This window comes from Bubalus kerabau, chromosome 11, assembly GCF_029407905.1.
Source record: "Bubalus kerabau isolate K-KA32 ecotype Philippines breed swamp buffalo chromosome 11, PCC_UOA_SB_1v2, whole genome shotgun sequence".
Taxonomy (NCBI): Eukaryota; Metazoa; Chordata; class Mammalia; order Artiodactyla; family Bovidae; genus Bubalus; species Bubalus kerabau.
The window spans coordinates 24,807,905-24,864,158 of NC_073634.1; the positions used below are offsets into that span (position 1 = coordinate 24,807,905).

Here is a 56,254-nt window from a genome sequence, read left to right on the forward strand (position 1 = left end):
CCCATGGACTGCAGCCTACCAGGCTCCTCCGTCCATGGAATTTCCCAGGCAAGGGTACTGGAGTGGGGTGCCATTGCCTTCTCCGCCTGTGTGTGCTGCCATCCCTCAACTTAGTAGGTATCTTTGTTCCTATTCCTCCACAGGGCTCATGCTCACTCACAGGGCACTTTTCTTGGGTGGCTCAACTTTCTAGAAGATTCAGTGGTGCCATCTTATTCCCATCTTGAGCAGGTTGTAAAGATTCCCTCTGGGTTACTCACATGCTGAGGGAGTGGCCTGGAGTGAGAAGAGAGCCCTGGGCTAAGGGTCAAGAGACTGGCGTTCTAGGCCTCGCTATGCCACCTGGTTCATGACCTAGGAAATGCCCTTTACGTTCTGAGGATATTATTGTTCTTGCCTATGAATTGAGGCTATTAGACTAGGATCATCTCTTAAAGCCTAAGTGAAAGTATTAGTTGCTCATCATGTCCAGCTCTTTGTGACCCCATGGACTGTAGCCCGACAGGCAACTCTGTCCACAGAATTCTCCAGGTAAGAATGTTGCAGTGGGTTGCCATTCCCTTCTCCAAGGAATCTTCCCAATCCAGGGGTCAAACCTGGGTCTCCTGCATTCCAGGTGGATTCTTTACTATCTGAGCTGCTGAGGAAGCCCTTAAAAACCTATGCTGTAATAAATATAAAGTATATTTGGTGCAAAAGACTCACAGTTTGTACCATTCTGGTCATATGCTGTATATCTATGTATAGGTGCCAATAGATCGGAGAGAAAAAAAAGAAATTGGTAAAAGAAACTTATCTAACTATTCTCACCTCTATTAAAACATGGAAGTCAATTATTATTATTATTTTTAAAATATTTATTTATTTGACCGTGCTGGGTCTTAGTTGTGGCACATGAACTCTTTGTTGTGACATGTTGAAACAGGTTCCCTGACCAGCCTGGAACCTGGGCCACCTGCATTGGGAGCATAGAGTCTTAGCCACTGGACCACCAGGGAAGTCCCAAAAGTCAATTATGTTTAATGGAACTTTGCCTACTCAGTATACTGTAAGGAAGGCAAGCTCTTTGGGTGTTCGGCTCAGGTTTCTGAAGACTACTGGTGGCCATTTTACCACCTATAAGTGATATTAAGACTAAAACTTGTATATTCTAACCATGGTGCTTTGTAAGCCATTGGCTATTATTAAATAATAGTGGCAATTTACTAAAATCCTCTCTTTCTGAAAATTAGTTATGCAAAACTGTTATTTACTTATGAGTTTAAGATAGAGAAAGAGATGGAAATGCTGCCTTAAAGCAGACGGAGTGTGGGCAGGTGCTGGCCAAGATTGCCTTCCACTCCCCTCACAGGCTCTGGGGCAGAGGCAGGCGATTGTGTTAAATCATGCAAAACGCAGTGGCAGTTGGGTAAGACATGCAAAATGGATTGAAAGCAGAGATCTTATTTGTCAGTACTGATTCCAAACCTGAAGGCTGCAGAGATAAAGAATAAGGATTAACTCTTAGAATATGCTACCTGCTTGAAAAAGAAAAATTTCCCAAAAGCCCAACACACACATTTCAGCTGTCTACAATTTTCCAATTAGTATTAACTCATTAATTAGTAAAGCATGAGTGAGTTTGGAATTTTCAGCCCAACAACTGTGCAGATCTTTATAAATGTCCTGTAATCTCATCAGAAGGTCCCAGATTACCCTCTCTTTTGCTTTAATTAGAAAACAGGCAAATCAGGACAAGGATATAAAATTGACTTTGTCTCTCTTACTAATTCTGTCACCTGGAACAATTCACTTAGTCTATTTGGACCTCAGTTTCAGTAACTCCACTGTTACAAATTTACATTAGGGGACTTCCCCAGTGGTCAGGTGGTTAAGAATCTACCTCCCAATGCAGGGTATGTGGTGAATTGTAAGCTATTGACTTGTAACCAGTTCCCTGGTTAGGAACCTAAGATTCCGCATTCTGTGGGGCAACCAAGCCAGTGCGCCTCAACTAGAGGAACACATGCATGTAATGAAGAATGAAGATTTGGCACTGCCAAAAAAAGAAAAAAAGTTTTATCTGTAAAAATGTCCAAAAGCAGATAGTATATGATTTATTTATGTATTTGCTTTGCCACAGAAACAATGACCCCCCCCCCAAATCGCAGCGGTTCATAATACTAACTCATTCCTCTTTCATGTTGTTAGTGGCTACAGTCAGCTGCTTTTCAGCTCCTTGGTCTTACACTGCGACCTAAACTGAAGAAGCAGTCTTCTATCCAGAACAGAGGGAAAGAGTAGGAGAGCTCACAGAAACATACAGCGGCTCTAAAACTTCTGCTCAGTCGTGGAGTGTAAGAAAGCAACATGTTGGGGATGATGATGGGGTGGGTATATTTATTGTTCCCTTGGAAGACACTGCAAGTCATTTGATACCTGATTAATTGCCTCCAGGAATTATTTCTCAGGAAATGGGAATGAATAGTTAGGGGTGATAATATATCACAATATATTTATCTGTAAATAGAGATATGCATATAAAAAGACTGAAATATTATTCATTAAAATATTCGTAGGCCAGGAGAATTGAAAATGTTATCTTGCACATGAATGTTCATAACAGCATGATTCATAATAGCCCTAAAATTAAACAACTCAAATATTCATCAACGAAGGATGAATGGTTTAAAAAAATGTGGTCTATTCATATAATAGAAAGTTGTTCAGGCATTAAAAAAAATGAAGTACTGTTACCTGCTACAACACGAACCTTGAAAACATTATGCTAAGTGAAAGAATCCAGTCACAAAAGGTCACAAATCGTATTATCTCAGTTACATGCAATGTCCAAAATAGGGAAATTCAGATAGACAGAAAGTACGTGAGTGGTTGCAAGGCCTGGGCAGGACAGAGGGTGGGAAGTGACTGGCAGTAGGCACAGTGGTTTCTCTGGCACGCTGAAAAGGTTCTGGAGCTAGATAATGGTGGTGATTGTCCAATCTTGTGAATATATTAAAAACTTAATTGTTCACTTTAAAAGGATTAATTTTATGCTATGTGAACTATATCTTAGTTTAAAAAAATTCACAGAAGCTATTGAATGATGAGATTGTAGGCAATTTTCCCTTTATGTATAAATTCCTATACTGCCTGCATTTTTTATAATGAGCAGGTTTTATCTTTATATTCAGAGAAAAAGAATGGAGATGTTCTAATGGGGGAGAACACAAAAATATCAGTTGCACAAAATAAAGTTACCTTGAACTTTCCTTAGGACACAATTCATGTATCCTAATTTCTAATTGAAAATTGAAAATTTGAACCGCACCTGAGTTAAGCACTTAAGAAAAAATTCATCATTTTCCTCTAAACTAACCTGGAGATGTGCAATAGCAAAGGTAGAACAATTTAAAATCAGGGAAAAGTGAAAATGGGATTAAAAAGGGGTGCATGTGTGTGTGCTCAGTTGTGTCTGACTCTTTGTGACCCCATGGACTGTAGCCTGCCAGGCTCTTTTGCCCATGGAATTTTCCAGGCAAGGATGCTGAAGTGGGTTGCCATTTCCTACTCCAGGGAATCTTTATGACCCAGGCATTGAACCTGTGTCTCCTGTGTTTCCTGCATTGGCAGGAGGATTCTTTAGCACTGAGACACCTGGGAAGCCCCTAAGAAGGGGTATATATAGTCAATGCCAATCTATCTCAAGGGAGAAATAGTTTCCCAGAGTCAGTCAGGAGCACAGTAATCTCCATCTTCTTGTTTCTACATGTGGGGAAAAGTCAAAACCACAGCTTCATCTCTTGGTTCTACCATCAGAAAGATTGCAAGCTTAATTACCGTTTTGGCCCAGGGTTTCATTTTACTTTTAAGTGAACCTGAGAGCTAGTATCCTAATCAGGAAACAATTTTTTTTCAGGATAAAGGTCTGGGGGTAAGGGAGTTCCAGGGAAGTGAGATGGAGACCCAGTCCAGGATGTTCAAGCTGACATCAGAGGGTGTGAGGTCTTTGAGTTGGGGAGGGGACGGTGACTTCCAGAGAGTGAGCCACATTCAGAGTGGAGATTTAGACTAAGCTAAGTCTGCAGATGAACTCAAGCATCTCCCTGACCTTCTCAACAGGAATTTTCCCAGGACTCAGCAAATGCTGTTGTCCCCTCCACATTCAGGGTTGACTAGAGAATCAGCAGTTAGGGTCTATTCCACAGCCTGAACTTCTCAAAGATAAAGGAGATAAGTGAACAATGTTCCAAGAGCCACACAAGTCCAACAGGCATGAAATATATCTATTGGATAGGTAAGGCCTCTTTCTGTGAGAGATTTATAGAGGAGAGAGGCTCACATGCAATCAGAGAAAATCAGTGCTTGTATTTATGTGTAGGTGTCCATAAGTGCCTGTTCCTAGGAAGGCCACAGCTTAGGTTCTTTACAAATAGCACACCATAAATGGAATTGGCCCAAACATTGCTGTTAGCCACAGTTTTGATCTGAAAGATCAAAGAGAACTTAAAAAAAAAATAAGTCCTGTGACTTATCAGAATGTTGTTAAATGTTCCTTGGCCAGGAGTAGTCATACCTGATGCAATGATGTAGCTTATCACTCACGATTTATTATTTGAAAAAGGGTAAAGAAGTTGTTCTCCCTAACAGCTCTAGCAAGAAAATACAAGGTCTTGCTGTGCCCTTTCTAAAACAACTTCCTGAAGAACAAAACCCAAAGCACAAAGAGCATTGCAGGCTCAGAACATTTTTGCCCAGCATTTCTGATAATATTATGCTAATTCTAATGTGCAATACAGATTGCATTAGTAAGGTGTAACAAGAAGCAATCAGGGTGTATAAAGCATGTTTTCTCCTTAGCCCTGTCTGACACTGTACCCTAGAGAGATGGCAGGAACCTCTGGGTCTCACATCAGAGATGGCAGGCAGGGACTTAATATGATGACTGATTGCTGAATTTCACTAACAATCACCAGATACTAATCTATGTAGAATCTGTGTCTTGTATATAAGTTACAGGCATTTGGGGTTTTCTACTAATCTGAGAAAAAGAGGCTTCTGCAGCTGGAAGAGTGCATGCTGATTTTATTCAAGCATGCTGAACTGTGTCCAGCATATAGTAGGCTCTCAAAAAACATGGTTTTATGTGATAAATGAAAGAATGAAGTACTGCTAGGGCACACAGTATTAGCCAGAGTTCTTCAGAGAAACATAACCAATAAGACGCATGTATATATGTGTTTATATACACTCATATATATAAACATATATAATGCGCACCTATGTATATATAGGAGTTGGCTCACACAGTTATGGGGGCTGAGGAGTTCAGACCCAGAACCATTGGTATAGTTCCAGTTTAAGTCTGAAGGCCCTGAGAAGCAGAAGAGCTGATGGTGTAAGTTTGAGTCTGAAGGCAAGAGAAAATCAATATCCCAGTTCAAAGGCAGTAGGGCAGAGAGAGAAAATTTGTTCTCACTCATCTTTTTATTCTGTGCAGACCTTGAGTGGATTGGTGAGGCCCACACACACTGGGGAGAAAAATCTGCTTACTCAATCTGCAAATGCAAATGTTAATCTCATCTGAAAACACCCTCAGAGACACACCCAGAAACAACGTTTCCACAATCGTCAGGGGCACCCTGTGGCCTCATGCAAGCTGACACATAAATATTCTCCAAATCCCATGCTCATCCTATCCCCTTAGTAGGACAAGCTTCATGAACCAAACACCTTTTCTGTGACTTTTGAAAGGAATGAATACCTTTGTGAGGCTAAAGTGGATGGTTTAAAATCAAAATTTTCTGGACGTGAAGCTAATGGCACAAAAGTAGATCCATGATTTCTGACAGTATTCCGTGCCTGCTGGATACACTTGATTAATTGGTACTGTGCTCCCTTAATCAGCCACACTTTAATACTTGGATAATCAAACCAATGTCAGAGTGTGGGATGCACAGAGGACAGGCAAAGGACAGAGTCTGAACAGATGGCTAGGTGAGAGAGCAGAGAGGCGGGCTAAGCAGAGGCCGCAGTTAATGGGGAAACATCTCAGCTAAGAGTTTTCACTTGGAATCAGCTGTTGCTGCTGCTGCTAAGTCGCTTCAGTCCTGTCGGACTCTGTGCAACCCCATAGATGGCAGCCCACCAGGCTCCCCCGTCCCTGGGATTCTCCAGGCAAGAACACTGGAGTGGGTTGCCATTTCCTTCTCCAATGCATGAAAGTGAAAAGTGAAAGTGAAGTCGCTCAGTCGTGTCCGACTCTTCGAGACCCTATGGACTGCAGCCTACCAGGTTCCTCTGTCCATGGGATTTTCCAGGCAAGAGTACTGGAGTGGGGTGCCACTGCCTTCTCTGTGGAATCAGCTGAGGAGGTTTAAAAAGTATCCTGTCCAAGCTTCCTCTAGAGCAATTAAATTAGAATATCTTGGGAGGTGGGAGATGGTGGCACCAAAGTGCAAGTAATTTTTTGTTTTGTTTTTTAGTTTTTATTAAAAATTTTATTTATTTTTAATTGAAGGATAATGGCTTTACAGTATTGTGTTGGTTTCTGCCAAACATCAACATGAATCAGCCATAGATGCTTCTAAAGTGCAGCCTGTTCTGGGCTGTCCAATCAGTTCTTTACTAGAATAGAGTGAGATTTGTGAAAACCAACTCCTTTGTGAAAACCAACTCAGTGGAGAATAGTGGTTCTCAAACATGTCTGCACATTGGAATCATAGTTTGGAAGCAGGTTTTTGAAAGCTTCAAAACCTCTTATGCCTGGAGTCCACCCCTAGAAACTGTGATTGAATGGGTCTAGGTATAGTCTGGGCTTTGGAATTTTAAATAGATCCCCCCAAAATGCATAATCTCTAGTCCCACTCCAGATCTCAGAATTTGCATATAGATGTTTTAAAAATTGTGGTAAAATACAGACATACCCTCAGTATCTGAGAAGGATTGATTCCAGGAAACTGCTGATACCAAAATCCACAGATGCTCAAGTCCCTTAGATAAAATGGGGCAGTATTTGCATATAACCTACACACACCCTCCAGTATACTTTAAATCATCTCTAGATTACTTATTACCTAATTCAACGTAAATGCTGTGTAAATAGTTGCTGGTGAGTGGCAAATCAAGTTTTGCTTTATGGGATTTTTTTCCCCCAAATATTGTCAATCCATGGTTGGTTGAATCTGTGGATGTGGAATCCATGGATATGAAGGGTCAACTGTACACATAGCATAGAGTTTACCATCCTAATCACTTTTTAAGTGTACAGTTCAATGCTGTGAAGTATATTCACATTATTGTGCAATCAATCTCCAGAATCGTTTTCATTTTGCAAAACAGAAACTTCCACTGAACAACTACTTCTCATTCTCCAGGCTCTGATAACCACCTGTTGGGATGCCTTCTGCAAGCATTGTAGTTGCCAGCCTCGACACTGAGTCCAGTGACAGCAACCGAGACTTCAGTGAGTTATTGAACAGGGGCTCTCATGAGTCCAAAACAAAGGGTCCTGGAGCAACACCTCAAAATGTATGGCAGACGACAGGTAAGACACAGCAACCTTTGACTTGGGGGAGAAGGAGGCTACCATTTATAGGAGGAATTGAAGTTAGGTTGGCTTACCAGTTCCCAGGGAAACCAGCAGCTGAGATTCATGCCTTATAGCCCCCCAGGTTAACAACCATTATGAGGGCAAATGTTTCTCTGTAATAAACTACCAGGTAGAGCTGTTCTAGCCTAAGGATTAGAATAATCACTAGCTGGGGCAGGGGTGAGCACATTCATGTAGGTGAGGTGTAGGTGTAACAAGGACTGGTCAATAGGGGACGTACAGACAGCAAGGGAACAGTCATCTTGAGGAGCCATCCACCACCATTCACCACCAGTCTACCTTCTTTCTCTATGAATTCAGCTATTCCTGGTGCCTCGTGTAAGTGAAATCATACAGTATTTGTGTTTATGTGACTAGCTTATTTCACTTCGCTCAGTGCCTCAATGTTCATCCATATTGTAGCATGTGTCAGAATTTCCTTCCTTTTTAAAGTTGAATAATGTTCCACTGGATGCATATACCACAGCTTGTTTATCCATTTTATCTGTCAGTAGGCATTTGAGTTGCTTCACTTCTGGACTATCATGAATAGTGCTACTAGGTATACAAATATCTCTTTGAGACCTTGCTTCCAGTTCTTTTGGGTGTCTCCAGAAGTGAAATTGCTGAGTCAGAGAGTAGTTCTATTTTTAATTTTTTAAGGACCCATCATACTGTTTTCCACAGAAGGTGCACTATTTTACATTTCCACCAACAGTGTACAAGGGTTCCAACTTCTCTCTTCTTGCTGACAATGTATTTTCTGTTTGTTTTTGATAGTAGTTATCCTAATGGGTGTGAGAAGCAGAATCTGCATTTTAACCAGATCTGCAGGTAATTGTGTTTGGTTACAGTTTGAACTTCTGTTGAGGGCAAAATTGGGTGAGGTAATATATAGGGGGACTAGGAGAAGATAAAGGCCAATTAAGTTTGCTATGTAGATTCTACTGGTGCTGTCTCTAGGCTATTAAGGGTCTAGGATTGTCTCTGATGGTTAACTTCTCTCTTTCCTGGAAGAGAGGGGAGAAGGGGAAACTTTACGAATTTATATCCTGCTTCGTAGGGGAAGGATAGAGAACTTTTTTGGTCTTATTTTTTTCGATTGTCTTCAGCTCAAAATAATCAATGTGTCAAAGTGGCATATTTCAGGGTGGCGTATTCTTACTCTTCACAGATAGCCTAGAGTCCCTGTATTCATTATGCGACCAGCTGTGCAAAAGGGTCCCACAACACTCCTCTTCCTTCATCACTGAGGATTCACTGCCTTCTTCTCCAATGTCACAGAAATAAACTGTCTCAAGGGCCTCAGGGGCTCTCAGATTCTCCAGCGTGTAGCTGACATTCTCAACAAGATATCTTGATGGAAATGATGTTATGGAAACTTAGAATCCAGCAGATCCCCTTGGAAGAGCTAGTTTACCACTGCTTCTCATTTATTAAATCAATGCTTATTTCTGACCCAGAGCTGGATACAGATCTTCTTCCTTATTCATAAACGGTATATTCTCTATATTGACTCACCACTCTCTACCCTTGCTTCCAATAACAGATGGTAGCTATTCCTTGTGTTCCCTGCTTTTGAACATGGTCTGTGGACTGAGCATTAGGGAGAAAGTGCACTGACTGTCTCCACGGTACATATGTGACCTTCTCCTGTGGGCCTCAGGAAGCTGGCCTAAGCAAAGAACTTTAATATTCACCAACAGACTAAGCTGTAAATATCAAACTGTTTGTTTAACTTGTAACATTAATCTTTCTGTGGCTTTAGGCATAAAATAATAAGGAAAACATCACAACTTACTACAGCAAGTCAATGGGCCAATGAAATGGATGTTGTTATGTTTCAAAATTGTGCCAAGTTTATGTTGATAAAGTGACTTTCTCCTGGGAATCTAAAAAATAGTCCCTATGGTTCTAATCCCACGTGACTCTACTATGTTTTAGATTTACATGAAACAGGAAATTGGCCCAGTGTGGCCTCATTCATCTTCATAACTCCTCTACTGATGGAATTTATAGTGGGTGTAGTGTTATTATTCTTTCACTACTGAGCTCTAGAGAGATTAAGCTTTCAGTCAAACTAGCAAATTCTGTATTGGTTCCAGAACCAAGAGAAAAAGAATAGGTCTGTGGCTATGTATACATTAAAAATCAAAACTTTAAAAATTGCTGTTATATGGTGGAAATGAAGACATTTTGCTAATCAAAAGCAGGTGTGTCTCACAGACTGAGTCTATCAGTGCCTGGTTAGAATTGACTTGTTGGTTCCATAGAACAACTAATCAGTTCAGCTTAACCACAACTTTGATGGATTAAAAACTCAAACTTAGAATGTTTGACCTACCATCTACATTGACTGTGTAGACCAGAAGCATACGGGCTGTTACAGTTAAGATAGTCTTTCTAATCACCTTCAAGAAAAACCATCTGACTCTACATTTTCATTCTTGGGCATTTATCAAATAGGAAAGGCCAAATACCTCCAAATCCTTCTTTCCACATCCTTTGAGTGTGTTATGCATTTTGACATGGTCCATATTTCTGTTAGAAATTTTCTTACCTCTTAGTACAGTTCAGTTCAGTCACTCAGTCATGTCCGACTCTTTGCGACCCCATGAATCGCAGCACGCCAGGCCTCCCTGTCCATCACCAACTCTCGGAGTTCACCCAAACTCACGTGCATCGAGTCGGTGATGCCATCCAGCCATCTCATGCTCTGTCGTCCCCTTTTCCTCCTGCCCCCAATCCCTCCCAGCATCAGGGTCTTTTCCAATGAGTCAACTCTTTGCATGAGGTGGCCAAAATATTGGAGTTTCAGCTTCAGCATCAGTCCTTTCAATGAACACCCAGGACTGATCTCCTTTAGGATGGACTGGTTGCCTCTCCTTGCAGTCCAAGGCACTCTCAAGAGTCTTCTCCAACACCACAGTTCAAAAGCATCAATTCTTCGGCGCTCAGCTTTATTCACAGTCCAACTCTCACATCCATACATGACCACTGGAAAAACCATAGCCTTGATTAGATGGACCTTTGTTGGCAAAGTAATGTCTCTGCTTTTCAATATGCTATCTAGGTTGGTCATAACTTTCCTTCCAAGGAGTAAGTGTTTTTTAATTTCATGGCTGCAATCACCATCTTCAGTCTTAGTACAGAAGACCTGAAATAATAACACTTAAACAAGATAGAATTTCTTTTTTTCACAAATAAAAGAAGCATAGAGAATTGGTGTAGCTCACAGGCAGGACATGAATGTTCTGTGCCCGTTCTTGTTGTTCAATCGCTAAGTCATGTCCGACTCTGCGATTCAGTGGACTGCAGTATACCAGGCACCCCTGTACTTCCCAGAGTTTGCTCAGATTCATGTCCATTGAGTTGGTGATACTAACCATCTCATCCTCTGTCACCCTCTTCTCCTCCTACCCTCAATCTTTCCCAGCATCAGGGTCTTCAATGAGTCAGTTCTTCGCATCAGGTGCCCAAAGTATTGGAGCCTCAGCTTCAGCATCAGCCCTTCCAATGAATATTCAGGGTTGATTTACTTTAGGATTGACTAGTTTGGTCTCCTTGTAGTCCAAGGGACTGTCAAGAGTCTTCTCCAGCACCACAATTTGAAAATATAAATTCTTCAGTGCTCAGCCTTGAAAGCAAATTGCTTCTGTTATTTTAGGCTATTATGACAGAGAGTAAAGCATTTGTAGATGTGATAACTACATCTTAGATGGCCAGAGTGGGTCAGTGTGCTCTAGCACAGACGACTTCAGGAAGAGTAGCAGCTACAAAAATTACTGATTATGCTTTTGATAACCTACTATCATGCTCTAAGATCCATTTAGTCACTACACAGGTGAGTTAAATGAGGGCATAACAGAACTCACCATTTCTTTAGTTTTCTTTGATGAAGACACATTTCCAGAATTCTCTTAAAAATACAGGGTTACTTTTGGTTTACTATTTTGTTAGGAAGAGACAGTCCCAATAGTGCTTACTTTGGGTCAGGAAGCCAATTTGAAGATTCTCCTATTTACTAGATTTATCCACTCAGACTGTAATTCAGGAAATGGGGCTAATAACCCCATTGGATTGGGATTGGATTAACAGAAATTTTGATCCTATCATGAAATGGACTTGGACTCTAACTCCATTTATCTCTGGATTCCCTTATGTAAGTCTCTGCTTTGAATATGTGTGGGGGGAGCAGTGATATTCTGGGTCCCTGGGGGTTAGTCCAAGTCCAAAGCCACCTTGATAATTTGTGAAAGTTATAGGTATTTCCCATTCTCTAGTACACAGTTACCTTGGTAAATGTATGCAGGCACTTTAGATATAGAGACAGATTTTCATAGGTTCTTACAATGTCCTTCCTCAAGATTTCTCCTTTTCATTCACTGGATTGAGAGTCTGAATATTGGGAAATAGGTCATGATTCTGTACTGATGATTTAAGACAGGTATGATGATTTAAGTCTAGGTTCACCCGGCTTAGACATTTTTCAGTTTTACAGGGCAAGGAAATCCTGAATAGGCTGCCCATCTAGTTCAGTTTTAGAAATATTGTCATCAATTAGCCACCATCAAAAGATCCCTGAAAGTCAAATCATTCTGCTATTGTAATCACTATATCTACTCTGTTTCTGGCACTTAAATCCTACTATTTAGTGCCTGCCCCTCTTGATATCCATCAACCCTGCTGAAATCAGGGAACTAATTTTAATAGCAATGTCTCCCACCTTCATCCTCAGGGTACAGCAGAAATTCAACAAAACAGTCTTCAAGGATTCTGGTTCTTTCTTCATCAATATTTTCCCCAGTGCTTTAGAAAAGGGAGTGTTCTCTGGTCTTAGTTTGGGTATGTGCTAGATATTGTGTATGATAAATCCACCTATACAGTCTTATTTCCCTATGCTTCTGGAGTCATAGCATTTCAGCTTCCTTCAGTGATAGAACACAGTGGAATCCAGGTTACAGTCTACCAACTGAGTTAACAATTGGCTCAAGCTAAGGAGAATGAATGCAGAATCCCTGGATCTCTGGCTAGTGCATCCACGCTAATAATTTGGCCCATAAGATTATGTTTCTGGTAGAACACTCAATAAATTCTCCAAGTTTTTACCAATATTACTTTGAGCAAAATCTTGCAATTTTTTTGGCATATGAATCTTTTCCTTCTGTGTTTGACTATTAAAATTGGTCCGTAAAGGCATGCTAGATCTAGAACTAGTTACAAGCCTGCAGGGAATGAAGGATCATGGGTGAAAAGCAGGAGAACAGGAATTCCTGTAGGAGATAACGGTCTCAGATGAGGTAACTATAAGGTCTTCAAGCAGGCCAGATGAGCATCTTCAGACAGGGGAGAAGGTACAGCTTCTTTTGGTAAGAAAGGTGCAGCGGAATTTGAGGCTACTCAGAGTCATCTAGATCCATTCAATGCCCTCATTCCATTTCTTGTGGTCCCCCTTTCCCAAACAAGGCCCTGACTTTCACATATGATATCTAGTGAGGGCATGAATTCAACTTGCACTGAAATTCGGTAACTGGCCAGATCTGACTCTGCACTGACTTTGCATTTGACAGCCACGTGACTATAAGAGATTAAAAAAACTCTTTTAAAGGAGTTCTAAAAGCTTCCTGTTTCTCTAAGAACACCTGGGTATGAGAATTTACATTCTTTAGTCTGTCTTCATTTTTATAAGCTCACAGATGCTAATAGAGGCAGCCATCTCAACCCGCATTTTATATATTCCTTAACCCCAATGTAATGATTTACCCCAATGTAAATGGAAAACAATCAGAAGGGAAGGCAAAATTTTCAATAGTCACTTCATTCTGTTAGGGAAACACTGGCTGAAGCCTCCTGGCCTGGCCGGGCACCATAATAACCAGGTGCATGAGTTATCTTAACAACAGGTGGTCTGGTAAGTAATGTGGGACTAACAAGCTACCACCAACTGGAAGAATTCAGGAAAGGTCAAAAGGAGAGAGGAGATGTCAGGCCATATGTCTTACCAACCTCCCGGAATCCTTGCTGGAATCCATCTTGGCCAAGGAGTCAGAATGATTGGCCAGAGACAGCCTGGAAACTAACACCATCACCATAAAACCTGAGACTGTGAGCCACGTGGCAGAGCACTGCTCTCCACCTAGGTGCCACTTCCCAATAAATTTTCTTGCTTTGTCAGAACATGTGCCTCCTCAGACAACTCATTTCCAAGTGTTAGACAAGAGCCCACTCTTAGGCCCTGGAAGAGGTCCCCTTTCCTGCAACAATTCCAAATGACAAAAGTTTATTATCTCACATACCATGGGTTACTAGTCATGGTCACATACCATGACTCACATACCATGGGTCACATCCCATCATTTAATGATACTCCAATACTTACTTCAAGCCCAAATTGGTCAGATAGTCAATCTAATGTTCCATGTCCTTGAAACCTGTTGTTTGCAACCATTTATAGTCCAATTTTTGTACTGATCAGAGTTCTTTAGTTGTAATCAATGAATTTTCTCTGGTTACTTGAAGCAGAAAGGAATTTATTCAGGGATATAGAGATGAAAAAAATCACACAAATATTGAAGAAACACACTTTAGGTAAGCTTCCAGGAATAGTCTCAGTGTGCACATCCACATTCCAAAGTGACCTTCCAAAGGAGTTACAGCATCTCCTATGATCAGGAAGCCACTATGCTGCTGGTTCCAGTCCATGCTAGAAATGTGAATTACTCATGCCCCACCTATTCCCTGTACAACTTATTCTGAATCAGTCTAATATGGATGCATTGCATTGCTGGAATATCAATCACCCTAGGTGTCCTGCACAAGGAGAACTGGGAAATACAATTTTTAAATTTGTTTATTTATTGTTGAGAAGACAGGATCTACACAGGGAGGAACTATCAAGACATTAAGAAGGTGATCAAAATATATGTGTATTTTGGTCACGTGGTATGGCATGAGGGAACTAAGTTCCCAGACCAGGGACCAAACCCTCATCCAGTGCAGTGGAAGTGCCGAGTCTTAACATCTGGACTGCCTGGGAAGTCTCTATTCTTTGGACAGCTGAGAAGAAGCCTGGAGAACAGAAAAGAAAAGAGCAATCAGAGTTTACTTCTTGGATTGGGTGGTAGGCCCATAAGGATTCATTGTTTATTTTGGCTGCACCACACAGCTTGTGAAATCTTTGTTCTCCAACAGGGGATCAAACGGCTGCTCTTGGCAGTGAAATCAAGGACTCCTAACCACTAGACCGCCAAGGAATTCCCAGGATTTGTTATTTCCTAATACTTTATAATGAATACAGATGCATAATGAATTCATATGGGTTCTCCAGAGAAACAGACCAATAAGATTGCTCAATCTATCATCTATCTATCTGTCTGTCTGTCTATCTATCCATCTATCATCTACTGTAAGGAATTAGCCCATGAGAATATAAAGGTTAAAGTAGACAAGCTGGAGACTCAGGAGAGCCAATGAAAGAGTTTTAGTCTGTGCCTGAAGGCTGGCGACCAATGACCCAGCACAAATGCCATCAGGCAGAGAGTAAGAATTCTTTCTCGTGTGTGCTCAGTCAGTCGCATCCGACTCTGCGACCCTGTGGACTGTAGCCCCCAGGCTCCTCTGTCTATGGGATTATGCCAGGAGAATATTGGAGTGGGTTGCCATGCCCTCCTCCAGGGGATCTTCCTGACCCAGGGATCAAATCCATGTCTCCTGTGATTCCTGCATTATCAGGTGGATTCTTTACCACTGAGCCACCTTGCTTCCCTGGTGGCTCAGCAGTAAAGAATTCGCCTATAATGCAGGAGATGTAATGTAGGAGATGTGGGTTTGGAAGATCCCCTGGAGAAGGAAATGGCAACCCACTCCAGTATTCTTGCCTGGGAAATCCCATGGACAGAGGAGGCTGGTGGGCTTCAGTCCACGGGGTTACAAGAAAGTCAATTGGACATGACTGAGTGACTAAACAAGAATTCTTTCTCACTCAGTCTTTATTCTACTCAGGCCTTCAAGAGGCCCACCCACAAGGGGGAGGGCAATCAGTTTTTATTCAGTCTACTGATCCAATGCTAGTCTCATCCAGAAGCTCACTGGCAGACACACCCAGAAGAAATGTTTAAACCAAATATCTGGTCTCTCTCTGTGACCAAAATTGACACATAAAACTAGCCATCACAATATGTTACCTATTTTATGTATATATCAAAGAATACTATTTTTGTTATGAGATTAAAAACAAGGATTTGGGGGCAACAACAAGTGACTGATGGCCACTATGAAATGAAGTCCCTGTAGTTAAGTTTTCGACTGAGTTTAAGTGTAAATGCCCAGGGAAGGAGTAGTTTTTTTTAGTTGCTATTAGCTGCAGTCCATGGGGTCGCTAAGAGTCAGACACGACTGAGTGACTTCACTTTCACTTTTCACTTTCATGCATTGGAGAAGGAAATGGCAACTCACTCCAGTGTTCTTGCCTGGAGAATCCCAGGGACGGGGGAGCCTGGTGCGCTGCTGTCTATGGGGTCACACAGAGTCGGACATGACTGAAGTGACTTAGCAACAGCAGCAGCAGCAGTCATTTGTATCTTGGTTTGAAGGGGGAGGGCTTCCCTGGTAGTTCAGCTGGTAAAGAATCCGCCTGCAATGCAGGAGACCCTGATTTGATTCCTGGGTCAGGAAGATCCCCTGGAGAAGAAATAGGCTACCCACTCCAGTATTCTTGGGCTTCCCTGGTGGCTCAGTTAGTAAAGAATCTGCCTGCAATGCAGGAGACCTGGGTTCGATCCCTGGGTTGGAAGATCCCCTGGAAAAGGGATTGGCTATCCACTCCAGTATTCTGGCCTGTAGAATTCCACGGGGTTGCAAAGAGGAGGACACAACTGAGCCACTTTCCCTTCACTTGAAGGTGGATGAGTGGGTTGTTGAGTGGAGTTTGGAGAGAGAGAGAATCTAGATATTTGAGGGTTGGAAAGGTTGAGAGCACCATTTAGAGGAATAAAGGAGGAAAGAATGAGAGTTTTGGAGCTCTAAGATATATTTCTGCTACTTTACATTATAGTTGGAGCTGTGCTCTCTCCTGGCATCTGCCTGAGGTCTTTTGCATTTTTGTTTTTTCACCTTAAAGGATATTGGAATTTTAAGGTGCCAGTAGATTATCTCCAGTTTGTTATGTATCCATCAGTATGCCCAGTTTTTATTTTTTTTCACGTACATGGCAGGATTCTGAATTAAAACCTGCTCTTCTAGCTTCTCTTTCTGATTCTCGGGGTATTCAGTTCAGTTCAGTCACTCAGTCGTGTCCAACTCTATGTGACCCCACGAACCGCAGCACGCCAGGCCTCCCTGTCCAGCACCAACTCCCGGAGTCCACCCAAACCCATGTCCATCGAGTTGATGATGCCATCCAACCATCTCATGCTCTGTCGTCCCATTCTCCTCCTGCCCTCAATCTTTCCCAGCATCAGGGTCTTTTCCAATGAGTCAGCTCTTTGCATCAGGTATTGGCCAAAGTATTGGAGTTTCAGCCTCAACATCAGTTCTACCAATGAACACCCAGGACTGATCTCCTTTAGGATGGACTGGTTGGATTTCCTTGCAGTCCAAGGGACTGTCTTTAGTTTGCACAATTAGAAAATGTAGGTAGATTTATATACTTCATTATCTGCTGCTATTTGTTTCAATCTTGGATTGGAGGAACCAATGAGCAGAAACTGCACAAGGGAACTTTCTTCAAACCTACAGTTTATGAATAATACATAATTCACCGTGACTCATGAAAAGCAATGGTAAACAAACCCCAAACAGTTGGCCACCTCCTCTGCAATCCACAGACAGTGGTTCCTCCCCTTGCAAACTGTGAACAGCAATATTTGAAGGTAGCAATGGAAATTGGTGGTGCTGGTTTATCTTTAGCGTCTCCCATATGCTTATTGGCACACGGTGAAGTCATAAAAGTGAGCGCAAGCAAAGAGAAAAAGGTGTCCCAACTACTAAGGTATCGGCAATTTGTGGAAAAGGAAGCTGTTCCCTACCCCACTGCTCAGAAGTCCTCCTTCCCTTATCTTTTTCGAATTGTAAATGGGGAGCCACACCTGGCGTCAAATACTGCCTCTGCTACTGATGAACTTTATGTCCTTGAACAAATTACTGACCTTTTATTCTTTTATTTTAATTTATTCTCTTCTTTCAATTTTGGCCTCCTTTCAATAAGAAGAGATAGTAGCAATACTTATCTTTAAACACTCAGGGCTCTTAATTATGAGCATCAGCAGCTGACTCTCGCTGATTAGGCAGAAAAGATACTGGGTAGCGCACAAAGAGGTTGGCAAGGCTAGAGAAGCAGGCTTGAGGCTAAGCTTCTGGGGTCAAGGCCTGAAACTATGCTGCAGAAGCGACCCAGTAAGGGAGCTGCTGACCCTTCTTCCCCCCAGAGCACAGAATGGCCGCCAGGAACACAGGCTCTACTGCAGCTTTGGTAGCGCTAATACTTCTGGGCCAGAAACTGACCTTACAACAACTGGTACCCCAGAAGACTAGATGTGTCTGCCATCATCCTTGCCAGCAAATGGGTCCCAGGCATCACCTCCTTCCTGTGGTTCATCTTTTCTGATTAAACTTTTGCCTGGGAGCATCTCAGTGGCAGATCCTAGGCATCATGCCTTCGTTCTGATGCTGAGGTCTCTGGGGAAGCAAATTTCCTGATGACTTCAGGGAGGCGGAACTCATAAGACAGGGAACTGCCTAAACATAACAACATGATCAAAAGGTGAAAGGCAACCTTGAAACATGACATACATTCTCTCTCAAAGAATTGTGTATGTCAAATGTTTGGTATGCATTTGGGGTTCATTAATTTTTGTTTCCTTTTCTTCTTTATCAGAAATACCTGTTTGCTCATTGGATTCACTCCCAGACAGGTTTCTATGTAGGGATGATTTATAAATAAAGTGGAATGGAGCTTTGACCCAGAGGAAGGTCCACGTGGAAGGCTCTCTGTTTCCTAGGGCCATTCCTTGGATGTACTTGACCTCTTGACTCCTGACCTTATCTGCCCTGACCCATGGGACCTTCTCATTCTTTCCTCTTACACTTGACCTTTTGATCCCTATATCTTTTGCTTGCTTATAATCACAGCAACCCACCGACACTCTTCACTCCACCCCTCATTTTTGTTTTAAGCTCTTGGTCTCTTGACTTGTATTTTATAATAAATTCTGATACCAATCGGAGTCTTTTTTAGCCCTGACTTCTGGACAATTTATGCAGCATTTTCATATTTTGCATAATCGTTGAAGGAGATCTAAGAAATATTCAAAAATATTTTAGATTTATAAAATAACTTTCCTATCTTTAATGAAAGAGAAGTGAAGAAAGTCTGAAATGGAGTTATAGGAAGAGAAAATAAATAGTTACAGAATAGTTTTCCTATCACTTACCCAATTCTTCTGCCCCTTTTCCTAAGAAGTAGTTCATTAGGACTTTGTATCCAGAGGGGAAAAAATATCACAGTAACAACCTGCTCCAAGAAATAAGCTTACTGATAAAATTTCCCCAAACTCTCTTAAGACAAATTCTGCTTTCTCTTCCATACAACTGCACTTGCTAAATTTCCAGAACTTCTTCCCAACTAAAACACAGGGCAGCATTTTCAACAGTAACAGTCTGGTATACAGCTGTTGGAACTCTATGGCCTAAGACAAAGCCTCGAGGACCTGGAGAGAAAGCAGGATGATCCTGTTCTACCATCATGGTTCAGGGAGCCAGGAATTATTTATCTAGGATTATTTATTCAAATTGTCCTGAAATCTCTCAATTTCATTTGACAGTCTGTGAAATGTTCAGCTCAGTTGACTGGAAATGTCCTCAGGAGACCTTAGGCTTGTTTGTGTCTTGGGATATGATCTAGAGAAGTATACACAAGCAGATATAGTAGATAATTCTTGCTCAGGGCTGTCACAGCATAGTGACTGATCCTCAGGAAAAAGGCAGTTGAAGCTGTGTGGATCTATTTTACATCATGCATCTCCTTCAGAGAGTAGAGTTCTACCAGAGAATGTTGCAAAGAGTAACCAGATCTTTCTTGATCAATTGCATCCATCAAAATAAAGCATTAGTAGAGAAAGACTGAGGACATCAGATGAAAAAGAGTTAGCACATCTTAAGAAAATTATCTTTGAATGTGGCCCCATCTATTTACAATGGTGGGAGAACTGTACTTAGAGTCAGACCACTTTGAATCCCAGTTCTGTTACTTTTAGAAGAGCATTTTGAGTGAGATGCTTGTTCTACTATTATACAACTTCTTTGTTTTACAAAAGTGAAGGACTTATAGTGCAAATACTCCAGAATCCCTTCGGTTCAGTTCAGTTGCTCAGTTGTGGCTGACTCTTTGTGACCCCATGACTCGAAGCATGCCAGGCCTCCCTGTCCATCACCAATTCCTGTAGTCCACCCAAACTCATGTGCATCGAGTTGGTGATGCCATCCAGCTATCTCATCCTCTGTCATTTCCTTCTTCTCCTGCCCCCAATCCCTCCCAGCATTAGGGTCTTTTCCAATGAGTCAACTCTTTGCATGAAGTGGCCAAAGTATTGGAGTTTCAGCCTCAGCATCAGTCCTTCCAAAGAACACCCAGGACTGATCTCCTTAAGAATGGACTGGTTGGGTCTTCTCGCAGTCCCTTACTAGCATCTAAATTAACTAAGATTCTTTGCCTTGATGGTGTAAAGGCCCTGAAAAGGATAGGACAGAGAGAAGTAATTCCAAAGAAGGAACATGGTTCTGGAAAGGGCTGGAGCATATTACCATGGAAGAGGCAATTTTAGCTGGAGTGCCCAGCTTGTGATATCCTGCTGCCCTCGAGTCAGTAGGAGGTCACTGACATAGCCAAAATCATGCTCAAAGAGAAATGGAGAGAATCTTTCAGGCAGATTCCATCTACTATTAAATTTTGCCTACACTTTGCCCTGCTCAGAATATTTAGTTAAGCAGCAGGAGAAGCAGTAGTAGCAGATCAGAAAAAGTCTCTTATTGATGGTGGCATGAATGAACAACAGGTGTTTTCCCAGCTAGTTGATTTTATGCTGAAAGCATTCAGAGCCACAGCCCTGTTGGGGAAGGGAATCCCAGACTTGCTGCCAAATTTCATCATGGGTCATGTGGATCTTATTCTTCCTGGTTTGGTGACCTTGGTCCAACTAGAAGAATAACTTCTGCATGAAGGGGCAACAGAAACAGGTAAAGCTACTGAATGGGAACCAGGTGGACAGCAACCTCTCTGTCCCTTTGTACATGTCTGATGTTTGGAGGGTTGGTCTGGTTGATTTTGGCAAGTCTGTCTGCTGGGCTCCTAAACACAGCTTCTAGGAGCTCAAACCATGTATCCCATTCCTCTTTCCCTGGGTCTGTTACACATGATAAGTTCTAAGAACAATCTAAGACTAGTCAGGGCCTCAATGCTGTGTTGAGAATATAGGCAAAATATTTTCATTATTCTGTTGTCAGAATAATACAGTGGGAGAGCAGGAATGAACTCTTTTGTTTGCCAAGTCCAAGACAAGGCCCAGGTACAGAGCACAGGCTGCTATTTACCCCGGATCATCTGAAAGAGCATTTGAGGGAAGTGGAAACTTTCTGAAAAGGAATTAGAAATTACCAGCGTGCATGACCGTTAGCTCTCACCATCAGGTGGAGTTTGTGCAGTAACCTATTATTAATAAAAAGGGAATGAATATCTTCTATGTTTCAGGGTTTAACCCACCGACTAAACAAAAACTATATTGCTAATATGCAGTTTTACATAAGTCATGGCAAGAAGGCACTTGTTTTACCAGTTTAAGGTGGCACTGTATTTCGGGGAAATGCCTTTTTGTTTTGGAGGGAGAGTGATGGCTGTTTATGTGCAACAAATTCTTGGGCCCTGAAATATTGCTTTGTACTTCCTGACTGTCTCTCTAGGCTGCTTGTGACTCACAGTGTAAGAATCCTTTAATTATTCTGAAAGTGGCTGGCTGGTGGTATGTTTCCTTCTGTCCTTCCATTTCTATCTCTCAGACCATGATAGTTCTCCAGGTTGGAAGCTTACTTGTCTACTGGCCTCTCCCATGCCATGCAGCCATTGGGTGTACATACGTGGCATGTTCTGCCCTAAAACAGGGCAGGTGCCCCTATATACATTTAGGGGGGGTCCTGGTCTCATTCCCAGTCCCCAGCTAAGAAGGGGCCTCAATAAAAAATGAACCAGGGCTAGCCAGTACCCCAATCCCCACCGCTGTAGCTGTGTTTTATTGACTAACCTTCTGTGTTTTTTCCTTTAGACAAAGCTCATCATGATTTGTCTTTACTTCTCAGTTTTCTTTTCTCATAAAGGATCCATTTTTAGAGACCTTCCTTTTAACCAAGAAGATAACAGTTTTCTGACCAATCAGACTTCTCATTGTTGATATAGAAGGCCAGACTCCCCACCCCTTTCTCTTTTCTTGTGTGTTCTTGTCTCAGCATAAGCCAGCACCTTCCTACAGAGAACTTAACTGGTACTTAGGAGACATTCATTCACCTGTTGCATAAATACTTATCCAGGGTCTGCCTTAAGTAAGGCGACCAACTACGCAGTTTGCCTGCCACTGTCCTGGTTTTAGAGAGGAGTCTAGGAGCTGAGTGTATATCTGACCACCAGCTTCTCAGGTTATTCAGTGACCTTCTGTGACTGTAGTTTCTCACAGAGCAAAACATGGCATGGTAGAAAGGGCACTTACCTAGAACTGGGGACCCTGGGCTCTGGTCCCAGTTTGACCACTACCAAGGCAGGGCCTCAGGACAGATCACTGAACTTCAGTTTCCTTCTCTGAAGAGCTGGATTTCATGTTCTTTGACTTTTTTGTTTTACAACCAAGCTTCTACAGTTCTGTTTCTAAAGTAACTTGATAAGCCAATTCACACTAATTAGTATTACTAGGTAAGAAGTAATGGGTAGTAAGGTTTGGTTGATACTTGCTGATGATACTAACATTTATAAGGTCCCTATTCAGTGTCGACAACATCCATTACTTCATCCTCACAGTAACTTGTGGGGTGGGTACGTTCTTTCCTTTCCTTTATAGATGAGAGACTCAAGGCCTAGAGAGGATAAGTAATTTGCCCTCAGATCACACAGCAAGTTATGAATTAAAGATCAGAACCTGGGAGGTCTGACTTTCAAGTCCAAATTTGAACTGTTGCTCTCATTGGCTAAAGATAAGTCAACAGTTAAAATGAACAGGCTAATTGTTTTCTCTCCAAGGACTGTAAAACAGAAACTGGCTATTTGCTAAAGGGTATGTGCCTGAAAAAGCATGATATTTAGGAAATTAGGGTTTTCATTCATAGCGAGGCCCCTCCTTGCTCTTTAAGACTGACCAAAGGACAGCAGAACCAGTGGAGAATTAGAGCATCCTCCATCCCCCACTGCTTTTTTTTCCCCACTGTTTTTGGAAGCTTTAGGATATCTCCCCTCCCTGCAGGATCCTGAAGCACTTTAGGGGCTGTTAGCAAGGCTCAGAGAGTCACTCCCAGCAGTTCCCACTGCCTCTCACTGTTGTTGGTCTGAGAAATGATTCCTTTTAGATCTCGTTTCCTTCCCAGTGCATGTGTGGGGGTGTCTGTATGGATGGGGTGGGGGTGAGGGATTGTAGAAAGATTCTTACTAGGCATGTTTCTTTTCTTTCTTTAGAAAGGATAATTTGAAATATAAACAAAATAAGGCTGTGGGGTCACATTCACAGCAGCTGGCAGAGTTTCACTTAATTAAACTACTCTGATTGCTTTATTCATACATTTCACTTGCTCCATTCCCTTCCTCTCTGACTCCTTATAAAGGCAATGCTATTTCATAGGGAATGGGGAGAGAAATTAAACACTGTTAGTTTTTGAGACCAACACTGATTAGCAACATTTATTTTACTGTGATTGCCTACGTGAAAGTATGCAAAAGTAAATTTATATTCTGAGCACGTGACTGCTTTGGACTGAAGCGTTAAAGGGAGTTAACAGTTTTGGGAACTCACCCTCATTTGCTCTAAATTCCCTAAAGTGAGGTAGGACAGAAGTGCCAGTGACAGGAAACGGAAACAAGTGTCAAAAGCGATGGTCATTTGAGCTGCCTGCCATCAGCAGGATCATTCTAAAACCCAGACCTGATTCATTTTCTCTCCTGCTGCAAAACCTGACACAGATCTCTTGTCTGCTAGGTCGAGGGGAAGCGCCTTAGCCAGGCATGGAAACTATTTCACCACCTGGCTCCATCTCTCTCCAGCCTCCAGTCTCCCTACACTCACCACTATCTTCCCAAGGCTCTGATCACATGACCCCCACACTCCCCTCCCCAGCATCATCCTTTTCACACCTTCATGACTTTTTCATAAATGATTCCCTTTTCTTTTGATGCCTTTCACACCCACCACACCCTTGTTACCTGATGAATTTCTCCCATCCTTTCAGTTGAAGTTCAAAGCTTGTCTTTTCTGTGAAGCCTGTCGGGACACCCCCTAGAGGAGTTGGTCTCTCCCTCTCTTGTGTCTCCATATTACTTTGCATACTTTCATCAGGGCATTTATCACAATGTGTTGTCATTTTTGTTGACACAGCCATCTCCTTCATTAGACCATGTCTTATTTATCCTTGTTGACTCATTTGAGAAGATTCTGATGCTGGGAAAGATTGAGGCCAGGAAGAGAAGGGGACGACAGAGGATGAGATGGTTGGATGGCATCACCGGCTCAATGGACATGTGTTTGGGTGGACTCTGGGAGTTGGTGATGGACAGGGAGGCCTGATGTGCCGCGGTCCATGGGGTCGCAAAGAGTCAGACACGACTGAGTGGCTGCACTGAACTGAACTGAATCCCTTTCCAATTTCAGAGTCTGGCACAAGCCAGGAAGTACTTAGTACCTAGGAAATACTTAGATGCTTACTGAGTGAGGACATCACAGCTGCTATGCTCTGTCAGCTGTCATGTATTGTGTGTACTATGTACAAACATCGTATAGGTGCTGGCACATGTATGAATGTGTGTGTGCTCAGTTGCTCAGTTGTGTCTGACTCTTTGCAACCCCATGGGCTGTAGCCTGCCAGCCTCCTCTATCCATGGGATTTTCCAGGCAAGAATACTGGATTGGGTTGCCATTTGCTCCTCCAGGGTATCTACCCAACCCAGGGATTGAATCTGTGTCTCCTGCATCTCCTGCAATAACAGGCAGATTCTTTATCACCGAGCCACACTATCTAAGGAGAGAGAGATAAAAATCTGAATGACATAGGTCACAGTCCTTCAAGAAATATAACATTCCATATGAGATGAGGAAATAAAAAGCAAAACAAACAGCATGCAGAGATATGTACATGGCTATGAGAGCTTAGGGGAGAGGGAGTTGGTTTGGGGTTGGAGGTAGGAACGAGGCATCTCAAAATAGGGCCTATGAAAAGATTTTGACAGATATAGAAATAGTGGTGGAGTGGGGGCATCTGGGTTGAGGAGACAGTGTGAATAAAGGCATGAAGATAAGGACAAAGAGATTTCCCTGTAACAAAAGGTCTGAGAGTTCTAGTCTCACCATAACTAGGGAGACTGAACACTTAAAAACAAAATCTAAAATAAATCCCATTAATATCAATAAATACATTTTCCCTTGTTGCCTATGGTTGCATCCTCTAAATAGTAGTAGTGATAAATCACCTCCAAATTGCTCAAGGATATGAAGCAGGGTGTTCATAAGTCTTTAGCAGCAGGAAATGTTTGTTGCAAATAAACTATTTACAATTTACTTTGTAAGCCTCATTGCTGATGGGACTGTGCAGTGGATCATAATAACAGTAGGTATTAGCCCAGTCTTAACAGAGACACAAAGAAAATGTTTGTACGTGGCAGCCATTTCCTGTTGCAAACAAAGTTTTAATGGGCTTGGCTACAGCTTGAGAGACTTTCAAAATATAGCCAGAAAACACAGAGTCAGTTAATCCTTTACATGACAATTGTGTTTTGAAAATAAAAAGAAAACAAGTCAAAAATGTTTGTCCCTTAGCAATCCTTTATGAAAATTAGACTTTAAAATCAGACATAAATGCGATATACGAACCAACCAGGAGCTGTGTATGATCAGTTTCTAAATTAAGGAAGGCAGGCTTCTAGTTTGCCAAGTTTATGTCATGTGCGTCAGCAATGAACAGTTTGCAGATAGAAATTATAGTTTATATTGAAAAGTTTTAAACTTTCCTGGGGGATCCTCCATTACCAGTGATATTTATAAAGCCTCTTGTTACCATATGAAGCTGGTGAAAGGAGTATTATGTAGACCTACTTCCTACCTTCTGTGTTCCCATGATAGATGGTTGGGTTCGTGCATTCAAGGACTTGCAGATGTCAGAATAAAGATAACCAGCATCTCTTTCATTTCCTTCTTAGTCTTTACAAGTCAACATGCCGTCACATTCATTTTTTTCAGTTTTTCATAAACTGATGAAGTAAATAGAGCATGAAAAATGATCTTATTCTACAGATGAGGAAACCAAAAGCAACGATGATCAACAAATCGCTCATACACCGCTGGATATTGCCACAGAAAGAACCAGAACTCTTGCCTTCAGATTTCATGTCCATTGCTACACAATGGTGTTCATGAATAAACTTACCTCTCATGGAGTGTTATAGAGACAGAGAGCAAGAGTAAATATCTGACGGCCATGGAGGTTGCTGTAAGGAAGGATGACAATTCCATGATAAATAGGGATATCTCAGAGGCAGCCTTGACTGCACCTCTCAGGTCAGAGGTCCACTAAAGTAATGAACATATTCCCACAAAAAAAATCAGATTTAAAATCTCCAGGTCTTTCATAGGCAACCAAATAGTATGACAGCCTAAGTTGTAGACAATAACAATAATCCACAGAGAACATCTATAGGGCACTTGATCTACACCAGATTCTATGCCAAGAGCTTCATGCACACCACGTCCTTTAACAACAACCCTCTGAGGAAGACACGATCACTGTTGTGATACAGATAAGGAAGTTGAACCTTAGATTGTTTGTCAAGGTCTTACAACAAATACCACCGAGCAGAGAACTGAACCCATGCAACTTGCCCCCAAAGCTGGAGTGTTTCTCCTAAATTATTCCAACTCCTATGTGTCAACTGTAATGTCTATAGGGTGGGGAAATGGAAAATACAGGAGTGATGGTTGAGTCTGACCCTGAAGATTCAGCTCAAATGTTAGATTACATCTGAGAAGGCAGAGCACATAGGGAAAGCCCTCAGTCATGGGAACCCAGAAGCAATCTCCAATTCTGTGTCTCAAACAGCAGATCTGTTGGCAGACAATTAAAGGGCATTAGAATGTCAAGGACCAAACTGCTTCTAATGTTTTGTCATCTCTGTTTCCCTCTTGTTCTTCAGAACTTTCTGTTTTTGTTTGGTTTTATCCCATTTCAAGGGTAATTTTGTAGATCTTGATGTGGCTGTCAGTAGAGTTGTTTCTAGTTATCCTCCAGAATTTTTAGCATGCTTTCTAACTCTTAGAACACTCACTTTTTCTGATGAGACAAAGAAAGAAAATATCCCTTAAACACAGGTGCAATGGACTGAATGTTTGTGTCCTTCCAAAATCCATATGTTGAAACCCTCATTTCAATGTGATGGTATTTGAAAGTGGGGCCTGTGGGAGTAATTAGGTCATGATGGTACAGCCCTAATGAATGGAATTAGTGCCCTTATAAGAAGAAGTTGGAGAGTTGCCTAGCTCTTTCCTGCCATGTGAGGATAGAAAGAGATGTCACCTACTTGCAACTTGGAAGAGGCCCCTTACTAGGATCTGATCTCAGACCTCCTGCCTCCAGAACTGTGAGAAATAAATTTCTGTAGTTGATAAGCCATCCAGTCTATCATATTTTGTTATAGCAGCTTGGACTAAGATAGTGAGATGAATAGAACCTTGCCTCTCAGTGGAGTGTGCTTTCTGTTAACCCCTACATCCTGCTCCTGTTCCTGAAGCTTAGGTGGGAAGCAAAGCCAAGCCGGCCTCCTGAGAACCCATCATTTACTCTCTACAGACCTGACCCCTTCCTAGTGAATCTCAGAAGAAATGCTACGCAGTCGCCTTTGGAAATGAAATGCTTTTCTATTGAACCGGAAAATAATCACATCCTCCCATTTACTCTTTAGGGTACAAATTGATCTGACTTGATTTGTCAGAGAGCCAGAACTGCAGGCAAATAGACACCGGAGAAATCAACCAATCTTTTAAGCCAGCAGTAATTGTTGCTCCTGTTGGCTGGCTAAATGACTTGTATCTGGAGGAGATGCTTGGAATGAATCAGAGTGCCCGAGGTGACAGAAACACAGAGCTTTCCAAAGTGGGCTCTAACAGAGCAAGTGTTTCTTTCTATCTTACAAGGATTTGGTTTCATGGCCCCCCCCCACCCCGCCCCCTTTCCCTTTTATCCTGTCTCCTGGAGCTAGTATCTTCTGCAGAAACCAAAGGTGATGCATGTATATAATGGTGAGGAAAAGTAGCTTGTGTGGAGAGGAGAAGAGATGGGTGTAAGCATTTAATACAGGGATATGCCTATTTCTGCCTTGGTCATTAATAAACCCAGGAAGCAAGTAGGCACTATATCAGAGGGGGTGAAATCCTTTTGCTGGCAGGCTGTCCATTTTTAAATTGAAAAATAGTTTAAATATTAAAAAAAAAACTGTGAAAAAATGTAATTGACACTCATGAATCAACTACCTAGATTGAAGAGCTGCTATTTTGTCATGTTAGCATTGATTCCTTTCCCTTCTTCCTTTCTTCCTCCCTCCCTCCTTCTCTGTCTCCCTTCCCTCCTTTCTCCCTTTCTTCCTTCCTCAGATACAAAATATTGCAATATAGTTACATCCCTGGACTTCCAATCACAGTTTTATTCCTTTTTCTTTCCAGAGAGAAGAGCTCTTACCACATTAGAGTTTATCTTCCTTGTTCATTAAAATCCTTTTACTGTATAGATACATATGCAGAAAGAATATGTAGTCCTCTTTGAAGGTGAACTTTTAGTATTAACCCTTGGGATATATTTTTTATGTATCTTTCAAAAAATTTAAAAAATGCATTTGTAACTCAATTTAACTTTAAAAAATTTATTTTATTGAAGTATAGCTGATTTACAATGTTGTGTTAATTTCTGCTATTTTTTCATAAGATTTAATAGGATATTGAATATAGTTCCCTGTGCTGTACAGCAGGACCTTGTTTATCCATTCTATATATAATAGTTTGCATCTGCTAATCCCCAAATCCCAATCCACCCTTCCCTCTTTCTCGCCTCTATGTCTGTAAGTTTGTTTCTCACAGACATAGAATCTGTTCTCTATGTCTCTGAGTTTGTTTCTATTTCATGGATAAGTTCATTTGTGTCAAATTTTAGATTCCACATAGAAATGATATGATATGATATTTGTCTTTCTCTTTCTGACTTACTTCACTTAGTATGATATTCTCTAGGTTCACCTTTAGCAATTTTTTACAAATAGCATTATGTTGCAATTTACCCATGTTGTACCAATTGATCTAGTTCAATGATTTTAACTGCTGTGTTGTATTGCTTTGTATGAATAACTCCAAATTTATTTCACTCCACCCTGCTGATAAACATGTTTTTTCCTACTACAAACAATACAGTAATACATCTTCTCATTGAAGTCTCCTCTGGCCCATGTATGAGGTTTTCTCCTCAGAGTATATACCTAAGAGTGGAATTGCTGGGTTACAAGATTTCTAAAATTTACATTTATTACTAAGTTGTTAAACTGTGTACTTAAAAATTGTTCATAGAGCATTCCCCCAGTGATTAGACTAATAGAGGAATAAGCTGTCATAAACCGTTAGCAACAAGTCATAACAAAAAACTAGTTGAGTCAGGCAAATTGTGTGTATTTCCTGTAAACTGGTCCATGAAATTTATGGTTGTATTTCCCTTCTTGAAATAAGCATATAATATAGTCTGTGTCCTCCTTGAGGTAAAATGTCTGTACTGGAATCTCTGGATTATTCTGCCATGAATAGACAAAAGGCGAATAGCTGGAGGAGAGGATCTAAGTTATGTCTCTGAGCTCTGGACCTCCATGCCATAGCTTGATCTTCAGACTTAGTTAAAACCTATACCCAAGTTGGAAAATGAGCTTTGTTTGTCACTTAACCTAAAACACCTGTAGAAAAACAGCTTTTGGAAGTGGAAGAATGTACAAAGCATCTGGATAATATTGGAACATCTGATTCAGGGTCATGGAGACCTCTGACCCTCAGAATAGAAACTGAAAAGTTTCCTTGTGTAAGCAGCCTGTGTGTATGCGTTTGGACACATTCACATTCATGCTCCTGACAGAGCTCTGTCAGCCTGCGCTGGACCTCCATCACCTTCCCCTCAGAGGCTCTTCTTGTTATTTCAAGGGGGTCCCCAGGCTGTTGGTATATCACTTGGGCTCAGAAACAAGTTTGCTCATGTGTTTTGGCTCCTGACTGATCTCTCAATGAGAATAAACCCCACTAAGCACATTGGAGGGCTTCCTGGGTGGCTCAGTGGTAAAGAATCCGCCTGCAATTCAAGAGACGCAGGAGGCACGGGTTTGATCCCTGGGTTGGTAAGATCCCCTAGAGAAGGGCATGACAACCCACTCCAGTATTCTTGCCTAGAGAATCCCATGGACAGAGCAACTTGGCAGGCCACAGTCCTTAGGGTTACAAATAGTTGCAGACAACTGAAGTGACTTTGCATGCACACATGCAAATACTTCGGAGTCTTCACTTCTTAGGAAGCCAGAGCTGCTTTGTTGTGGGGCAAAGTGGGGCAGGGTGAGGACGGGAAGAGAGACTCTGTCTGCTGAGCTCTAAAGCAGCATGTGTACTTAGATTATTTTTTTTTTTAAAAGATCTTCTCCAGCTTCTGGCATAATTCCTCTTCCTCTTGTCTTAGAGATTTAAAATTAGTCCTGTGCAGTGAGTTTGAAGTCGGGAGAATGGGGACTGTTACTCCATCCCCACATGGCCATCCTGCTGTCCCTTTTCTCCCCCTTGTGAGTGCGTGCTAAGTCACCTTAGTCATGTCCTATTCTTTGCGACCCCATGGACTGTAGCCCACCAGGCTCCTTGGTCCATGGGATTCTCCAGCAAGAAGACTGGAGTGGGTTGCCATACCCTTCTCTAGGGGATCTTCCAGACCCAGGGATCAATCTTACATCTCCTGTGACTCCTGCACTGCTGCTGCTGCTGCTAAGTTGCTTCAGTCGTGTCCAACTCTGTGCAACCCCATAGACGGCAGCCCACCAGGCTCCTCTGTCCATGGGATTCTCTAGGCAAGAATACTGGAGTGGGTTGCCATGTCCTTCTCCAATGCATGCATGTATGCTAAGTCGCTTCAGTCATGTCCGACTCTGTGCGACCCTATGGACAGCAGCCCTCCAGGCTCCTCTGTCCATGGGATTCTCTAGGCAAGAATACTAGAGTGGGTTGCCATTCCCTTCTCCACCTGCATTGCAGGTGGCGTCTTTACTACTGAGTCACTGGGGAAGACCCTCTCTCCCACTAGACACCTCATATTAGTACTCTCTCAAGTTTGTTCAGCCAGGCTTCAACAGTATGTGAACCGTGAACTTTCAGATGTTCAAGCTGGATTTAGAAAAGGCAGAGGAACCAGAGACCAAATTGCCAACATCTGCTGGATCATCGAAAAAGCAAGAGAGTTCCAGAAAAATATCTACTTCTGTTTTATTGACTATGCCAAAGCCTTTGACTGTGTGGATCACAACAAACTGGGAAATTCTGGAAGAGATGGGAATACCAGACCACCTGACCTGCCTCCTGAGAAGTCTGTATGTGGGTCAGAAAGCAACAGTTAGAACTGGACATGGAACAACAGACTGTTTCCAAATTGGGAAAGGAGTACGTCAAGGCTGTATATTGTCATCCTGCTTATTTAACTTATATGCAGAGTACATCATGAGAAATGCTGGACTGGATGAAGCACAAGCTGGAATCAAGATTGCTAGGAGAAATATCAATAACCTCAGATATGCAGATGATACCACATTTATGGCAGAAAGCAAAGAAGAACTAAAGAGACTCTTGATGAACGTGAAAGAGGAGAGTGAAAAAGTTGGCTTTAAATTCAACATTTAGAAAACTAAGATCATGGCATCTGGTCCCATCACCTCATGGCAAATAGATGGGGAGGCAGTGGAAACAGTGACAGACTTTATTTTGGGGGGCTCCAAAATCACTGCAGATGGTGACTGCAGCCATGAAATTAAAAGACGCTTGCTCCTTGGGAGAAAAGTTATGACCAACCTAGACAGCATATTAAAAAGCAGAGACATAACTTTGCCAACAAAGGTCCATTTAGTCAAAGCTATGGTTTGTCCAGTGAGTCATGTATGGATGTGAGAGTTAGACTATAAAGAAAGCTGAGTGCTGAAGAATTGATGCTTTTGGACTGTGGTGTTGGAGAAGACTCTTGAGAGTCCCTTGGACTGCAAGGAGATCCAACCAGTCCATATTAAATCAATACTGAATATTCATTGGAAGGACTGATGCTGAAGTTGAAGCTCCAACACTTTAGCCACCTGATTCGAAGAACTGACTCATTGTAAAAGACCCTGATGCTGGGAAAGATTGAAGGCAGGAGGAGAAGGGGACGGCAGGGGATGAGATGGTTGGATGTCATCACTGACTCAATGGACATGAGTTTGAGTAAACTCTGGGAGTTGGTCGTGGACAGGGAGGCCTGGTGTACTGCAGTCCATGGGGTCTCAAAGAGTCAGACATGACCGAGCAACTGAACTGAAGTTTGTTCAATGTAAATCCCAAAGCTCCAGGCACGTCACTTCCTGGCCAGGGGAGGACCTGAGCGTAGCCCCGTAGAGGATCTTGCAGCAGTTCAAATAAGACAGCCTGTTACAGTAGAGTCACTGAAGATGATCTCCTCAGAGCCTCTTTGGGGGCATTCATTGTTTTCCTCATGTGGCAGATCAGCAACCTGCACAAGTGGAAACCAACTGGTTGTTAATGGAGAAGAGAGCTGCAAGTAGAAGAAAGAGCTTGACTGGAGCTTGATCAACTCCCTCCACCACCGCCACCGAACATTTCTCAAAACACAGAGTTATATTTGAAGCGTGTTTAGATGTTACCTACTTCATCATTTCATTTATTTATCTACTGTATATAACAAACCATCTCAAAATGTAGTGACTTAAAACGACAGTGAATGTGTTATTCTCACAGTTCTGTACAGTGGTTGAGTAATTCCTCTGTTGTTTTCACCGGGTCTCATGTCAGTGTCTGTATTTAACTGGGAGTGAGGAGGAAGAGGTCCAAGATGGCTTCATTCATGGGTCTGCCCTCCAAATGGTCCTGGCTGTCAGCTGAGGTACCTTCTTCTCCTCCATCAGCCTCTCATTCGAGTTGGATAGACTGGGTTCTTTATATGACATTTTTAGGGAAGTGTTTCAAGAGGGAGGAAGCTGCCAGTCTTCTCGAGGACTGGGCTCTGGAGCTCCTAATGTAGCACTTCTGCCACATTCGATTGGTGAAAAAAATGATGGGGCCAGCCTAGATTCAAGGCAGAGAAACAGACACCAGCCCTTAATATACGACACCGTTCAATCCCTGTACTGTCTGATTTTGTTCTAGTTGAATAAGTCTAACGAAGGGGTCCCTTATTCTTTCTCAAGGCAACAGCTTCATGGAGACCATCCACAGCCTTCCCCCTTTAGATGGATATCCCCTTGGTTCAAAATAAGCATCAGGTCCCCTCCTTCCTTATCTAGTACTGGGGAAGAGAAATCTTTTAGTGAGAGGAGCCAAAGAAAATTTACATTTACGACACACAGATGGAATAAGTTATTTTGTCGAAGTTCTGTTTGAGCTAGGTGTGCCTTTTGCAGACGGCAACCTCATTCTGAAGAGCTAAATTGGGCCAGTGTGGAACTGAGGGGAAATAAAACTAATGAGCTGATTGGGTCTGTATCTGGCTTAGACTTTAAGCGAGAAGGATAAAGGGGTCCCTTGAGGGTTCCAAGCACTTCAGCTTGGTTCAGTGGAGCGAGAAAACAAATCAGCTGGTTGGGGAGAAAACCACAGTCAGAAAGAAAGGGCCATATATCTCAGGAAATTATGTATCATCATAAGTAGCTAGGTGGCATGACGATTCCATAGAGGCGAAAGCACGCTAATGCAGTTTTGGTCTAGTGTCTTGTTATTCATAGTGTATTCATTGGACTACCAGGAGAATCGCGGCCCACTCCAGAACATGAATCAGAATCTGCATTTTAAGAAGATCATCAAGCACCTCATAGGCTTATTGAAGTTTAAGAAGCACTCGTCTAGAGTGCTCTCTTGATGCCTTTAATTCACACCCCATGGGAGACCCAGCAGAGAAGTGGTCTTACTTCCAATAAAGAACTGTGGTTGGCACCAACCTAGACAGCATATTAAAAAGCAGAGACATCACTTTACTAGCAAAACTCCGTATAGTCAAAGCTATGGTTTTTCCAGTAGTCATGTACAGATATCAAATTTGGACCATAGAGAAGACTAAGTACTGAATAACTGATGCTTTTGAACTGTGATGTTGAAGAAGACTCTTGAGAGTCCCTTGGACTGCAGGGAGATCAAACCAGTCAATCCTAAAGGAAATCAACCCTGAATATTCACTGGAAGGACTGATGCTGAAGGTGAAGCTCAAATACTTTGGCCACCTGATGCAAAGAGCTGACTTATTGGAAAAGACCCTGATGCTGGGAAAGATTGAGGGCAGGAGGAGAAGGGGGAGACAGAGGATGAGATGGTTGGATGGCCTCATTGAATCATTGGACATGAGTTTGAACAAACTCCAGGAGTTAGTGAAAGACAGGGAAGCCTGGCATACTTCTGTCCATAGAGTCATAAAGAGCTGGACACAACTGAGCAACTGAACAAGAGCAAGGTTTTCTGGGAACAGAGAGGGTTCAGCCTGTCAGTCTGTGGACACCTGCAATCTATTGCCCTTTTCTCTAAGCAGGGGTGCTTAGCCTTTTAAAAAAGTTTTATTGAGATATAATTCACCTACTATAGAATTCATCCATTTAATTGAACAATCCAGTGGTTTTCGTTATATTCACAGATAAGGGCAACCACAGTCAATTTTAGAACATTTTTATCACCTCAAGAAGAAAGTCTGTGGCTTTCAGTGAGCACCCCCTCATTCTTCTATCCATACTCACCTTCCACCCTTCCCTTAAAGAACCACTAATCTTTCTTTCTTTTTGGTTGCATTGGGTCTTCATTGCTGCATGTGGGCTTTCTCTAGTTGCAGCAAGCCAGAGCTACCCTTCTTTGCTGTGCATGGGCTTCTCTGATTTGGGAGCATAGGAGTGCGGGCTTCAGTAGTTGCAGCACGGGCTCAGTAATTGTGGCTTGCAAGCTTAGTTGCTCTGAGGCATGTGGAATCTTCATGGACCAGGGATTGAACCTGTGTTCCCTGCATGGGCAGGCAGATTCCTATTCACTGCTTCACTGCATCACCAGGGAAGTCCAATCTACTTTCTCCATAAACTTACCCATTCTGGACTTTCATATGAATGAGATCATGGAGCATGTGGTTTATAACAATTTTTTGGATCCTGAAGATCCACTGAAACGCAAATGGAAACCATGAACCCACTTCCCAAAACATACATACACAAGTATATTCACTCAGAACTTCATAAAATTTTGTGCATTTTTTGAAACCTTTAGGGAGCATCTTTAGGGAGCCAAGATTAAGAACTCATACACTGTAGCCCATCAAGATGGGTAGTTGTCACAAGCAAGTCCTAGTCTGGTTTGAGCACCGCTGGCAGCAAGGCTGTGAGCTTGCAGGAATAGGTCACATGGGGTTATTACAGCCCCAAGGTGAAAAGTGACTAAAGCAACAAGCAAAGGACAGACACCACGTGTTTTCAGAGCTGAAGAAGCTGTGTTTATTACACACAGTTTGCCAAGGAGGGGATGATGGTGAACAGATGTGTCATTTGCAATTATTCCTAAAGATGTTAATTATGCAAATGGAATCTCTGATTAGGGTTCTAAAAACAGAACCCCATATATTATGGGGTGTTGGGTGTGCACAATCAAGCGTGCTTGCTGACTCTTCCTCCAGGTAATCACTGTTGGTGCCAGACTCCTCACCTGGGGTTCTTATTTTCAGCGTGCCACCTTGAGAGCCAGAGAAGCGTTCTGTGGGCCACGTTCTAACTGCAGAACACTAAAGCTGGATCTAGTCTTTGAGATCAGGGAGTATAATCTGTTTTTGTCCAGAGGCAGAAACTGAGGCCCAGAGAAATGATGGGACTTATCACTAGCAGAGCGAGGATAAGATCTCCTATCTCTTACATCACAGATTCGCTTTCACCTTGCCTTATTACATCAAAGAGGACATAATTCAGCTATTAATTTTCTCACCAGGGTGTCCTTTAAATCTGTGTGGAGTGAGGGCCTGGGAAATAATGTAAGCAAAATATCTCCCTAACCCACTCAGGATGTGCATGTGCCTGTATATGGGGAAGGGGAGAGCAAGTAACTAGAATAGCATAGGGGTTATACTCTAAGCTGTGTTAGTCAACAGAGCAGCCACTGGTCCATGTGGCTATGTAAATTAAAATGAAATAAAATTTAAAATTCAGTTGTAATAGTCACATTCCAGACACTCAGTAGCAACTCGTGGCTCATGGCTACCACTTTGGACAATGCAGAACATTTCCATTGCTGCAGGAAGTCCTCTTGGACAGGGCTTTCTAGAGGCTAGCGTCAGATTTTCTGAGTATGAATCCCAGTAAAATCTCGAGTGTATTCCTTAATGTTTCCAAACCTCTATTTCCTCATCTGTAGAATGTACATAAGCACGGTGTTCACTTTGTTGGTTTGCTGTGAAAAGTATGAATGTAAATAAGATAATGTATGTGCTTCAAAAAGGTGCTTACGTACATGCGTGCTAAATTGCTTCAGTCGTGTCCAACTCTTTGCGATCACATGGACTGCAGCCCGCCAGGCTCCTCTGTCCATGGGATTCTCCAGGCAAGAAGACCAGAGTGGATTGCCATGCCCTCCTCCAGGGATCGAACCCCTGTCTCCTGTGGCTCCTGCACTGCAGACTTATTCTTTACCACTGAGCCACTGGGGAGGTCCAAATATTATCATCATTAAGCATCTCAGTATCCTGTTTAAGACAGTACAGCTTCTTTTTTAAAAAATATTTGTTCATTTGGCTGCACTGTGTCTTAGTTGCATTATGCAAGATCTTTTGTTGCCGTGCACAGACTCTAGTTGCAGCTCCCGGTCTTAGTTGCTTGACGGCATGTGGGATCTTAGTTCTGCAACTAGGGATCACACCCTCATCCCCTGCATTGCATGGCAGATTCTTAACCACTGGACTACCAGAGAAGTCCCCAGGGCAGCTTCTCCTGATTGAAATGATGCAGTTTATTCCATGGAGGAGTAAGGAATTATTTGATGGGGCACTAGAATGCCAAGAAGTCTGTCTTGGTTGGGTTATAGTGGAAGGAGGTCAGGAACAGGGAGAAGGAATTAGGAGAGGCTGGGACTGGGGGAAGATGATCAGGGTCCTGGGAACAAGGAGAAGACACAGTGGTACGGGCTGTGAGAAATGCCCGAGGCAGTCTAGGGCAAGGTGGACAAGTGCCATACTTGGCAGAGACATGGATCTACCAGTCTGAGCATGTATATAAGTGTCCCTCACCTCACTTCCCTTGTGCTAACTGCTTGTCTGCTTGTCCACAAGAGGGAGGCAAGGGAGAGGAGAGAAGGAACTCCAAGTCCAGCTGGCTCTTTGCTGGCAGCTCTGGCCAAAGATTTGCTGTGGAGGAAGATGAAAATTCTGATGAAAATACGACTGCCTTTCACAGAAGCTTGAAGGTCTCAGCTGTGTTTTCCTCAAACCCATTTCCTCAGTGGAGAGGATCCTCCCCAAAGGCTGTGTGTTTTTCAGCAAGTCATACTTCACTATCTCTTAGGAGGGCAGGGACAATTTTCACACCTGGCTGGAGGCTGTGCCAACCTCCCAGCAACCCCTCCATACAGGGTCAGCAACACAGGACACGGAAACTGTGAGTGGAGAGGAGACAGGTGGCAGTCATCCAGGTAATTTGGCCCCACGGCCTGCCACTCCACAGTATTGATTGTGCTGCCAGGGCTCATAAAGCACTGTGTTAGGCATTGAGAGAAGGTATTAAAAAAATCATTCTCTTTGCCCTTAGGGAATTTTCATGTAATTCAGGAGCTAGTGAGCCAAGGGAGGAAGGGGCTTAGGGTGGCAGAGGGGGAGATAGGATTTGCAGATGTATTTTATGCCCTGGTCTGCCCAAAGTGTTACCTTGGGTCAAGCTATTGCAGTTTTCTGGGTCTCCTCACTTTCAGATACATTTAAGTGGATGGACTGGGTGATTTTAAAGTTCTCCATTTCTAGAACCCTGAGAGTCTAATTCAGATGTGGGGAGGTGAACACCTAGGCTGCGGAAGAAGATTCTTCCACTAGGGCTGTTAGCTTTATCTTATAAAGTATGGGATGCCCAGTTTCATCTGGATTTCACATAAACGATGAATAAATATTTTTAGTGCATGTCCCATGCTGTATTTGGGACATACTTATACTATGAGATTATCTGTTGTTTGTCTGAAATCCAGATTTCCTGGGCATTCTGTATACTATTTGTCTACCCCTGCCTTCCACCAAACATGTCTGCACCTCTTACCATGTGGGTAAGGCATTTTTGCCTCTCTACATCCTCTTACTGGGACTTCCTGATTAATCTGACTGGTCTGAATCTGTGAAATTCCTTCGCCACATTTGACTGACAAGGATAAGTGCGTCTAAGGCAAGGCCTTTGACTTCCTCTGCCTCCCACTCTCTGGACAAAAGCATTAGGCGTCTCTTCCTCTCCCTCTCTCTTGAAAGAAAATCTGAGCACAACTGCTCATGGGGAAGAGGTAGATAACTCCCCCCTTTTCCTGCTGCTTCCCAGCAGACCTCATCCATCCCAGTGGCTGAATGGACTTGCAGTCCATTCATCATAGACATGTCTGAGTGTTCTAGCTTCAAGACAGATTTGGGATGGGGGCAGAGGCCCCTTTTGTCTTAAAGTTTAATCTTTTTTTCTCCAGTTTTGCTTTTACCAACAAACTCTGCATTTGGGGGATTATTGGGTGCTCACTGTCTTAGTAATAAACGGACACTTTCATTCCCACTGGGCCAGTACATTACTGTGTTTTCTTGTTTGACTCAGGTTCCAAACCTCTTATATGAATGTTGTCTCTACAAATCAGACATATTAGCCCATTTACATAGAACCCTGATGACTGTGAAAAAGAAAAAAAGTGAATGTCATGTGACATCATCAGGCTAGAACCAGAGAGAATGGTCAGATATAAGTCATCCTGGGATACTTATAGAGGTGACTTGGGAATTTTATGTTGTAAATAAATACTTGCTGTATTGAAGAAGATAGGGAGGGCTCTTGTCCAGTTATCCAGGCCTGACAATTCTAGTTATAGACTTTTACAGTGAGATGGTTATATGAACATACCTCTTGAGATCCTTTGCCAGTGGGTGTTGTCATCCTAGTCATTGGGATTTTTCCCAGCTCAGGTTCTTTATTTCTTGCTTGGACCTTTGCCACACACAGCATTGTCACTCCCTGCCTCCTACACTTGGCTTTCCTAAACACATATTATGTCATCACACTGCCTAAAATCTTACTCTTGCCTCAGAAGCAAGTTCAAACTCTTTAGTATGGTGCACCAAGACCAGGTGGATATGTCAGTCTTCACATTTTTTTTTCCCCTGCTACTACCATCCTTGCCCCCAGGCTCCTAGGTTATAGTCCCAGTAAACTTATAGTTGTCTCCTAAATATTCTCCTTTGCATCGCCAAATCTTTGCACAGTTTGGCCCTTCTCCTTTTAATGTCCTTCCTCTCCTCTGTATGGTGAACATTTGCTTTTGAGAATTAACTCAAAGGTCAGCTTTCCAAAGTGAAAGTCGCTCAGTCGTGTCCGACTCTTTGTGACCCCATGGACTATACAGTCCATGGAATTCTCCAGGCCAGAATACTGGAGTGGGTAGCCTTTCCCTTCTCCAGGGGATCTTCCCAACCCAGGGATCGAACCCAGGTCTCCCACATTGCAGGTGGATTCTTTACCCGCTGAGCTGCCAGGGAAGCCCCAAGCCTTCTTGAATCCCCCGTCCTGGCTGAGCGACATTGTCCTTCCTCTGTGCTCTCAGACTCTACCATGTTGTATTGCAATGGTTGCTTCAGGAATCGGGTGCTCCCTATTGTGTAGGACCTCCACAAGGGCAACATCTTGTGTCTTTCATCTTTGTAGTTCCTCATTGATGTCACATGCTTCTTCTATTTCCCCTATTATAAGGCCAGCACAGCAGGGGCATCCAATAAATGATTGTTGCTTGCACGAGGACCATAGAATATAGCCCAGATAGCAGTTCAGTTCAGTTCAGTTGCTAGGTCGTGTCCAACTCTTTGTGACCCCATGAATCGCAGCACGCCAGGCCTCCCTGTCCATCACCAACTCCCGGAGTTCACTCAGACTCATGTCCATCGAGTCAGTGATGCCATCCAGCCATCTCATCCTCTGTCATCCCCTTCTCCTCCTGCCCCCAATCCCTCCCAGCATCAGAGTCTTTTCCAACGAGTCAACTTTTCGCATGAGGTGGCCAAAGTACTGGAGTTTCAGCTTTAGCATCATTCCCTCCAAAGAAATCCCAGGGCAGATCTCCTTCAGAATGGACTGGTTGGATCTCCTTGCAGTCCAAGGGACTCTCAAGAGTCTTCTCCAACACCACAGTTCAAAAGCATCAATTCTTCGGCGCTCAGCCTTCTTCACAGTCCAACTCTCACATCCATACATGACCACAGGAAAAACCATAGCCTTGACTAGACAGACTTTTGTTGGCAAAGTAATGTCTCTGCTTTTCAATATGCTATCTAGGTTGGACATAACTTTCTTTCCAAGGAGTAAGCATCTTTTAATTTCATGGCTGCAGTCACCATCTGCAGTGATTTTGGAGCCCCCCAAAATAAAGTCTGACACTGTTTCCACTGTTTCCCCATCTATTTCCCATGAAGTGATGGGACCAGATGCCATGATCTTTGTTTTCTGAATGTTGAGCTTTAAGCCAACTTTTTCTTTATTTTATTTAATTTTTTTATTTAATTTTTTAACTTTACAATATTGTATTGGTTTTGCCATATATCAATATGAATCCACCACAGGTATACATGTGTTCCCCATCCTGAACCCTCCTCCCTCCTCCCTCCCCATACCATCCCTCTGGGTCATCCCAGTGCACCAGCCCCAAGCATCCAGTATCGTGCATCGAACCTGGACTGGCGACTCGTTTCATATATGATATTATACATGTTTCAATGCCATTCTCCCAAATCATCCCACCTTCTCCCTCTCCCAGAGTCCAAAAGACTGTTCTATACATCAGTGTCTCTTTTGCTGTCTTGTATACAGGGTTATTGTTACCATCTTTCTAAATTCCATATATATGCGTTAGTATACTGTATTGGTGTTTTTCTTTCTGGCTTACTTAACTCTGTATAATAGGCTCCAGTTTCATCCACCTCATTAGAACTGATTCAAATGTATTCTTTTTAATGGCTGAGTAATACTCCATTGTGTATATATGCCACAGCTTTCTTATCCATTCATCTGCTGATGGACATCTAGGTTGCTTCCATGTCCTGGCTATTATAAACAGTGCTGCGATGAACATTGGGGTACATGTGTCTCTTTCAATTCTGCTTTCCTCAGTGTGTATGCCCAGCAGTGGGATTGCTGGATCATAAGGCAGTTCTATTTCCAGTTTTTTAAGGAATCTCCACACTGTTATCCATAGTGGCTGTACTAGTTTGCATTCCCACCAACAGTGTAAGAGGGTTCCCTTTTCTCCACACCCTCTCCAGAATTTATTGCTTGTAGACTTTTGGATCACAGCCATTCTGACTGGCGTGAAATGGTACCTCATAGTGGTTTTGATTTGCATTTCTCTGATAATAAGTGATGTTGAGTATCTTTTCATGTGTTTGTTAGCCATCTGTATGTCTTCTTTGGAGAATTGTCTATTTAGTTCTTTAGCCCATTTTTTGATTGGATCATTTATTTTTCTGGAATTGAGCTGTAGGAGTTGCTTGTATATTTTTGAGATTAGTTGTTTGTCAGTTGCTTCATTTGCTATTATTTTCTCCCATTCTGAAGGCTGTCTTTTCACCTTGCTTATGGTTTCTTTTGTTGTGCAGAAGCTCTTAAGTTTTATTAGGTCCCATTTGTTTATTTTTGCTTTTATATCCAATATTCTGAGAGGTGGGTCATAGAGGATCCTGCTGTGATGTATGTCGGAGAGTGTTTTGCCTATGTTCTCCTCTAGGAGTTTTATAGTTTCTGGCCTTACGTTTAGATCTTTAATCCATTTTGAGTTTATTTTTGTGTATGTTGTTAGAAAGTGTTCTAGTTTCATTCCTTTACAAGTGGTTGACCAGTTTTCCCAGCACCACTTGTCTTTAATTAAAGACAAGTTAAAGAGATTAGTTAAAGAGATTGTCTTTAATCCATTGTATATTCTTGCCTCCTTTGTCAAAGATAAGGTGTCCATATGTGCGTGGACTTATCTCTGGGCTTCCTATTTTGTTCCATTGATCTATATTTCTGTCTTTGTGCCAGTACCATACTGTCTTGATGACTGTGGCTTTGTAGTAGAGCCTGAAGTCAGGCAGGTTGATTCCTCCAGTTCCATTTTTCTTTCTCAAGATAGCTTTGGCTATTTGAGGTTTTTTGTACTTCCATACAAATTGTGAAATTATTTGTTCTAGCTCTGTGAAGAATACCGTTGGTAGCTTGATAGGGATTGCATTGAATCTATAGATTGCTTTGGGTAGTATACTCATTTTCACTATATTGATTCTTCCAATCCATGAACATGGTATATTTCTCCATCTATTAGTGTCCTCTTTGATTTCTTTCATCAGTGTTTTATAGTTTTCTATACATAGGTCTTTAGTTTCTTTGGGTAGATATATTCCTAAGTATTTTATTCTTTTCGTTGCAATGGTGAATAAAATTGTTTCCTTAATTTCTCTTTCTATTTTCTCATTATTAGTGTATAGGAATGCAAGGGATCCTCTTCCTTTTCTAAAACCAGCTTGAACATCGAAGTTCACGGTTCACGTATTGCTGAAGCCTGGCTTGAAGAATTTTGAGCATTACTTTACTAGCATGTGAGATGAGTACAATTGTGTGGTAGTTTGAGCATTCTTTGGCATTGCCTTTCTTTGGGATTGGAATGAAAACTGACCTTTTCCAGTCCTGTGGCCACTGCTGAGTTTTCCAAATTTGCTGGCATATTGAGTGCAGCACTTTCACAGCATCATCTTTCAGGATTTGAAATAGCTCCACTGGAATTCCATCACCTCCACTAGCTTTGTTCATAGTGATGCTTTCTTAGGCCCACTTGACTTCACATTCCAGGATGTCTGGCTCTAGATGAGTGATCATATCATTGTGATTATCTGGGTCGTGAAGATCTTTTTTGTACAGTTTTCTGTGTATTCTTGCCACCTCTTCTTAATATCTTCTGCTTCTGTTAGGTCCATACCATTTCTGTCCTTTATCGAGCCCATCTTTGCATGAAATTTCCCCTTGGTATCTCTAATTTTCTTGAAGAGATCTCTAGTCTTTCCCATTCTGTTGTTTTCCTCTATTTCTTTGCATTGATCACTGAGGAAAGCTTTCTTATCTCTTCTTGCTATTCTTTGGAACTCTGCATTCAGATGCTTATATCTTTCCTTTTCTCCTTCGCTTTTCACTTCTCTTCTTTTCACAGCTATTTGTAAAGCCTCCCCAGACAGCCATTTTGCTTTTTTGCATTTCTTTTCTGTGGGTAGCAGATATGTAAGTTAATTGTGTGGTGTGAATTTTCAGACTAAATAAATCTTCACAGTGGAAATGACTACACTGAAATTTAGTATAGAAACATGCTGCAGCCCATGAAAACCCAACAGATTATGTAATTTAAATGAAGGATATGAAATCTTTATCTTAAGGCACAAATCAGAAGAGAACCACAGCATGAGACCCATGTAATAGGTTAACATTGGCATTAGTATTAGCACGAGGTAGTCCTTCCTTCTTTGGGGTAGAGAATGCCTGTTTTGGTATCAAACTACATCTCATCAACATGTTTGTTATGACTTATGGAAGGAATGTTTTTTTTTTCTTTGCCATGTAAGATCCAGTGGATCAGCAAACTATCTCTGTTGGCAAGTACTTCTTGAGAGGCTGTGAGACTGGTCACAGGGATAAGGGGTATTTTTTGGACACTTTGCCTAAATGAAATCTGAAGGAACACCTCTTCTAATATTTTGTTTCCTTCATTGGGCATAAGTTTAGCTCTCAAAGTGTAAAAGTCTTAGACTTCCCTGGTGGTCCAGTGGTTGAGAATCTGCCTACCAATGCAGGGGACATGGGTTCTATCCCTGGTCTGGGAAGATTCCACACATCATGGGGCAGCAGAGCCTGTGTACCACAACTACTGAAGCCTGCACCCTAGAGGCCGTGCTCTGCAACAAGAAGCCACCTCAATGAGAAGCCCTTGTACCACAACTAGAGAGTAGACTCACTCGCCACAGCTAGAGAAAGCCCAGGTGCAGCAATGAAGACCACTGCAGTAAACAAACAAACAAAAAGCATAAAAGTCCTAAGAGGAAAAACTGCAAGTCTACAAGCACTCTAGAGAAAGAACACTTGGCTTGGAGGCAAGCGTCTAGTCCCAGCTCTGTCACTAAGCCCATGGGTGATCCTGGGGAAGTCACATAACCTCTGAGGACCTCAGTTTCCCCATGTTTGTGTCAAGGGGGTTCTACTAGGGACCTCTGAAGTATTTATCTGCTTTAGCATTTTGATCCTACGTGCTTCTCTGCAGGGACAGATTGTGAACTTAATGAGCTTAAGCTTCAAGGATCTTTGCATGCACAGCTCTTTTCAGAAGCCCTGGGAGGGGCCCCATCAATATCTTTTCCTTGGTCATATATTTTTGTAAAGTTTCAAAAAGTAAAATATTTTAACTGAAATTGGTTAAGACAACTATCTCTTTTTACTCCCCACTCTCCCTTCATTGCAATTCCCCAGGTGTGGGGTGGCCTTGAATTGGTTGTGGGCACGTTTGGGGTTCAGATAAAGAGAAATTGGGTTGAAGATATTAATGATACAATTCCATGTAGTCTAGAGTTACTTTTGTGTATAGTTGCATTGTTACTAGTTATTCTAATATAGGTCTGGCTTCCAGAAATATTTCTACTATTCCCTGTACTGAATGGCATGCACAAGAACAAGTCAAAACACTTCTCAATTGTGTCTATATAATGTTTTGAGTGACATAAGAGTATAATCAAATTACTCTTATACCACATCTATCACCTTATTGATGAATATAAGGGATTCTGTCACTAGAATCCTGTTTCTTCAGGACTTTTTAATGCATTGTATTGATACCAATGCATGCTCACTCACTAAGGGTGGCATGAAGGGGCAAGGCCACTGATGATGCCATGGAATGAACTTATCCTATAATACTTGGCACTGGAAGCATGTGGGGATTGGGAGAGGGACAAGATTTTGAAATGTACAGAGCCAGAAGCTAGTCTGTTGAAAATTCTTCCAGTCATCAAACATGAAAAGTTATAAATGGAGGATTCAGTTCTCAATGATGCCTAAACAAAATGGAAATGTTCTTTCAGCAGGAATATACTCAATAAAGCAGCATGTATAATTATAAACACACTGTTTTCCCTTGTTTTGATTATGTGTGCTCAAAATAGAATTTTCCAGAATGTCTGTGTTTGTAGGGGCAAAAACCTTTAGGCAGTACTGTAAGAAGTAAGTCTCTGATTTTGCAGGTTTTATGCATCACAGAATAAGCCTTTACATATCTGACACATCTTGTCGAGATGAATTGTATTGGTTTTAGATGAAACAGCATGCAGTATTGATACAATTCATTAAAAAGTCCTCAAGAAACAAGAGTTCTAGTGACAGAACTCCTATATTCATCAGTAAGGTGATAGATGTAGTATAAGAGTAATTTGATTATACTATTATGTAGCTCAATATATTATAGACACAATTTAGAAATATGTTTGACTTGCTCTTATGCATGCCTTAATTTTGGACTAATTTTGTATCCATTTTCAGAATGGCTGATAGACTAAAACTCAAAGAGGAAAGGAAGGATGTATCTTAATGGAAATTGATGATTTAAACTAAAACAAAGAAGACTAGCAGAGACTTTAAAATATTGAAAACTCTCTTATCACAACAGAAGCTAAAGACTCTGATGGCCAAAATCAAAAAGATAGGAAACGATCACAACAGCAAAGAAAACATAGACAAAGCAATAACAAAAATGAGAGGAAATTTATGTGATTTGGGACACTCCAGGACAAAGAACAGAAGGAGGATAAAAGTAATGGTCTGCATGAGGACATGGACTACAGAAAAGTTAATGAGTGTCATTGGTATTTAAAATTAGCCACTGCAAAAGAAGCCTGAAATGTCATGACTCTTTTGGCTCATAGATGAAGGAAACTGGTTAGAGCTTAGCCCAAATTTGACAAAACTCTAAAAATGTTACATGACACTGTAATGAATTAGAAGTTGGAAAAAAAACTTTTCTAAATTATCAATAATGAATAAATAAATTTCTAGTAGACTGAATTATCCTCATTTCCTTATAGAAAAATTATATTAAAAATTATATAAAGAGATGACTAACAATTTGGAAAAAAATTGTGCTTGTACTTCAGGCAGCTCATCAGGAAATATGGTTTGTCATTCTGCCACCCCCCCTCACCCTCCCCCCCCACCCCCGGTTTTTGTGATGTTTGCAGAGTTTTTCAGTTTTAGAAATTAGTATTTTATAATATTATGACTTCTTACTTCATTGTAAATAAATATTCAATTTGTACTCAATTTTTGTTTTGATTTTGTATTCTCCTTCAGTAATTAGGGCCACCAAATTATATCAGCACATGATCTGTTGCTACTCATCTGACAGATTCCTTTATAGAGCAGTGTTTCTCAAGCCTTAATATGCCTTTGAATCCCCTGGGGATCTTGTTAAGATGCAGCTCCTGAGATTTCTGTATTCCTAACGAGCTCCCAGTTGGTGCCCACACTGCTGGTCTAGGGACACACTTTGAGAATCCGATGTACAACTGTGGCTTCCCTCTGACTGCATTGGGTGATGCTCTTAGAAAACACAGATGCCTGGGCCCCACCCCTGAAGATTCTTAGGAAATTTTGTAACTAGGCAAACAGACCCTTTGATACACTGTTGCTAGGAATTCAAACTGATGCAACCATTTTGAAGGTTAGTTTGGCAATATCTTCTTGGAAACCCTGAAGAGGTCAGCTGGAAATTCTGGGAAAGGCAGTTTAGAAATTCCTAGCACAGGCTGGTGGAGAAGGCAATGGCACCCCACTCCAGTACTCTTGCCTGGAAAATCCCATGGACACAACTGAGCGACGTCACTTTCACTTTTCACTTTCATGCATTGGGGAAGGAAATGGCAACCCACTCCAGTGTTCTTGCCTGGAGAATCCCAGGGATGGGGGGAGCCTGGTGGGCTGCCATCTATGGGGTCGCACAGAGTCGGACATGACTGAAGCGACTTAGCAGCAGCAGCAGCAGCAGCCCAGGCTGGGGGAAAAAAAAGTGTAGAAGGATGGTGTTTGGCTGAGAGACAGTAGATACATAATTGGTACAGGGTACAATCTCTGTAACCCAAAACTTCTACTTTAGGAATTTATCCTAGTAATATATACCTATATAAATATATAGGTATGACTTTAATTCCACAGTATTTGTAGTTGGGAAAACTAACAGCAACCTGACCATCAATAAATTACACAAACTATGAAACATCTTTACAATGAAATAGCAATCAGTTCAGTTCAGCTCAGTTGCTCAGTCATGTCCGACTCTTTGCGACCCCATGAATCACAGCACGCCAGGCCTCCCTGTCCATCACCAACTCCCGGAGTTCACTCAGACTCATGTCCATCGAGTCAGTGATGCCACCCAGCCATCTCATCCTCTGGCGTCCCCTTCTCCTGCCCCGAATCCCTCCCAGCATGAGTCTTTTCCAATGAGTCAACTCTTCGCATGAGGTGGCCAAAGTACTGGAGTTTCAGCTTCAGCATCAGTCCTTCCAAAGAACACCTAGGACTGATTTCCTTTAAAATGGACTGGTTGGATCTCCTTTCAGTCCAAGAGACTCTCAAGAGTCTTCTCCAACACTACAGTTCAAAAGCATCAATTCTTCAGCACTCAGCTTTCTTCGCAGTCCAACTTTCACATCCATACATGACCACTGGAAAAACCATAGCCTTGACTAGATGGACCTTTGTTGGCAAAGTAATGTCTCTGCTTTTCAATATGCTATCTAGGTTGGTCATAACTTTCCTTCCAAGGAGCAAGCGTCTTCTAATCTCATGGCTGCAATCACCATCTGCAGTGATTGTGGAGCCCAATAAAGAAAGTCTGACACTGTTTACACTGCATCCCATCTATTTCCCATGAAGTGATGGGACCAGATGCCATGATCTTAGTTTTCTGAATGTTGAGCTTTAAGCCAACTTTTTCACTCTCCTCTTTCACTTTCATCAAGAGGCTTTTTAGTTCCTCTTCACTTTCTGCCATAAGGGTGGTGTCATCGGCATATCTGAGGTTATTGATATTTCTCCCGGCAATCTTGATTCCAGCTTGTGCTTCTTCCAGCCCAGCGTTTCTCATGATGTACTCTGCATATAAGTTAAATAAGCAGGGTGACAATATACAGCCTTGACGTACTCCTTTTCCTATTTGGAACCAGTCTGTTGTTCCGCAGCTCATCTTAGTTAAACAATTACTACATGCCAGACATTGCTGTAAGTTATTTATAAATATTAAATTTGTCTTCACAATTATCATGTTTCCATTTTGCAGATGATGTAATTTATATGTATTAACATGGAAAGCTGTCCAGGGATATAACAGGTGAAAGCAATTAGCAGAACATTATTTATAATATATCATGCATTACCATTATAATATACTAGCAAAAAATAATATATTCAAATCTGAGGCCTAGTCTTCAGTAGACAACTGCTGATATAGAATAGGAATGAAAGGACATTCATTTATATTCAAACACACTGTTTTCATGCAATTTAACTGGTAACACTTTCAGAGGAAGTAAAAATGATCAGGCTGATTTGGTGGATAAGAGCAATCTGTCAATGGTCAGATGGGTAGTCATTCTTATTGATCCCAACATGAGGGCTGATGGGAAGAACTGACCTATAGATGTACCTCTATCACATTTCTTTAAGGACACACTCTAGGAAGAAAATACACCAGTGCAATTTGTCTGGGCTTCTCAGTTGGTCCAGCTTTTTGTCTTATACTGTTTCACCTTAGTAATGTCGTTCCACTCTTAGGCCATGGCAAGGTTTAAAAAAATTCCCAACACTTTATTATGGGATTTTTCAAACATACAGGACAGATAAAAAGAAATCTACAGGGAACACATGCATCTATCATCCGGACTGTACAATTAACATTTTACTATACTTCCTTCATCACAAATCTACTTATCTCTCTGTGCATCCATTGATTCACTTCATTTCCGGGGATGCACTTCAGAGTAATTTGCTGACGTCAATCAGTACACTTTCTCCTGAATGCTGCAGTATACATATCAACAACTATAGTTTAATATGTTTCTAGTTTGTCTTCTTTCCTTTTGAGGGAACATTTACACGGGAAACACACAAATCTTAGGTGTACCATCTGATAAGTTTTCACTAGTGTGTACATCTGCAGAACTCAGACTTCTATCCAGAGAGAATTTTACCATAACTGAGAGTTCTCTAATGCCCCTTTCTGGGTACACCATTTCTCCCCACCACTCCCCTCACTAGACAACTACTGCTCTGATTTTTTCCCACTATAGATATCCTTTCTAGAACTTCATACAGATGGACTAATACAATATGTATTTTGTGCAACAATCCTTTTACTCAGCCTAACGTTTTTTGCAATTCATCCACATTATTGCATATCCCCATTGTTCATTAACCATTTCCTTATTTTCTGGTATAAGATGATGTTTCAGATTCAACTCGTACTTTCCCAGTTGTAGGCCTGGAATCGGCCATTTTTCCAAGGATCTCTGGTTTCTTTTGCGTTGTGCTTATGTGCTCAGTTGTGTCTGACTCTTTGCGACCCCTTGGACTATAGCCTGCCAGGATTCTCTGTCCATGGTGTTCTTTAGGCAAGAATACTGAAGTGGGTTTCCATTTCCTCCTCCAGGGTATCTTCCTGACCCAGGGACTGAACCCCCATCTCCTGCATTGGCAGTACCACATGGTAAGTCCCCGGTTTCCTTTAATAAAGGGTATATTCAGAGACCAAGATTTGGGCACTCAATGTTTTAATTGCTAATGGGGTATCGATGCTTTTATGTCATTCACTCAGTGGACAGATATAGGAAATATGTATATATATATATACACACACATATATATGAGATATATGTGTGCATGTTAATGTATGTACATATAATCCACACATATTCATCTATAGTATTTCTATATTTGTGTGCATGTATATATTTATACACACATAATGAAAGCTAAGTACGTACCAATACTTTGGTTTCAATCTTAAACCCTCAGGGTTTCCCAGACTTTCCTGTTTCAGTGTTTATAAATACCTTCCCTAGCAATGAGAATATTGGCCCCTATTATCACAGCATATTTACTTATTGGCTTAATCTCCCAACCACGCTGGCTGTCTCTTCCACCCACCACCACATCCCACCTCCTCTTTGTCCTGTGTCTCACCCCCTCCTGCCCTGCATCCATGCCTCTGCATGCCTTCCTCAGCCCTCTCACATCCCTGTGATTTCAGTCACGTGCTGAGTTCTCCATCCTGGGAAGGAAAATACAGAGAACAGGTACCACATTTTGATAGGAAAAAGCCCAAGTGAACAAAACCAACACTGCTCCATTTGCAGTTCTATTTCTTAATTCCTGTTACTAAATGTTTACAAAGAAAAGCACTGAGCCTTTAAAAACAAAACAAAACAAAACAAAAGGGAACAATTAAGTGGAGCAAGTTACAATTTTAAGTCCTAAGTAGAAGACTTTTAACAGGCTATTAGAATGATAACCTGTGGCTGCTGTGGAACCAGCTTAAAGGCTCCCTGATGTCGCCCAGGAGGGGCTAACACTGCTCTGTAACCAGTGAAAACACTTAAGGCCTTCAAAGGCGTTAATCAGTCATAAGGAGTATTAGCAGAAGCTTCCGCAGGGGAAGCATTGGCTGTCCTTGGGGAGACACAGGGGGTGAAGGTCCGGGCCATTCACAGAGATCTCCAGCCTTGGCATTCACAAGGTCTCAGCTGTGACAAGTCTGCAGGCCCCAAGGTCAGGCTTTTACCCACTGACTTGAGCTTCCTGGGGATTTCTCATCAAAGCCTTTGCCTATCACCTTAGGGGAGAAACCCTGGTGTAGTTACCTTCATATTTCTTAAAGTCTGAGAAATAACCTGGCTTTTGGAAAACAATTGTTAACACTTCCTGGAAGTTTTGGAAGGCAGGAACCCTCTTGAGTGCACCAAGCACTGTGCAGTGCTGGCTCTTTGATTTCTAGCTCGGTTTTGACTCATGCCCCCACTGCCTTCCCTGCACTCACCAGAAAGCACGGCTTCTCAGCTTAGTTTGCTTATCAGACTGCATAAAGCCGGGTGGTCTCAGGGTCTGCTTTATCTTTGGCCACACACTACCTGCTGACCCGGGAACCCACTTAATCGTCTCTGAAATATGCCTCATTTGTAGGTGCCGGGAGCCATCTCCCGGCATATTGCATATTGAGTGCAGCACTTTCACAGCATAATCTTTCAGGATCTGGAATAGCTCAACTGGAAGTCTATCACTGCCAGGAGCCAGCGTGAGGAACTCCGCCCGTGGCAAAGGTCATGAGGAAGGAGACTCGGCATACACAAAGGTGGGATCGAGCCTCAGGAGTCCCCCTGGAAATTCTCAAGCATCTACCCCCCAAACCAGAGTCTGCCTACTTTCTGCTTTGTGCTTTCACCTACACTTCTGACTTTACGGGGGACTGTCCCCCACTACCTCTCTCTGAAAAAAGAGTTAGCTTACAGCTCCAGTTAATAATTCCTGGGTGTGACAGTGTTTCAACCTACAAACTCCTTTGGAAATCCTCTAGCCTGCCTGAATAGGTTTTTCCGGCCACACATGATTGTTCAGAGCCTCCCAACTGTGAGAGGCAGGAGATGTTCTAAACTGTCTAAACACAGATTCCTTTGAGTAGTTAAAAGATTGATTAGAAATGGTATTGGTGAAGGGTTTTTCACTTGTTGGGCCAATGTTTGCTGCTAAGTCTCCATATCCCTTACCTACTGTGTCCTTGGCAGTGTATTGATTGATATAATGGGTGTATAGAAATGTAAGTAGTAGCCTCAATGTTTGTAACCTTGGACCCTTGAGTTATTTCTTTTCTTGATTGAGCCCACCTCACCTTTGCCCTATAGGAATGCAGCTTTGTCCAATGCTTTTTTGGAGGCTGGCGCCTGACTTTAGAATAATCACCTTTAGAGAAAAATAAGTTTCTTAAAATGTTAACAGGCCTCCTGGCCAGAAGATGATGTAAATCACCTGAATTTTTGCATATGATAAGTTTGAAAGCCTGGCTTCGATTAGGACCAGGAACTGCTGTCCTTGCATGACTCCACCCCTTCCCCCATTAATCCTCTATGCACAACTTAAGGTATAAAACTACTTTGGAAAATAAAGTACGCCCCTTTTTTGTTCACCGAAATCTGGTCTCCCCATGTCGTTCTTTCTTTCACTTTCTGGCTGAATTTTTCCTCTGAGGCGGGGAAGCTCGTCAAGCCTACTAATTTTGCCTGGGCTTTTAAGATCTGACCAGGGAGGCCTTAGTGTCTCCTCTCCTTCGGGAGAATGGGAGGACACCTGCGGCCTTCGTAGGTGACGTAAATTCCCTGCTTTGGAATTTTATTCAGCCTCTTTTCTCCACTGAATTTCCTCACTGAGCTATCCTTATTTCAGCCGCTTTTCTCCACTGAATTTCCTCACTGAGCTATCCTCATTCTATTACTCTTTATATCCTTAATTAACGTTTAATTAAGCAGTTGTTTCCTGATCCTCGCCTACGCTGTCTCTCCTTCGAATACCCTGGATCAGCTGGGGCTGGACCCCGGCATGTAGGCTTAAGGCCGCCTTAACCTGAAACAGGGATGGCAGATTTGTTTCAAGATATATTTTTTGTTGTTCAGTTGCTAAGTCGTGTCTTGACTCTTGCAATCCTGTGGACTGTAGCCCAACAGGCTTCTCTGTTCATGGGGTTCTTCTGACAAGAATACTGGAGTAGGGTGCCATTTCCTCTTCCAGGGGATCTTCCTGACTCAGGAATTGAAACTGTGTCTGTTATGCCTCCTGCATTTGCAGGAGGATTCTATAACACTAGTGCCACCTAAGAAGCTCTGTATCTAATTTAATTCTCTTGTAATTTCTCAAAGAAAAAACTACTAGCTTCACTTTACCTATGATGAAAATGGAGGCCCAGAAGCCATAAAGAAATTGCCAAAGATCTTGCAGTAGAACTGGAACCTGAATTCAAATCTATTTGCTTCCAAAAAACTTGTTCTTTCCATGGCACCATACTTTGTTGTTGTTTCTGAACCTAAGCTTCACCGTTAACATTCAGTCAAGTCAGTCACTCAGCTGTGTCCGACTCTTTGCAACCCCATGGACTGCAGCACAACAGGCCTCCCTGTCCATCCCCAACTCCCGGAGTTTACTCAGACTCATGTCCATTGAGTCAGTGACGCCATCCAACCATCTCATCCTCTGTCATCCCCTTCTCCTCCTGCCTTCAATCTTTCCCAGCATCAGGGTCTTTTACAATGAGTCAGCTCTTCCCATCAGGATATCAAAGTATTGGAGTTTCAGCTTCAGTATCAGTCCTTCCAATGAATATTCAGGACTGATTTCCTTTAGGACAGACTGGTTGGATCTCCTTACAGTCCAAGGGACCCTCAAGAGTCTTCTGCAACACCACAGTTCAAAAGCATCAATTCTTCTGTGCTCAGCTTTCTTTATAGTCCAACTCTTACATCCATACATGACTACTGGACAAACCATAGCTTTAACTAGATGGACCTTTGTTGGCAAAGTAACGTCTCTGCCTTTTAATATGCTGTCTAGGTTGGTCATAACTTTTCGTCCAAGGAGTAAGCGTCTTTTAATTTCATGGCTGCAGTCACCATCTGCAGTGATTTTGGAGCCCCCCAAAATAAATTCAGCCACTGTTTCCACTGTTTCCCTATCTATTTCCCGTGAAGTGATGGGACCAGATGCCATGATCTTCGTTTTCTGAATGTTGAGCTTTAAGTCAACTTTTTCACTCTCTTCTTTCACTTTCATCAAGAGGCTCTTTAGTTTTTCTTCACTTTTTGCCATAAGGGTGATGTCATCTGCATATCTGAGGTTATTGATATTTCTCCCAGCAATCTTGATTCCAGATTGTGCTTCATCCACCCTAGCGTTTCTCATGATGTACTCTGCATATAAGTTAAATAAGCAGGGTGACAATATACAGCCTTGACGTACTCCTTTTTCTATTTGAAACCAGTCTGTTGTTCCATGTCCAGTTCTAACTATTGCTTCCTGACCGGCATACAGATTTCTCAACCCTTAACTTTCAGTTCAGTTCAGTTTAGTCGCTCAGTCGTGTCCAACTCTCTGCAACCCATGAATCGCAGCACGCCAGGCCTCTCTGTCCATCACCAACTCCCAGAGTTCACTCAGACTCACGTCCATCGAGTCAGTGATGCCATCCAGCCATCTCATCCTCTGGCGTCCCCTTCTCTTCCTGCCCCCAATCCCTCCCAGCATCAGAGTCTTTTCCAATGAGTCAACTCTTCGCATGAGGTGGCCAAAGTACTGGAGTTTCAGCTTTAGCATCATTCCTTCCAAAGAAATCCCAGAGCTGATCTCCTTTAGAATGGACTGGTTGGATCTCCTTGCAGTCCAAGGGACTCTCAAGAGTCTTCTCCAACACCACAGTTCAAAAGCATCAATTCTTCGGCACTCAGCTTTCTTCACAGTCCAACTCTCACATCCATACATGACCACTGGAAAAACCATAGCCTTGACTAGATGGACCTTTGTTGGCAAAGTAATGTCTCTGCTTTTGAATATGCTATCTAGATTGGTCATAACTTTCCTTCCAAGGAGTAAGCATCTTTTAATTTCATGGCTGCAGTCACCATCTGCAGTGATTTTGGAGCCTCCCAAAATAAATTCAGCCACTGTTTCCACTGTTTCTCCATCTATTTCCCATGAAGTGATGGGACCAGATGCCATGATCTTAGTTTTCTGAATGTTGAGCTTTAAGTCAACTTTTTCACTCTCCTCTTTCACCTTCATCAAGAGGCTTTTTAGTTCCTCTTCACTTTCTGCCATAAGGGTGGTGTCATCTGCGTATCTGAGGTTATTGATATTTCTCCCAGCAATCTTGATTCTAGCTTGTGCTTCTTCCAGCCCAGCATTTCTCATGATGTACTCTGCATAGAAGTTAAATAAGCAGGGTGACAATATACAGCCTTGATATCTCCTTTTCCTATTTGGAACCAGTCTGTTGTTCCATGTCCAGCTCTAGCTGTTGCTTCCTTACCTGCATACAGATTTCTCAAGAGGCAGGTCAGGTGGTCTGGTATTCCCATCTCTTTCAGAATTTTCCACAGTTTATTGTGACTTACGCAGTCAAAGGCTTTGGCATAGTCAATAAGGCAGAAATAGATGTTTTTCTGGAACTCTCTTGCTTTTTCTTTTCTTTTTTTAAAAAAATTTATTATTATTATTATTATTTTTACTTTACAATATTGTATTGGTTTTGCCATACATCAACATGCATCCGCCATGGGTGTACACGTGTTCCCCATCCTGAACCCCACTCCCACCTCCCTCCCCATACCATCCCTCTGGGTCATCCCAGTGCACCAGCCCCAAGCTTCCTATATCCTGCATCGAACCTGGACTGGTGATTCGTTTCTTATATGACATTATACATGTTTTAATGCCATTCTCCCAAATCATCCCCCGCACCTCTCCCACAGAGTCCAAAAGACTGTTCTATACATCTGTGTCTCTTTTGCTGTCTCGCATACAGGGTTGTCATTACCATCTTTCTAAATTCCATATATATGCATTAGTATACGGGAGTTGGTGATGGACAGGGAGGCCTGGTGTGCTGAGATTCATGGGATCACAAAGAGTTGGACACGACTGAGTGACTGAACTGAACTGATACTGTACTGGTGTTTTTCTTTCTGGCTTACTTCACTCTGTATAATAGGCTTCAGTTTCATCCACCTCATTAGAACTGATTCAAATGTATTCTTTTCAATGGCTGAGTAATACTCCATTGTGTATATATGCCACAGCTTTCTTATGCATTCATCTGCTGATGGACATCTAGGTTGCTTCCATGTCCT

General features: G+C 42.1%; 1 long non-coding RNA gene across 2 annotated transcripts; it reads left to right on the forward strand.

The window, feature by feature from the left end:
- The first annotated feature begins 295 nt into the window (after positions 1-295).
- LOC129622947 (uncharacterized) lies at positions 296-52,154 on the forward strand. 2 transcript variants are annotated; one of them, XR_008700196.1, is made up of 5 exons: positions 296-531; positions 2,191-2,369; positions 7,356-7,525; positions 50,023-50,079; positions 51,605-52,154. It is a non-coding gene; the product is annotated as an uncharacterized LOC129622947 (long non-coding RNA). The 2 variants fall into 2 exon arrangements; XR_008700197.1 differs by lacking the exons at positions 296-531; positions 2,191-2,369 and adding an exon at positions 5,386-5,865.
- The last annotated feature ends 4,100 nt before the right edge of the window (positions 52,155-56,254 follow it).